The sequence below is a fragment of the Ischnura elegans genome, chromosome 5 (genome assembly GCF_921293095.1).
Source record: "Ischnura elegans chromosome 5, ioIscEleg1.1, whole genome shotgun sequence".
NCBI lineage: Eukaryota > Metazoa > Arthropoda > Insecta > Odonata > Coenagrionidae > Ischnura > Ischnura elegans.
The window spans coordinates 54858595-54930683 of record NC_060250.1 but is presented as its reverse complement, the minus strand read 5'-3'; the positions used below and the strand labels follow the sequence as shown (position 1 = coordinate 54930683).

At 37.7% G+C, this 72089-nt stretch overlaps 3 non-coding genes across 3 annotated transcripts; all 3 read left to right on the top strand.

Annotated features, from left to right (window-relative positions):
• Positions 1 to 22976: 22976 nt before the first annotated feature.
• On the top strand, positions 22977 to 23048 carry Trnap-agg. The gene has a single exon. It is a non-coding gene; the product is annotated as a tRNA-Pro (tRNA).
• Positions 23049 to 65571: 42523 nt separating this feature from the next.
• Trnap-agg lies at positions 65572 to 65643 on the top strand. The gene has a single exon. It is a non-coding gene; the product is annotated as a tRNA-Pro (tRNA).
• Positions 65644 to 67561: 1918 nt separating this feature from the next.
• Positions 67562 to 67633, top strand: Trnap-agg. Its single transcript has one exon. It is a non-coding gene; the product is annotated as a tRNA-Pro (tRNA).
• The last annotated feature ends 4456 nt before the right edge of the window (positions 67634 to 72089 follow it).

The window sequence follows — 72089 nt, the reverse complement described above, 5'->3', positions numbered from 1 at the left end:
CTACCTTTCGTTATTGTTTTGTTTTTTTCTTTCATTTGTCTTTTGTCAGTCAGCTGGTGCTGGCGCACATTGTTGAAGTCTCAGTTCCTCTTGTAACGTATACATGTACAGTCCAATTATAATACAGTCCATTTTATATATCTTTGAATCCGGCTTTTTATTCTCTTAGTTTTGCCTTCCTCAGCGCGAAACACTCAGTGATAGGTAAAAGTAAAACTTTCAAATTTTATATACATGTTATTGCCGATAAGGGCCAAGCCTACACAGCCTGAAAATTTCAAAATTATATCTCAAGTGTTGAACGCGTAATGTGTCACCTAAAGAATCTTGTCGAGCGGGGATAATATACCCTCTTATTTACCATATTTTAAACCCTTCACCGCCCGTAACTGATATATAAAAAAGTTCTGATTGAGTCTACTCCTCCTTCGTGCTCTAGAGGGTAGCCCTAGAGGATATGATAGAGGATAGAGAGGATGATCTAGAGGATGTGTAAAAAATGAGTCATTTTCAAGACTCACATTCGCAAATATCAGTAACAGCGAAATTTCCACGTTAAATTTAGAATATCATTTCCGGGGGAAAATTCGACATTTCAATTGAATTATCGCCATATCATAAATTGCTCAATCATTCGCTCAATTTAAATAGAGCTGCCACTCAGTCAAAATATAAATATAGTTTTAATAATTCGCGAACATATATTCAAATGGAATGGAATAAAAAATACTAGAGGACATCACATTTTGATAATGAGACCGAGCTTACTAATGCCAAGAAAAAATCGCTCGGGAAAAAGTATGACTTGTATTTTTCACTCGGATGATTCAAACCTCTCCACGAAGTGGTTTCCAAATAAAAATGAAGTTAAAATTGACTTATCAAAGAAATTACAAATTTATATTTGTAACTCAAATTAACGCGCAGAATATTTTCCAAACATTTGAAACTAGAGAAGATTTTTTAATATAAAATGATATAATTAAATATGAAAACCGGTGATGAAACAACGGTAAAAAAAGAGACCCAAATTATGTCACTCAAAATTTAGACCGCTTTTTTGCCAAATAATACCTCATGCAATTTTTAACGAAAGTTATTAGCATATACGAAAAAAAATTAGGTGACCAATTAGAAATTTACAAAAAAGTAATAGGACGGACGAATCGGAGGAATTCACGGGAACGCTGCGTCGATTGATTAATAAAGGTGAAAATCATATTCATTTTCCTCTTTTAAAACATATTATACACAATATTAGGACTCGCTGTCTAGATTCGGGTAGCTATTAATTTCATATAACATTCTTTCCAACTAAATCGGAATCCGAATTGAAAACTTGAATGACAAACATTGGAATAATCAAACGAGAAATAAGGTTATTATAGTTACAAAACGCGTCACTCTTTGGTTGGTCCCAATATTTCCCGATCGATACTGATCACTTTTTCAAGGGAATACGGAGGAATCTGATAAGGGAAAATTCCCTAGAAAAAGCGACAAGCATCAGCCGAGAAATGCTTTGGATGCACCGAATAGTGACCAGGAGAATTTGCTAATATATTTTCAACTATATTGACGAACACCAGAGAAACTTTAATGAAGAAGTAAATTATCCCCTGAAGTATTCGCGTCACGGTAATTATTAGTATTTTAAAAGAGGATCAATCAGTAATTGCATTGAAAATTTTTAGGCGAAAGTTAATAAGTCATCAACTCAAAATAAGCACTTAACGAATTCGTAAAAAACTATAGATCTACATTGTTTGCCTGAATGTATACATATATCCTTTATATATATATTCACGATTCATAAAAAAGAGTATGATAAAAATATTATCTCACTTTGAATATTCCCTTATAATACATGAAAACTTCGTCAAAGAATATTATAATGAATATATTCATACTGGTATTAGATCTTAAATAAATATCTCCACGATTTTATAAATATTGCACAAAAACATTTAAAAGAAAAACAGACTTCAGTATGGCTGGAAAAATGTTAGTATAACCGCAGAAAGTCCGTGAAAAAATTATAACGCGACATGCATGCAATATTAGCTATTGAAACAGCTTTATGTTTTTAAACTATACATTTTTTCCGTCATAAAGAAACATAGTTACTAAGTTAGTACATAGGAGTATCTCATGCACACATACCCCGTAGTGCTGCTTCCGATTACGTCCGACACGTCTTTTGCTTCGTTCTCTCATTACCGGCCTCGGTGGGGTAAGGTCCTCGCCTGTCAAAAGGAGGTCGCGGGTTCGAGTCCCGCCTGGGTAAGTTACCCATATCCAGGATATGGTTTTTTATGCATGTTAAACTGTTAACATATTGATAAACCCGATATAAAGGCCGTATAAAGCTGTTTTCGGTTGTATGGAAATAAAATAAATAAATAAATTACCTCTGGTCACGTCACGCCATACAACTTCTGCGATCGGGCATTCTGCTGGACAGCCAAACCTCTTAATATGGTCAAACAGAGAACATGAAAATCTTATATTATCATGATATCCAAGTTCCCCACTTCTCTGTGTACTATCCTTCCCGAGCAACGCCGGTTGGCCTGATACTGGAAGATAAAAAAATGTGAGATGGTAGGAGAGGATAAGAAAGTCGAAGATAAGGAGGACGAAGAGATGATACATCTACTGGACGTAACGAGGAGACAAAAGATGTGAATGAAGCATGATTAGAGAGCAGAGGAGATTCTGATTGTAGAGACCTTGATAAAGAAAGGGGATGGAAGAAAGAGAGATCATGGAGAGAAGGCGGAGAGATCTGCCATAATCCGAACTGGAGAAGACAACTCAATTTGCGAAGAGTGGCAGTAAAATAGCACAATTCCTTGGCGAAATTATGACCACGGCTAGGGAGTATTTCAAATACGTATCTGAAATATATTTGTATTTTGTACTTTATATTTCAAGCACATGACCAGAATGTATGTTTAATTTTGTATTTCATACGTGCCAAGGCAGGTTATGTTTTTTAAAGTGCTTTTGTGCATCCGATGTTTTCCTGCCTGCCGTACTGCTGGGCAATATTTCAAATAAAAGTATTTTAAAATACGTATTTGAAACATTTTAGTAATTGATATTTGGTATTTAAAATATAAAACCTGAATGTATCTTGTATTTTTTATTTCAAATACATATTTTTGATATTTTCCCATTTAAAAAATACATTTTTAAATAATTTTGAAGTAGCTCTGATAACACTTCTGTAACATCATTCTTCAGAGATTACTTCGTTTTCGTTAGAATCGTTTTCGTCATGTTTGCAACTATCCATAAAGTGCCAAGGCAAATTATATATTTTTTAAGATCTCTTAGTTTCCATACAAATGTATTTTTCACTTTAAAAGGTACTTAAAATATCATTTTGCTGTTTTTCAAATAGCCAAGTAATAGAATTTTCAAATAGGTATTTTGTATTTGATATATATTTGAATGTATTTCATAACTCCTCAGCCTGTATTTTTTCCAGCCCTGCGTATAACGCTCGTAGAGTAATAGTGGTGATTGGTCCTCAATTTGCCAATGAAAACGTTATGCAATTCAGAAATTTTAAAATAAATATCAGAATCGCGCACTTCGAGTTTTATTTTCGTAACGCTGTGGAAACAATCGCGAAAAATCTCAAAACATCTGTTGAAATTTTCAAAACGTACCCTTTTATTTATGATTGAATTAATGCTTCCTGTGAACATTCTAAAATAAAAATAGACCTTTAGATGCTTCAACTACGAGACGTCTTTATTTTTGGGATTGAGAAAGAAAGCCACGAAAGCATGTTAAAATCTGGAGAATAAAGAAATCTTTTTTTCCTCTTCGCCAACTAAAAAATGAAGGATGTTGAGTAAAGATTGAACAAATTCATCTTTAAATAAGAATTCAGTGAGAAATTTAAGAGCACTTCGAAAAGGTGAAGTGGACGGAGGGAGAGAGGAACGACGAAGAACTAGAAATGGCAGGCGAAGAGGGGAGACTTCTAGACGAGATAAGAAGGATACAGAAGGTTTGGATGGAGCGAGTACTGAGCGGGGAAGGGATGTTAAAATCAATGTTTGAGGGAAGAAGACCGTTAGGTATGCGAGGGAGGGGAAGAAGGAAAATATGCTTTATTGATAGAATGAAAGGGAATTGGCCTTATTATGAACTGAAAAGAGAAGTTCAATCTGGTTTAAGTCTACAAAATCGTAAAACACACCGTAAGAAGCTACCTTAGTCGGTACAATACTTAAATAATAATTAAGGCCAAGATTAAATTACGAAATATGATATTATGATGAAGAGAATCTACACTTTCCAAAAAGGTGTTGAATCCTCTTAACCGACTGACAACTATTAATGAAAATAATCGCTATAACAAAATTTTAAAAAATAAAACAAAAATGATTTTAATAATACGATTTTTCAAAAACTGCGTAAAATTTTCTAAAAAAGTAAAAAAAACGCATTTTTTAACTCGGGGAATAAAGTTTGGGTGCAGATAATATTAAAAATAAGCAAAAGAGCATAGGTGAGTAAGAATTGGCACGCAATAATAATATCTAAACCTAATCAGCACCAACCCTTTACTCTCAGAGAGATGAAAAGCTTATTTTTTACATGCTAGTGCATTTTATAATAATTTTGGAAAAAACTTGTTTTTAATATCTTTTTATTTTATTTCCCACTTTTTAGAGGTGAATCATGTAATCTGATAAACCAGAGCTGCAAAAGAAATTCCTTGCAAAAAGTGTATAGCTTACGCCAAGCAAAAATTTTAAACGATTTTTCCACAAGGAAATTTTGTAATTAATTATATACATTTGAACCAAATTTCAAATGTCTGATTGTGGACTATTGCCAGCAGAAGCATTTTAGTGCGCAAAGTGCATATTTCAACCCGATCCGACCATTATAAGTGCTTTCGGAATGTGTCAGAGTCGTTTAAGAATCACTTACAGGAGTCCATCGATGACTCAGACAAGCAGAGGAAGCAAGTTAAGAAAATGTGTGTGATAACAGTACTCAACAGGATTGAAAGAAGAATAAGAGAAGTTGGAAGGGATGGAGGACGAAATATTCACCTTTCACGGATGAGGGAAGAGGGTAGAATCCTAAACAAGCAATAAAGGAGATGTTGAAGGGGGCGGGTGGGGTGGGGGAGGAAGGGGGGCGGGAGAATCGTCGCGGCCGAGATTGAAATCCGTGAATCCAAGAATAGTGCACGACGGACGGAATTGCAGCATTCTTCGCTCTTCCTTTCCCATCCCTCCTGCTTCCAAACCTTCCCACCCTTTATACGGATTAGTGTGGGAGCGGCTACGAATTTGTAGGCTACGGACAAGGCTAAGACCGTTGCGGAAAGTGCTAATAAATGCTAGATCTTCATTGATGCTAAGAGTCTACACTATGTCAAAGAAACATCATCAATTAAAACTAACGCACGTAAATTTCTATCGGTATATGTGACTGTGATGTACTTCATAATTTTAAATAACATCTTTGGCACATTCAAAAATGACCTCAGGTTTGGCAATAGAGTATTTGCACTTTTTTGGTGAGGCCTGTTAAAAATATCAGTTTGGTTTAATTAAGCAAAATTCCAATTCCTACAGTCGTACGACCATGGGTGAACTTGTTATTAACAAATAAACATTCCAAAATCAATGTTGCGCTTAAAATACTTCGCCGCCATGTCAGACGGCTTGTGACGTCAATCCCCATACTCAACTCACTGCAGTTCCTCCGATCACCTGCGATTGATGGAAACCTTGTTTATTGTTGTTTACGAACACTGGGGTGAATCTGGCGGAATAAACTAGCTGTCCTACTATAAATTAGTGGTATATTTCGTACAATAATTCTTTAAGTTCGTAGCCATGAGCGAAGATAGATTAATGGCTTGTAGGACAAAATTCCGGAATGAATATTGTTTTGTTCCGATATGTGGGAGCACCCGTGTTTCTACACCGAACAAGATTTTTGTGGATGTTCCCGATAAGCCTGAACTACGACGGAAATGGTTATTGGCAGCCCGGAGGGATCTTCAGTCGATGCCATTATTACATTATTCCATTCAGATAGGAGAGACTAATGCGTAATACTGAAGCATATGTATGTTTGAGATGCAGTTATTCTTGTATACAAACGACCGTGTATTCATTGATGATATACATTGCATATTTTTTCACTTCGGATGCTTACTTTCATTATGTATGCTTGATGACTATGGAAAAACATAATTAGCAACGTCAGTATTGCAAGCATATATACTCGAAAAGCAGATATACACAATGTTGGAGTGGAAAAGGGAAATTTAAAAATTTTACAATGCAGTAAAGAATCGTAAAGAAAATAACGTTACGGTAAATGTATGAATGGTACAAATTTGATGCATTACAAATACCTACATGCGAGCAATTAGTAACATATGTTTGCAACTCCTAAAATGTTATAGTAGAGGAAACACAACAACCTGCCTCGCTACATTTTAATTTTCAAATATTGACAGCATAAAAGTGCGGAAACATAGGGAAAAATAGTTTACTAGAAGTGTTATTGTATAAAAAACAATGCAAAATTACCCTTACTTGTACATATTTATTGCTCATCATTTCAAAAATAGCACTACCACGCACACATTTCACGAGCTGTCTTTTTGATACTTATAATCAGTATATGCCGAATCAACTGTTTCAATGAAGAACTTGGCTCACAATAAATATAAAACACTATTATGTAACACTAATAAAGCATAATTATCGGTTTTCCAATCACTCTGCACACCACACTAAAAGAATTTGCACTCCTTGAAATTCGTAAGGATTCTTCACATCTCACTTCCCACACATCATTAACGACTTAGAATCAGTTTACGTTATTTCACGTTAACATTGCGAAGACAATTAAATGAATAGGCTGAAACAAATTGCTAAACCAGTTATTGTAACATCAAAACACTTCGAATTTCACTATTACTCTCCGTAACCAAAATATGACCAAAACAAACAACAGCGCAACGAAATGCGTGAAATGTAAACACTGGCGAATGCTCAGAATGAATTGGCAATAGGTAATAAAATCAAACAGAACTTAAAAGCGAACAAACGAATGAAAATTAATACGCGTTCGATGTATCCCTAAAGCACAACTAATTCAAATATGAAACATATCCCCTTCGCAATACTCAGATACCTTTGATCGAAATGTATACGGTTGGTTGAACCAGCATGGAAGAATAGGGAAGTGCACTAATTTTTTTTTATTGCTGAATTTGAAAGTTTAGCCTAAAAAAGAAACATTAGTATAGTCACTTTTATTTCCTGCACCTGGGGTATGCACTTTAAAACGTTTTGAAAGTCGGAAAATTTCATGTTGCGCTGAAACACAGTGCCTCCATCTTGATTGAGATGTGACGTCACAAGGCAGTAGTCACCAGTGGAGTATCGCTGTATTCCGTCGCCTTCTTTAGCGCGGCGAGAGTTTCCGGGAATCGGTGGAGTTTGCTTCCTAAAAATGTCGGCTAGTACGGAAAACATGAATTCAAAAAAGAATTATAATGATTTTTTGTTCCAAATTTCATCTTGACGTCGAAACAAAAGCCGGGAGAAGATATTCATTCCCGTGCCTTAAGCACAAGCTATACGGAATAAAAGGTTCAAGGCTGTTCCTGACTCTTACCTATCGATGATATTCTGTTTTGAAGATCATTTGAAGGTATTGTAAGATCAAAATGATATTTATATTATAATAATTTACGTAATAGGTACCTCAGTCATAACAGAAAGTGTGTTGAGTCAAAATATAGCATCTTCCGCGTAGACCTATGTAATGTATAAACTGAAAGTGGTTTGGTTCAAGAATTATGACGCGGCTGTTATTTTACACGACCGGGCGAAGTGCGTACTTTCCCCATGATATGTGCATATATGATAACAAACGATTTTTGTTAAAGTTAATCTTTATTTGTTGAAATTAGTACATTTATAGGTGATGCAGATATAAAGGTACACAGCAGGTCGCGCGGCGTAATTTATACTTCTCTGGTGACGGGTTCATCTTGGTGATCTAAAAAAATTAGCTACAATACCTCGAACTTTGAAAATTCGCAATAAGTATAGGCAGTCAAAGTACATTGTAGGAATACACGAGACCATTCTAGCCCAGAATGTACGTACAATGTTGAAATCCTTGGTTTTTCAAAGATTGACGTATTTTATACGCCAGCGCGCCCGGTCCAGGGTTATCAACTTTTATTTCATCTTATTTAATTGAAATTATATTTCGGAATGGTTCTTTTAGCACTGCTACTGAGGTAAGCCGGTAGGTACTGAGTTAGTAAACTCCCTTTGGAGTAATGTGAATTGCAAGTGTTCGAGATGTATGGCATTTTATATTCGTTTTGTGTTCTTATTAATTATGTCTGTACGCATATTGTTGCTTGCCGCGAGCCTTTAATGGTATGTGCTCTTGCAAGAGTGGTTTTCATTTTTAATGTGGAAGTTGGTCAGTATAAGCAAAGAAAAAATTAACATTTTAGCGCACACCAACCCCTGCAGTCGTCGTATCTCTGCGTTTGCAATGACTCGGCTAAAATACCTAAACGCCATTATGATGATAAAAAAATTGTATCATGTCTAAGATTGCTGCAATTAAAGATAATGATAAACTTGACGCCGTATGATCACAATGAAGACAACAAAATATTTTGACATGGTGAAGTCTTGAACCCTGAAATTCAGGGTGTGGGTCGTACACGCTACCACTACCCCAACTAAACCATTAGGTACATGTGGATATTTTAAATTTATATATAATTTGTAAAAAGTACCACATGACAATTAATTAATTACAGCTTAACTAAAGCCCTAATTGAAAAAGACGGAGCAAGGTACGTGGTCTCCCCTTGTTATCCTTAACGCCTCGCATTTCTATGGAGCGTTGAAACTGTCCTCCTTTTTCAAAAATTCAGTGACCATAAGTACATCAAAGTTGGGTATACCATTTATAAATCGTTTGAATTTTCCTTCTCCCAACCAACTTTTCTTGAACCCATCCTGGACAGCGAACCATAGCAACAACCAGCCAGCGCGGAAATAAGGCTAACACCCCATGATTCTAGTTGCGAAGGGCGAACGTTCCGGCCGGCGTGAATACATACGCAGCGAATAAGTCTTGCAGCAAACGTCTGAAATAGGTTTATTAGTTTGACTCAGTTCTTACAAAAAAAGTTTTGGCATGATTAACGGCATTGTGCCTAAATATACCCAGCGAAAAATAAATACCATCATCTATTTATTTAAGATTCAATGTGCTATTCTCACTACTATTTCCAAACTTGAAGTTGACACGTAAATGAATATAAATATATTACGCAATGATGAAGTCATGTACCCAAAAGAGAAGCAGCCACATACATATTCTGAAGATATTTTATGACAACAAAAAACGGATACCCTCAAATTCTTCTATTTTTCTATGCAATAATAGTGGTAGAACTAAACGGCGTAGAAGCTGCTTTCTGCTACTGCCTTGTGACGTCACGGCCAATATTCAACATGGACACCCGTTTTAGCGGCCTTTGAATTTTTCCATATTTCAGACGGTTATCTCGAATCAAGTATTCACTATTAGGATTTAAACTGTGGTTTTACGACATTATGTTATTCTGAACTCTAATTTAAAAAATGTTTTTGGTGCATTTGAAACACTAGTGTACTTCCCTATTTCCTCGAAGATGTTACATTCACAACTCACTTCACTCTTTACTTCATCGTCTATATGCAATCGAGCTAGAGACTTAAGTGTTGGATGAAACGGGTGCTTCACGAGTCTATTTTCTCCCAACTCGGGAGAAAACGAAGTTACAGACCTTACAAAAACGAAGATAGGCCCTAGGTATACACCGATCACGAAGGGGTCTACGTCTGGGAGGTTATTTGAACAAGCCTTAACGAAACCAGGTTCCATTTTGCAAATTTACTTGCAGAAAAATGAAGAAATATCACGTAAAATACGTGAAATATAAGTTATTCATCAATGCTCCCGTCCGCTTGCAACTATACTATGGGAGATGACGTCACGTAACGAATAGCCAATTACAGGTCGTTTTACCCTCCTGAATTTCGATGCTAAAACAAAGGTTATTAAAACTTAAATAATAAATTAATAACAAAACACATGGAATTTTCATTAAACATATGTGAACTTCAAACATGTATGCACTAAATGGAAAGGGTTTCATGCTTATTCCTCACCCATGCAAACACTCTATTACGAACAGATATCTTTCAGAGTGACATTGAGAACATCACCACTTTTCTGGTTGCGAAAGAAACGATGAATTAAGAGATACTTCACCGAATGGAAGGGTACAGAAATACGTTTGAGAAAATCTGTTTGAGATGCCCATTCCTTTGATGTGCCATTTATAGCTGCAAGTTCAGTGTGGTGTAAATATTATATTGCATTGAAACCCCGCTATTCATTTTGAAACATCCGGTACTTTGAATGTTAATTACTTTATAATCTAATTTTTATGTCGCCACTGCATCTAGCACAACCATCCAGGCCCATAAAGATGCTATTTTTCACCATCTACATCATTTTCAGGGTCAAGTAATTATGTATTCAATCACACCTATACTATTGGAGGTAATTGAAACAACGACCCACGGTCGAGTCTGCGACACGACGCACCTGGAGAATTGGAGATATAAGACATATACGTCACGTAAGTATAGATTAAGTCAACTACGGTTTTTCATTTCCAATTTTTCTATTAAAATGCCAATAAAGAAGTCAACATATCCCTATAGAAGGTAAAATAAAGAGCATGAACCGAAAAAAACTAAAACCTAAATTTATAAACCGTTGCTTTACCTCTAACAGTAGTAGGCAGTACCTTGGATTCCGAGAAAATGCTCAGAATTAAACAAATATGATCACATTAGACTGATATTTCCAATGTTAATTTTCGCTTTGTAAGTCTCGATGAATCCCTATCTAAGTCTGACTCGTAATTAAATTTGAACCGAAATCGCTTCATAGGTTTAAATGAGCTCCCCGCGATTGGGAGATTAGAAAATTTGACATTAATCGGATTAAATTCATCATTTGCATACTCGCCTCCGATTAGTACTCCATAAATTAATTGAACTTGTAAAAGCTCTCGCGAATTTAATTTTAGGGGCAATGAAATTTAAATCAAACGAATTTACTAAGAGCTACATGCATAAAAAGAAAAACTAACGAACCAACACGTTAATTCCGTCCAAATTGGACTAAAATATTTTTTTACAAGTGAATTACTTCAATGACGTGTAAACTATCAGACACATTATCATTAATTAGGGGCTAGCGATCAAATACAAATCGATGGTAATTTTGTCATAAAAGCAGATGGTAAATTTCGTTATCTTAAGCAGATTTCTGCATTCCCACAAGTCAATTTATAAATATGCCTTCATAATTCTTAATCCCTTAATGTATTCCACTTGTTCATTCCTCCTCTCACTCACTCATTCTTTCATACATGCAAGTCTAAATCAATTACGTATACCGCAATGCATTATAAAAAGAAGAAAAGTTGAATGGGTCAGTGAGAATCGTATCCCTCAAGGGAAAAGTAAGGTGATAACATTGAAAAGAATAGGGCAGTTTCCTTCATCAAGGAAAACGAAAGACATTGAGGTTTCCTTCGTTTAATAGGTTATTAATAATCCTTATCTAAGCCAAGTGCTACCTGCTAGCAGCCTTCATCGTAGCGGCGCTCACAGCCTTGCACCAAGGTGGCCTCACACGGCGGCAGCCGGAACCAGATTGACGTCCCTTTGAATGACGGCTTTTCCCAGCATTCATACTTAGCCGTCGCGTTTTCGCGCGCTTGAAAATTTTCACTTTTCATTTGATCGCGAAAAATAGATATCGTCATTTAAAAATCTAAAAGCGTTAAATACATACAACGGGAGTAATAATCTTTCGATTTAGGCAATAAAAAATAAATAGGAAACTACCCTATTATTTAGAATATTGACGAAGCGACCCCAGGGAATCCAATCGACCTGAAACCTTACCCATAATTCGAAACATTTATTTATATGTAAATAAATAGATACCTACTTTAAAGTAAATAGATATTTTTTAATTAGATGTAAGCAAATTGATAGTTGGAGGCATACGAACGCAGATGGAATGGAATAAAGCCTTCTTTTAGGAAAAACTAATAATTCGATGTATATTGAAGACAGTCTTAGACTTTCAACGAGTTATGTTTAACAATTATTAATTACTGAGAGTTTGATGGCTATCGGGGAACTTCTTTCCAACTAATTCCGCAATCATTTCTCTTTGCTACAAAAATGTATGCTTATTATCAGATTTTAAGATCTAAATTGCCCGTAAGCCAGGTTATTCAAATGGTAATTTTGAAATTTTTCGGCGTCAAAACATAAAATATAGTTGATTTAAAAAGAGAATTCAAACTGATGTTAATTCAAACAAAAGCAAATATAAAATTCAATTCCAATTTATGCATTTTATTAAAACACGCTAATATATCAAAAAGCAATGTTATCATTTCCACTCCACGATGAGTCAAACAAGACTTCAAAGTGGAACTGTCCACCAAATAAATCATCCGTCGCAAACTTGAAAATATATGCAATAGGCCATATTATATGTATGTCCAACACTGAATTATACATGTGCGGGAGAGGTTGATGCATTCAAAATGCCAATCGAGCTGAAAATTAGCTGCTGAGAAAGAGATACTGTATGCTGCCACCGAAAGGCTTTTACATACATAAACGACGATCAAATAACTGCTCAATTTGTTGGGCATTTAAATGATTACATGATTATAAGAAAAAATAGGGGTCATCCTACACCATTTCAACGAAAGTTTGTCGCTTATGGTCTCATATTTTGTTGCAAATATCTGCAAGGGTATATATATTCACCTCAAACTAAAAACAAAACGTGCAGTTCTTTTTATGCCTTCAACAATCAGACGCATAGACGCTAGCACTCTTCGTACACGTGTAAATGGGAAAATTAAATTTTACAACAAAAAAATAATTAGTACCTCGGCGGTGCATACGTTAATACGTACAGGTCAGTTAATTAATTTCCTGAGTTAAGCTGATGAGAATAAGGTAGCTAGAGAAGAGCTAAAATTAAGACTAAATGAGAGAAATTATCATCCAAATTTGGGGAATTAGAAATTACGAAAACATTATTTCCTGCTGACTGGTCACTATCACAAACGCAATGCAAGGGAGAGATTCGCCCGCGCATTATTCAAATAAGCATGAAGCAGTCATTTCGACACACAGAATGAAATCTCCCACGGAACGTGTTTTAGAAATTCTGGCACTCACATAAAGAGGAGAAAACTGGAATTCACGAGCGCGGTGTTTTGACGTTCACCCAAAGTTCAAATTGAAAAGTGTGACACAGAGGAACGATACAACATGCACCCAATGTAAATTATTCCGTTCGCGTATAATCGTGTACTTTGAACTCATCATTCAAATCAACGGTGATCGGTCAGAGATTTTTTTTAAAACAGCAACGCGTCACGTCATTTTACACATTTCATATTAATCAAACAGGATTTTTTCCTTGTAAAGACGTGTACTGACATTGCCAAAGACCACGCGAGTCCATAAACTACACCAGTTATCTCCATTACGCATCCAATATTCATCCGTTAAATACGATGAGGCATACAATTACATTTAATGAACTTGAAGCAATCGATACGCTGAATAATTAACACCAATGATTACCGAACCAGATTCGTCTCATTAAATGCTCACTCCATTAATGCCGATTCACCAATCGGAAATTTCCACGGATATAACAGCAGCGGTGGAGTGAAACTTCCGGTTTCCAACGCTTCCTCGCAGTTTTGATTGTGGTGCAGCGATGACCGACGGATAGAATAAAGGAAAGTGTGAGGGATCATTGTCACAAATTACCTTTGCGGAGATATGAACCACTTGTTTATCTATTCAGCCGACACGACGAGAGATGGCGACAATAGCTGCCTGTGGGCAGAGTCCTCTAGAATGCTCTCTTAACACTAATGGCAATATAGAGGGCATTCGTAGTTTAGGAGGTTGAAGCGAGAAACGTAGTAGGTATATGTTACATTGAAAGAAGCATACGCAATTTTCCACGATTATAAACATTTACTCGCGACCTAGGTTTCGATTTACTACATCATTTACAAGGTACAACGTCATTCATCAAGACTTAGTACTAGACATCGTTGAACTATTTCTTTACCTTGAAGATAATGTAGTAAAGTCGAAACCTAAGTCGAGAGTACAAGTTTATTATCGTGGAATTGCATCTGTTACTTTCAATATGGAAAAATACCACTCTTTCACATGTTAGTCTTCTGATTTTTTAATAGGTATCTGTTATTTTCATGAAAATTTCAAAATACGCTCTTCAAATTCATGGGCGTAATTAATTAGAGGGGGGTCACAGGGGTCATGTTCCCCCCTTAAATTTTATCAAAAAGTTTAAGTTATTATTAGCTTAATGGTTTTTGTGTCCTTAAATGTCTAAAATTGTTCAATTTGATCTGTTGTCAAGAATAAAATTGAAATTTTAGACTCAAAAATGCGTAAAAAATCGGTATTTACAAATATTTTATTCCGGGTCCTGAGGGGAAAATTTAGGACCTACATCCAGGGGGTATTCCATACTATCCAGACGAACGTCATAACCCCACCCCACCAAATTCGAAGCTGAATCCGCCCTCATTCTAATTGTACTTCATCGACTGATAGCAGCAAAACAAATGGACTTTACGCGATAAATTCCTGATAAATGCACGTATAATAACAGCATTTTGATACATGGCCTTATGTAAATACTTGTATAAATATGAAAAAAACGTTAAGTATCTTTGTTAAAACATAAATGGCATCAAGACCAAAATTATAATGTTCGCGAAGTCTTAAGTAACAAGATAATAATTAATCAAGTAAAGGCACATCAAGGTAAGTAATACTTCTTTTAAGTTATTAACAAATGAATGTTGTAATAAGGGTCAAATCAAGTAAGATACAAGAAAATGGCGCCATGGTCATTTCAGGTAACAGGAAACAATTTAGAATTTTAAATATAAGGGATTTATTATAAAAATTTTGATCACGCTAATTTTGCTATCAAGATAAAGCATAATTTTTTTATCACAATTATGCAGCACAATTGAATAACGGTTCCTACACAGGAGGATTATTTCAGAGACAAGCAAAATAACCTCGGCATATACTTAACTTCAATTAAAATATACATCACCAATCCCGTATACAACAGTGTGAAACCTAGTCAGTCGAATAAAGTGACCAGTGTTTCGTTTCGTGAATGACATCTATCTCCGCCCCCGTCGTTGATGAGTTCGAAGATAACCTCTAACTGAGCCCAATGATGAGCTCAAACTCCAGGTTGGAGGGGATTAACACTGTTGACGAGCTCATAATCTGCTCCGTCTGATGATTCTCACGGCTATATTGGGCTGCCTAGAAAACCGCACCCAGTTACGTTGGGGGCTTACGGGTCCCACAGTCACCGAGCAGATTTGGATTTGATTTGGAAACCAACGGTAAGTGGTCACGCTCTCGATTCAACACCGTGAAAGTTAACCGCAAATTACGCCATCCAACTGTTACCTGAGCGGATCCTCCGTGTCGTCACCATCAATAATGAAAAGGTAACGTTACTTACGATCTCGGTAAAGAACTTAAAAAAATTATGAAAAGGGGATAAGAAATTGCTCATCGATGCACCTCGATCCCAAACTTTTTCTTTCTGGTAGTAGAACGTATACTTCATGCCGAACGATATGTCGGACGTCGAACTCGAACTTCGTTCCAGTAAAAGGCCCCTCGAGCTAAAAAAAATCACCTCAGAATTAAAAAAAAAAAGACTTCCAAGTGCATACTCACAGAAAACCATAAATACCCACTGATAATACGAGTATTGATACATTAACTAAATAAAGGGTTAAAAAAATGTTTCTTTTTTTACAATTATATACTGAAAGAAAGAAACAAATTCAGGTGTAAATTGGCAAAAAAAAGGGACTAGGATACCTTGACATACCTTTTTGCAATGCTTATCAAAATAATATAGTCATTTGAAGCCTTGAAGAAAGTTTAAAAATAAACCGAAATGGGTTATTAAATAACTGGTTTAGTACAATGAGCATTTCGCAAATCACCCCATCTGATCTCCACACCCAGACTGAACTTCCCTCTTCAACTTTCAGAAAGGTCTACTCCATTACATTCTATCACTAAATGTCTCCGACCATCCCCACGCTCATCAAACACTGTTCCCCTCTCCACTTTATACACGCTCCTTCTGATAATTTCTTTCTCTGATACATTAGTGCTCAAATTAAATTAGTTAATTCATTGTCATTTAAACTACTACCACGCCCAAAGCATTTCCTAAAATATAGACCAAGGATATCAAAACCAATCAATTGAGTATTTATTATTTTATTATTAAACAATGCTTATTTCGTAAAAGTTTTCTCTACAGACTCCTCAAATATTCTATTATAAATCAGCCTTCTATGGGATGGAATTGAACCTCCTCTACGCAGTCCCCTTGGTTTGCAGCTATAGTTTCAGCTGTGGAAAAATGGAAGTTCCGAGTGACGGAAAAAGTGACGGAAATCCCTTCCCGCGAGTCATAGGGAGAAATGATCGCTAGAAATTGTCACTTTATCCTCTCGTAGCTGGAGCTGTATCAGGAGCCGTAGCTCCAGAAAGATGGAAAAAAATGATCGTGTAATTAAAGACTAAGGATATGAACAAATTGAATATATTTTTAATAGCATAGCGAGGGGAATTTTTTATCATATTATTACATGCGCCTTTCCCTTGGGCTACAACCTTGTCGCGGTGGAAAGGCTTGCGCGCTCCTATGACCCCTAGAGCTGCACTGGCGGGATTAATTCTAAATTATTCCCGGTAGGGCCACCCATGCCAGATAGGTCGAAGGGTAGGAGCCAGACGAAAGGTAGTCCGCGTGATGGTGTCACGTAAAAAACACTGTTGGAATGGAAGTGGGAAACCGTACCAACTATCTCTTCCCTGAACTCATGGAGTACAACCAAATGAGCCTCGGAATCTCATCGCCCGGGACCCGTCCGCAAAGGGCGGGTGTCGGGCACGGCAACGAGGTCGGCAAGGTCCTCGGGGTCGCCAACATGCGAAATCCTTGCAGAGACTTATCATCATCAACATCAGTGGCAGCAGCAATGAAGAAAGAAGAAAAGAAGACCAAGAAGATGGAGAAGAAGAAGTCTGCTATAAATGTGGGGACGTGGAATGTGAGGACTATGATGAGGGCGGGAAAGTTAGAAAATATCAAAAGGGAAATGGATAAAGGGAGGATAGATATCTTAGGATTATGCGAGGTGAGGTGGAGGGATGGGGGGGATTATTGGAGTGATGGGTATAGGGTTATATATGTATAGTGGAGGGGAAGAAAGCCAGCGGGGGGTAGCTTTAGTACTAAACGGGAGGATGGGTAAGCGTGAGGTAGGTATAGACCAGGTAAGCGATAGGATTCTGGTGGTAGAAATTGAGGCGCGGCCCACCAACCTTGTGGTGGTCCAGGTTTACATGCCCACTAGCAATCATAGGGAGGAAGAAGTAGACGAGGTGTATGAACAGCTCGAGGAAATAATTAGAGACACACCGGGTAAGAAAAATCTGGTAGTGATGGGGGACTGGAACGCCTCAGTCGGGGAAGGGAGGGATGGAAACGAAATAGGAGATTTTGGTCTAGGAATACGGAACGACAGGGGAGAGAAAGCAGCAGAATTTTGTACGAGAATCAAATTATTCATCACAAACACGTGGTTCAATCATCATAAAGGGCGAAGGTACACGTGGAAAAGTCCAGGGGATGCGGGGAGATATCAAATAGACTACATTATGGTAAGACAGAGGTTTAGGAACAGTGTGAAAAACTCGCGCAGCTTCCCTGCAGCGGATGCGGATTCGGACCACAATCTAGTGCTCATGAAATGCAACGTAAGATTCAAAAGACTTATGAAAGTTAGGAAGGCGAAGAAATGGAACGTAGAAGCCCTGAAGGGGAGTATGAGGAGAGAATATCAAGAGCTAGTGGACATTAGTATACGGGAGATTGAAAGTACCAAGACGGTAGAGGAAAGATGGGATAATATAAAAACGGGAATAGTCAAAGCGGCGGAGAAGTCAATTGGTTACGTTGACAGTAGAAGGATAAAGAAGCCGTGGATAACGGAGGCAATGGTAAATGAAATGGAGGAGAGGAGGAAGTGGAAGAACGTGGACACAGAACAGGGCAAAAGAATGTATAGGGAATTGAATAATCGATTACGACGTGAAACTAAGAGGGCAAGGGAGGCTTGGTGGAAAAGACAGTGCGAGGAAATGGAAAAGTTCCAGAAGGATGGAGAAGTAGGCGCGTTGTACGCCAAAGTTAAGTCGCTATCGGGCGGCAAAAGAGGACAAGCCATGTCTAAAATTAAGGCTAAAGATGGGAGGATGCTAACCGAGCGGGAAGAGGTACAGGGTAGGTGGAAGGAATACGTGGAGGACCTGTATGACGGAACGAACAGACCAGAGAGATTGACTCTAGAGGAGGAAAGTGCAGTGGAGGAGGATAATCTTGGGCCGGAGATATTAGATTCAGAAATAGAGAGAGCACTCCGTGATATGAAGGCTAGGAAAGCAGTAGGCGTGGACAACATCCCGTGTGAGCTTCTGAAGAATCTAGGGAAGGAAGGTAAGAAAAGGTTTTTCGAACTAGTGCGCAAGATCCATGAGGAGGGATGTTGGCCGGAGGATTTCGTGAAGACAGTTTTAATTCCGCTTCCGAAAAAGAAGAAAGCTGTGGAATGCGGAGATTATAGGACTATCAGCCTAATATCCCATGCGGCTAAAGTAGTGCTGAGGATATTGAACAGACGAATGGAGGCGAGGGCAAACGAGTATTTGGGCGAAGATCAGTTTGGTTTCAGAAAAGGGAAGTCAACTCGTGATGCAATAGCAATAATGAGGTCCCTCGTGGAGAGGAACCTAGAATATGAGCAGGACGTATATGTGTGTTTCGTGGATTTTGAAAAAGCGTTTGATAGGGTGAACTGGGTAAAGTTAATGGATATTCTCAAGAGAATAGGTGTTGACTGGAGGGATAGACGACTGATTTGTAATCTGTATATGGCCCAGACTGCGCAAGTGAGGATAGCGGACGGAGAATCTGGGTGGGCAAGCATTGGCCGAGGTGTGAGGCAAGGCTGTCCTCTATCGCCACTGCTCTTTAACGTGTATGCTGAAGAGATGGTAAGGGAAGCGTGGGATGAGTTAGAAGCTGGGATAAAAGTGGGAGGAATGATGTTCAAATCAGTGAGATTCGCGGATGACCAGGCGTTGATCAGTCAGTCAGCAAGGGGGCTTCAGGCCCTAGTGGATGCGTTATACGAACGTTGCGAGGAGTTTGGGATGAGGATTAATCACAAGAAAACTAAGGTAATGCGGTTTTGTAAAGCATCACGAGCGAGGAATGTGAGACTCAAGATAAAGGTGGGTGGTGAAAAACTTGAGCAGGTTGAGCAATTCAACTATTTAGGCAGTACGTTAGAGGAAAACGGGTACAGTAGTAAGGACATAAGGAAGAGAATCGCATTAGCGAAGGAGGCATTCATGAACAGGAAGGAGCTTCTTAGAGGATCGTTGTGTAAGAGTTTAAAGAAAAGGTTAGTGAAGAGTTTGATCTGGAGTGTAGCTCTCTACGGTGCGGAAACGTGGACTCTGAGGAAAGAAGACGAGAGAAGATTGGAGGCGTTCGAGATGTGGGTATGGAGAAGAATGGAGAGGGTGAAATGGACGGAGAGGAAAAGGAACGACGAAGTGCTGGATATGGTTGGCGAGGAGAGAAAGCTTTTAGATGAGATACGCAGGAGACAGAAGGTTTGGATGGAGTTAGTGCTTAGCGGTGAGGGGATGTTGAAAATGGTGTTGGAGGGTAGAATGTTGGGGAAACGAGGGAGGGGAAGGAAAAGAATAGGATTTTTAGATAGATTGAAAGAGAGTAGGCCTTACAGTGAATTAAAGAAGGCAGTGCTGGAAGGAAAGGGAGGCTTCCAGATCACCTCTTTAGTACTCCATGGAAACCTACCTTAATCGGTAGAATACTATAATAATAATAATAATAATAATAATAATAATATTACATGCGAATGCAATCTTACATGCGCACCACGATTTTCGTTTTCGATATCTGAAGTGTTCCTCTAAAATTTATTTTACTTTCTCATAAAAAATATTTGAAATTTTCAATGATTTAAGCAGTTATTTTCTTTTTTTTTTAACAAAACGTGGCATTTATAAAAATGTTATTTTTATACTTAAATATTATTTATCATATCATTACACGAGGATACGACTGGAGTCAAAGTGGAAACACAAAAAACGAAACCTCTTTCAGTAAATCAAAGTCAATTAAATTCCATTCATGATATTCTCCAGGTCCGCGTACTTTTTGTTGCATTATTAACCAAAGAAACGATGTTCAGCTAAGAGAATGGACCAATGGTAATTTCAACTTAATTTTCGTAATGATATCCATTCGCATACTGCATTTTTATCAAGTATGCACGTAAAACTCAATTCAAATGCGACATAATTTGAATAGGAATAGCCTGTGCATGCTAAATCCGGCATTATTTTTTCCCTTGTAGAGCTCACTACTTCCGCGAACAAATGCGACCCAACAAAACGCAAGTCCCTCTCTACTCGTTACCAAGATCAATACTTAATCTTCCTTATGCGTTACAATTGTTGATCGTGGACATCGTTTTGCCAAGAGTTTATTCAAAGCTCGGAATGGAGAAATCGAGGGCGAAACATTACGGAGAGAATAGTAAAATGCATAAGAAGAAATTCTGATTTACTCTTTAATAGGAATTAAAGGATTGACATGATGGGACCACAACTACTTAGCACAGAGATAATTACGGACACAGTCCTTTCCTGTGATCATGCGTTCATCTAAACAGACGAGGTAATGGTACCACGGTGGATTTAAGGCGTATTCAGTTATACCTTGCGTTTCATGACGTTAATTCAATACCGACGGCGAGGAGACATTTTTATGAGGTCCATAAATCTTTGGGGAGTTTATCACCACTTTTCAAGCCTTCTGGTACCCACCCGTGGGTGCAAAAGAATCCAGTAATTTATTTTTCCCATGGCTGCGGAAAGTTGTGATATTATCACGAGATGGCGCGCAAATTGCAGAAAACGATACGATCAGGCCTTTCTATTTCGCTGCTATATTTGGTCACAGAAAGAGTGTACACATAACTGAATGAATCGGTATTACACTAAAAACAATTGGTAGATTCAATTTTTAATTAATACGGAGAAAATTTTTGAAAATTTGTCTTCTACAAAATTAATCTCTCATTTTCGTCCAAAGCCATCGTTTGAGAGAATATTGCTGAAGTGATAAAATATAGAGAAGATCGAATTCACTTACCCTCATCCTATGTATCCTATTTTGGTTTTTCGAATATTGATTTGGATAGCTTAGGATCGAGCTCATCCCTAAGTATCCTAAAGGCGTATGAAATCTACGCATTAAGAAAATAGTCAGTTCCCTTCCCTGTACTGCCCTGCACTCGGAGGATTATCTGAGGGGTGTCAGAAGCCTTCGCCCCGGTTTTGACCCCGAGATACTTCGGTCAGAAGCCCAACGCTCTACCTTTAACAGAAAAATTATAAGAGCTAAGCAACTGCTGAACTACGGAGATAAGAATGGAACAGCAACAGTCAATTTAGATACGTAAGGTGATATCAGTCAAGTTTTCCACTAATCAAGGGAGTGTTGTGGCCCAAGAGGTAGATAGACCGTTGGAGTACTGATCGAGGGATCTCGGGTTCGAATCGCACGTGAAGCCTATTGACACCCTCTCTTAAATTTCCTCGAAGTACAAGGTGGGTCAGGGAAAGGAACTTGCACATATCGTTCAAAGGAATTTTGCAGAAATAAACAGACACTACTGTAGGATTCTGTAATTTATCTACAATAACTGTAAGGAATTCTTTATATATTAATTATAAAAGGATTCAATATGTGAAGGAATTCTACAGAAATTCTGTACAAAAGTCTACGGAAATTTTTTAAGACAACTTTTCATAATAATCCAGCAGGGTTTGTTTTCATCCGGCGGTGTCGCGGCGTACCGTGGTCCAAAGTCGAAAAAAGCTGGCTAAAAGTCTTATTTACGACTTTTTTGCAAGGAAGTTTTGAATGAAGTATTAAGATTCTACAGGAGAGGGTATATACTTGATAGGTATGCGTCATCTTTGTGTTGACCTTGGTAACCCGTCAAACATTGGCATGTTGAGGACAAAACTCCTGACGCGTAGAAATAGCTCGCCAACTACGCTCATGGTCGCTTGTTCGAATTACGTTAAAATCATGTCTTCAGTTGAATCATGGCTTTTGACCACAGTTTACAAGTTATTTACCATAAAATTATACTACTTTAAGTTCTCCATACACAACTACTTGACGTCAATCGCTTAAAGTTCTAAATATATCGTCACTCTCTGAAAAATGTGTAAATAATAACAGCTCAAATTGCTGAAATGAAGATAAAACATAAGAAATATTTCAAAATCATATTCAAGCGATCAAAATTAATAAGATGAAGCCGATGATGCGGCTAATATGTGTAAAAGAACGACGATATTAATTTTGGCCACCTCCTTCGATTTGGCGTGAACTCGTTTTTGGTGTCGTTGGCGCCCACCTATGGTTAGAGCTAAGCGCTGCTTTCAGTGAGCGGCCAATAACGGAGAGAAACGCCTCAGGAAATTCAAGCTTTCACTTCTCACCACGGCACAAGAAAAAGAGATATACGGAAGCCAATGCATTCATCAACTGGCTCGTTGGTCTAGGGGTATGATTCTCGCTTAGGGTGCGAGAGGTCCCGGGTTCAAATCCCGGACGAGCCCATTTTTTTCTTCATATTCTTTGAATCTTGATATATGAACTAAATTAAATATTCTACCTTTCGGTCTTCAAATCTACTTCTTCATTGCATTATAAGGGAAATTCTCACATTTTATCCGCCAACTTCTTACTCCTTCAGCACGCTTACACATTAACGTCTACGTCAAAACTGTCAGCACCACTTCTGCTTGAGATAAACACTCATTCCAATTATTCTTTTTACATATTTTCTCAACTCCAATCGTGTTCCACAGTTTTCTCTCCTTGAATACCACGTTTCATATTGTTTATCTTTTTTTTCTTTCGCCGTTTCTCCTTAGCAGCAATATTTTGATATGAAGTCCTAGATATTCATCATAACAATCTAAGCCTGGTTCAATTTCATCCACACGAATTGAAAAATGCTCTTTCATAAATGAATGCTGAAAATGAGGCCAAGTTGCAACATTAATTATTTTTTTATGTAGACTTAGACTTATATTTGCTATAAAGTCACTCAAAAATATTTTCTTGAGCACCAAGTACAGAAACGGACGACGAAAGAATAGTTTTAAAAAATTGAGTTTAGGTATTCAAAACACCTGGTACAGTTTTTCGTGGTTTCGAATAACTTAGTGAGTCACATCTTAAAGCACCCGACGTTAATCCGTGGAAATGTGACATTGTGACACTAGCATCATCACAGCAATAGCTTTATAAATTTCCTCCACCAATTCACTGGACCGACTAAGGTTTCAGGAAACCATTGCCATTATCAAATTACCTTGATAGTTCTTTGACATAATTACGGATGTACTCTGACGTATAACTCCGAGTGATGATACGCTGTATTGAAACCGGTCGCAAATACATTTTATTTTCTGAAACAGCGAAGTCTTTTCTTAACCTTTGTGCATCATGAAGGAGTTTCACCATGTTACGCCAACCACCATGGCATTTAGGTAGCTACCTTGTTCATTGTTTTATCACGGTACCGGAATTACCGTCCTCACTAGAGAAATGCACTTGAGATCGGTCATCTAAGACAGTGAATACCATTAGACGATCATGCGAACCAACACAAGCGTTGCTTTGTTCGGAAAGGGTTTTCTCTGTCGATGAATTTAATTTTCCGAAACTATTTCACACATAAATCATACATCAAAAGACTCTCTTCAGATAAATTGAAAGTATTTCTTGAAGTATATTGAAAGAAAAGAAATATTCAAAAAGAGAGTCGTAGCATGTAGGTCACGTGGTGACAGTGATAAATGAGCTAAAATCCAGCTCAGGCTAGTAATTATGCTAATACCGCGAAAATGCTACAGGAATAACCGGTAATTGCAGCAATTAAGCCTTTTGATAAACACGGTGGGAAAATTAATTAAATTTTAGTTAACACCGGTGAAGGCAGGTTTACATGAAGTATTTTGAGAATCATAACGGACTGTTTACCTTCTCAAAATGCATTACCTCTTCAATTCCCAGGATAGCATATTGAAATTATTTTTATCTATAAATGATTATCCTATTCGAGTCTATTCCCGCTTGCTTAACATTATTCTCTGCAACACGGTTTTTAGCATCCCAATCACCAATTAGAACCGGCTCCATTGGAAACAGCTGAATTTTCTATGTAACTTCGCTAAAATTCCGTGAGCCACAGTAAAACTACACTCTAAAGGTTCAAATTAACATAAAGGCCTACAAGAGTTGAATGTGAGCAGCATTCGCCACACGGCACCATCAAGATTATATTATGATAGTTCTTCCCAAACGTTCATAAACAAGGGCAGATTCAGGATTATTTCGGGGGGGGGATGGGGGGGGGACAAGGGTTTGACAGCCATGCGATTTTCTCACAGTTGAGATTAAAAACAACATACAACAATTACTGTACGAAATATTCCCAATATTTTAACGTGAAATTTATTATTATAAATATGATATCAAATGAGAGGCTCCGCAGTACACATTAAAAAACGAACATAATAATAACCGTATTCAACATCTTTTCTGTTTTTTAAGGGTCTGGGGGGGCACGTGCCCCCGTGCCCCTCCTAAATCCGCCTATGTTGATAAGTGTCTAACGAGTATTTGCTACTAGCACTTTCCAACGGATGGCGGTGTAAACATTAGGTGCAAATGCGAATCGTTCCGATAAACAAAACTGTATGAGTTGCTATTTCATTTCAGATATCATTTATATCTGTAAATTAAGTGCACTAAATATTATAAAGCGTTAAAACGACGTTTTTCCTTTTGAAACGCCCGGTATAATCAAGCAACATAAAGAATCAAATAGGACCAGGTAGGGAATATCATTTTGTTGAGTAGCATGGCTGAGAAATATGGTCGCATATGAAATTAAACATGCAGTTATTCCAGAAAATGTGAATACCCCCTCGTAACCGGGGAAGTGTCCAAAACCATGCATTACGAAGGGTTTTCAAGTGGTGTCTTTTCCGCTAATCGCTATGCAGGTCAATTTATACAGCTGGTATAACACAAAAAAGTAAAATGAATTTAAATCTATCTCGATATTAACATTAAATTGTCCCGTGCTGTTCTCCGATTTTATTTTAAACCTAATATTTAGGATGATCATTATCGAATTATTACATTTATATCAGCTTAAATGCATTCGCCTATATCTCAGCTAATCACTATGAACGTCGATTTAAATTTAAAAAATGTAAAGTTTAATAGCTTACTTTTCCGAAACAAATGTGGAGAAAAGTAAAATTTGTATTCAAATTATTTGAAATTTACCATAATATTATTTATTACATTGCATATTAGGGCACACATGTATTATAATAGATGTATCTTTATGCCCCATCATTATGCAAAGGAGATGCTGGATTGATTTTGTAATTGGAATTCAAATTGATAATCAAATCATCAACTACCATAGCTCAGGAAACGCTTTAAATAAACGAGAATCAAATTAGGCAAATTATCTACTGAATGTAAATGTGATATTTACAAACATGCCCCAATCTAAATGGAATTATACAATCAAAGGAATTTAAGCATACTAATATTTTAGAAAAATTGAGTTGTTCACATAATGTCATGTTCAAACGAGTGATTGATGATGTAATCCAAATTCGAATCCATAAAATCCCCAGCTTTGATGAATGAAAAGATAATAAAGGTATTGAAGCCTGAAATGGAGGCGATTTAATTTTATTTTCCAACGATTGAGAATGTTAAATTTAGTGAATATCGCGATTTTAATGGGGAAAAGAGTTTTATACTTAAAATAAAACACAATTAATTTAATTTTAGATGGTTCAGCGGATAATTTCCTAACCAATATGACAACAAGGGATAACCGTGAAGACAAAATTTCTAAAAATTCTCGAGTAAAGTATATGGTTTTATACCGCAAACAAATTCGAACAGCATAAACAATCTGATAATTAACCTAATGGGAATGGATGGAATCATCATCATTATAAACCAAAAATCTTAAGAATAGTTTGACGCAGCTCTCCATTCCGCATACTAAGAACGATGAAGGTAAAATGGATCAACCGAGCAAGTAATAAGGAAATGCTCAGATGATTGGATAAAGGGAAGTCTTCTAAACACCTTAAGGAGCAGACGAGACAACTTTGCTTGCAGTATTACGAAGGATGATGGAAACAATGACTGAAGGACACATGGAAGGGAAGAAGGGCAAGAAGAAGGGAAGGGACGGCCCCGAATGAGTTACATAGGACAGCTTATAAAGGATGTAAAAGAGAAGAAACACCGTCACAATGTAAAGGCTACCTTAGAGAGAATACGTGATTGAATAATAAATTTATATTGAAGAAGCAGGCGTAATTTCTACAATTTTAAATTTATTGGTACTACCGGTTTCGCTTTACAGCATCATCAGGTACCTGATGATGCTGTAAAGCGAAACCAGTGGTACCAATAAATTTAAAATTGTGGAAATTGCTCCTACTTCTTCAATATGTCACGTTTCTACTCCATCTCGCCTGAAACCTCAAATTATAATAAATTTATACCTTTAATCTCACCACCCATGTTTGAAATATGAAAGTATTTTGACTATCCCACGCTACGAATGAGACAAGAGGACTTATTTCTGTTAGGTAAGGAATGACGAACGTAAAGCCAGAAAATGTTTATCCTTCCATTTATATCTAAAGGTTTGTACATCTGAAAATATTGAAAATGAGTTTTAATTTTATCCAACAGTCACACTCGAACTGTCTTTTATGTAGCTGTCGGTAAAACTTTTTGTAAACGGATGGACACATTTAGATGCACCAAAACTAAATTCATATACTTCACACTTACATTCAATTAATATACCAATCTTATATCGTCTCATGATGGTGCATAGAAAAGCCGTAACTCTCGCTCTAGTCATCATAGAATAATTTTAAACTTCCATTCTAATTTAGCACCCATTGAACTAGAAATTATGATTCATTTAACTCGTAATTTTAATTCAGCTGTCAGATAATTTACGTATCGATTATTGAATGCAATTTTCACACCCTGAATGCATTAAATACCAATACGGAATCACAACGAAAATACGCAGAATTTAAAATCAAAACAATAAATCTATTAATTAAATTTAAGCTTGAGACGAATCTGATGAGGTTGGAAAAATTAACTGATCCGTGTTTCCCATTTCAGTTTAATAGCCTACTCTCGAGGGTATAAAGTCTACATAATTTCAATAATATGATCATTGAAAGTATATTGCACAGTCCACACAAAAGCCTAAACACAACGAGCGCGGAGTACCTTCAGTACTCCGCGCCTAGCGCCTAGCAGTACCTTCTCCTCCCCTGGTTACCAGTGACGGAATTAGCATACATCATTAAGCTTTCAGGATGGTTCCTGCTATAGCTTCAACGAGATCTTACAAGAGATTTCTTGAATGTAAATTCATTTCATGCCTCGTAAAATATATTTTTTCTCTATTTTCTTCATATTCATCACCCCTAAAATAGGAATATTCAGCCTACAATAAATAACAATGGACAGCTCAAAGAACCATACCCTGATTAGGGGTAACCTGCCCAGGCGGGATACAAACCCGCGACCTCCAAATTGATAGGCGAGGTCTGTATCCTGCTGCCACTAAGGCCGGAAAATTTATGATCCTTACATCACATTAATAAATAAAAACATGATTTTCGGTCAAAGTGAACGACTCGTTTACCGACAAAAATACGTCTCATGTTTCCACCGAGACAATTCCTATATTGTGGCCAGGTGCTGTCGTCGTCGTAACGTAAACTGTTGTCAGCCTCGGTTGCGGCGGGATACGTCCTTGCCAACCACAAAGGTGACCCACCCCGATTGGCTGCCCGTATCCAGGACATGTATGTGTGAGATCGTTAATTATTGTTTTTGAAACCCCTGATGTAAAATGCCACATTGTGCTGTTTTCGGGAGTAATTGAGATGAATAAAAAAATGGAAAACACAACCCGAATGAAAACCCACGAGGAATTCCTTCCCTCGTTCCGTTGGCCAATCGTCGGCATCGCGCGACTCAAACAAAGGAACCTTTCAGTGGACCTCTTGCAGTGCCCAGCGATTGCATAATAAGAGTCATTCGTAGTAATATTTATTAATTTTTCTTTCTGGTGATTATTTTCTATCACTATTATATCTGTTATCCTCGTATAAAAGTGAATGAGACCATAGTGCATCCACGCGCTTGCCCCGTCGCCGTACTCTCCGCCGCGGGCCAGAACCGGAGTCGACCGCACGCTCGAAAAAACGATTTAACATTTGGGGTTGCAAGTTAGTGCAAGGTTTTACTTTAGATTCACAATAAAGAAGCTTCAAAGAACGACATGATATAAGTTACTTAGTGGAAGTCGATGATGATATCTACTTTTTCTCTACGTTTATGTAAAAAAAAGGGCTGAAAACAGGCTCCGCCATTTTGTTATGTATCTATGGTTATTGATGAAACGAAATCTTTAAAAACCCTTCAAATGAAAGAAAAAGAAGTGTCAATTAAGATGGTATAACAGTTTTGTTGATAAAACTATTCATGAACCCACTGCACGAGGATAAAGTCGGCAATTTTCAGAAAAAATCGAGGGTCGTCGTTTTTCGCTAAATTTGTTCAATTTTGACCTCACATATATTGTTAAAGCGAAAACACAGGAAATAAATAATCTGGGAAGGTATGCACAATTTATTTGAGAATACGTATGCGAAGTTTCAACTTCCTAGCACAAAAAAATCGATTTTGAGGTTTTGACCAGCTTTTTTCGATTCTAGCACACTGTGCGTTGCGACGAGAATCGCCGAATGGCTAGACGGAAAATACACTGCGATATAGAAAGCTTCTTTTATTACTACCAACGGCTCATTTAAGGAATACTTTGAATTCTACCATAAATACCTATCTCATTTCCGAGTGAATAAGTGTTTGCGAAGAGCGATATTAATTGCGAATAAGCTCGTATTAGAGGTGAACCCATAATTTTTCACAACTTTTTCCAACCACGACTCCGATTCTCATCGCATGCTCTATCATTAACCTACGTTGCAACCGAAAAAAAACGCACAAATGCATTCACATCATATTCTGGAACACCCGATATCAGACTGAAATTTAGATTAATTTAATAGATTAAAGCGTTGAAGATATGGAAAAGCCAGTTATGAATTTATCCCTTCAACTGAGGACCGTAGAAGCCAAGGGATAAAAGTGCAATTTTTATCATTTCGGAGATAAGTGCAGATAACGGCTGGTGGAGTTCAGAATATTGCTGTGGCAATGGGATACAAGCATTCACTGAATAATAATAAGTATACTTATCAGAGATTCACTTGTATCCCTTTGCCACAGCAACATTGAGTACCCCACCAACCAGGGGCAGATCCAGGATTTTTCTGGGGGGGGGGGGGGGGGGGGGGGAGCACAAGGGTCTGACAGACAAACTATCTTCTCATACTTGGCATTTGAAACAAGATCAAGATACAACAATTACTGTACGGAATATTCTCCTTATTTTAATATGATAGTCATGAAAATGAAATTAAATTGATTGAGGCTTCTTAATACGCAAAACAAAACGAACTTCATTATTACCGTATAGGAAAAATTTGTCAATTTTTAAGGGGAGGCACGTGCCCCAGCGCCCCCCCCCCCCTAAATCCGCCTTTGCCACCAACCATTATCTGCACTCACTCCCAAAATTATAAAAATTGTACTAGCACCTCTTACAATATGGTGGTTTCCTATTATTTTTTTATTGCCTAAATCGAAAGATTATTACTCCTGGAGTACGTATTTCACGCTTTTAGATTTTTAAATGACAATATCTATTTTTCGCGATTAAATGGAAAGTGAAAATTTTCAAGCGCGAAAACGCGACGGCTAAGTATGAATGTTGGGAAAACTCCGTGTGACGTCGTTCTGGTTCCCGCAGCCGCAAGTGAGGTGATCTTGGGGCGAGGCTTTGAGCGCTGATACGACGCAGGCTGCTAGCAGGTAGCAGAGTACCCTACTAGCTGGTAGCGCTTGGCTTAAATAAGGATTATTAATACCTTATCAAACGAAGGAAACTTTCCGACCTTAGCCAGTTTTAATAGGTGGTTATTAAGACATGTTTCCCTGAGCTCTGTGCATCATGCATGCATTGGTAACCTCAGACGATGTAAAACTCCCATTTAATAGTATAGAAACTAGGTCCCTGTGACGTCGCGTGGAGTGGCATCGCATGGGTGCCATTCTGGCCTTTTTCAAATGAGGATAAAATTGACCATTGCCATTCGTCTAAACCGGTATTTCTAAAACCAAATAATGTTTATATTATGAATACACTAATTGTGGGTAACGAATCGCAATCAATGCCTTTCGTTTTCTTTGATGTCCTCAATTACAAATGAGTAGGAAATAGCGTTGCGTTCATAAATTTCGACAGCACAGCAGCGGCAGTTAGGCCCACGTGAAGACTAGCCGTTGACGTCGTAGAGAATTTGCCGGCGTCGGCGGCGCGGAGGCTCACAGTCCAACAAAGCCCAGGTGATCTTTTCTTTCTCCTATTTCAGCTGCCACGGCACAGATGGCAGCAAGTGACGACATCCTACGGAAAGCCTTTAGCAGCGGCGTTCGACGTTGATCACGAGATGACCTCAACACTTTCGCTGTTGAGACGAACTGATTCACGCAAGGGGACTCCGATAAAGGAAGCCCAAAAACTCTTGTTGCCGTTTCGCGGGCATTGTATTCGGCGTCGCCACTAGGCAACGGTATCTCGTTCAGTGTGACTTTCGATATTAACTGAAGAGGAGGTGGTTTTTTTTAAGTTGAAAATCGTCTCGCATACTTTAAATTTGTGGTTTATATTAATAATTGGCTCAGTTACGTATTATTGCCATTATCATACGTTAAATTAGTGGTTTATATTAATAATTGGCTCAGTTACGTATTATTGCCGTGTATTTCCCAGTGAAAAGTGGAAATCGATGACTGGCATTAGATTAGTAGCGCCGCGATTCCCGATTATGAAATCTAACTTTAATGTTCGCGGAGGAACAACAATTCTAGCGGCGGACTCAAGAACCCTCTCATGCAATCATAGAGTTTACACTACTATCCATTATTTATTCGTGGATTCTTGGCTCCTTATTTCCATTTCTCGCTCATGTTCCTCTTTCTTATTTCAAAGGGAACGACGGTCGCAGAACGAAGTAAAGAGAGGGACGGTCAGTCACTGCCATCTATCGAATCCATTGTCAACAGTCAAACGCAAGCGGAGGCCGAGCATGTGGTGGGGCAGGGGATGAGGTAGGTCGGGAGATAAAAAGGCTCGAGTTGACCCCACCATGCTGAGAGGGCACTTTCGCTCTCTTCCTGGCTGCTAACATCGCTAAGCGAGAAATTCCCTTGAGTGTTCGTTCGCCAGCCGGCGGCGGACTGAAAACATACAAATAAAACGTTGACTCTCCGCAAAGTGAAACACAATGAAGGCAATGCCCGATGTTTCCATATGGAAATGAAATAGTAGTAATTTTCCGCACAATGTACGGGAAAATAATAAAATAATGTGTATCGAGTTCAAAGGTTAGAGCTGCATACAGTCAAAAAAAATTATCACATTTCAGAGGGTAACTTCGCTCAGTCCCATTTTGTCCTACCGCAAAATACCATCATCGAAACTCCATCGTATTTACTATGGGCGATAATAAGCGATAAAAACAAAAGTGAAACACAATCCCCCTGAAGAGAATGTCGCTGCAGATTCGATTAGACTCGAGATTCAAGCATCTTCAAGCATCCGTGACTGGCTCAAATGGACTCGTTGTGAAAGGGCATATTTATGGAGACGAAAAAATTGACGGGGACGTGTGGTTCATTTCAAGCCAGCCGTGTGAACGGCAGTGAACTTCACATTCATTTATAACTGATAACTTCAGACTTAACTGTGTGTAACCTTTCCATTATGGAAAATATATCAGTAAACCTTACACAATGTATTATTTTATTTTATTCACAGTAATTTTCAATAGAATAAAAATTCCCCTGGACGAGAAAGCGACCTACGGACCTTTGGCTTTCTAGGCCACAGCGCAGGCCACTACCTTATCCAGGCTATTTATTTAACATCTAGCACTGTTCAACCTAAGTAAAATTGCCATGGCATTTAGAGAACATGTGGTTCCGTCGTTCGATTCCCGGAAGAGGGGAATTTTTTCTCATGGCAATTTATGTGACGCAAATGTGCAGAAAAATGTAGAGCTAAACGAAAGTCAGCCAAGATGCTGTTCATTGGGAACGAATTAAATGGGGAATGGACGGACACCACCATTCTTGGGAAAATAGACGCATACATTGTAATCATATCCGTAATTTTCCGAAGCAAACAGGCACTGAATACCCTCCAAGTGCCAAGAAAAGTACGAAGTCAACCTCCCACGTACTTAACCGATATTCCTGCGAATATAGACAAGTGGTAATCATAAAAGTGGCTTTTCGAAGTAAACAGAAACGGAATACCCTCCAGGGGTCACGAATAGTAGTGAATCAACCACCGCGTCCACGGAAGAAAATGTTTTATACGACCTTAAGCAGTGAGAAAGCAAGGAAAAATATCAAGGATTTCGAAAAGTTGGCAAAGCGCTGCCTCGATAAAACAAAATGAAAGCCATTACACAACTTGCGATTCTTTTTAGTTCTCTATTTTGACCTAATTGAAAATATATCTTTGAGTTTTTACTTTTACGCAGCCCCGTTATTAGAAGGGCCTTCAGAAATGTTTTTCGTGGTTAATTATGAGTAATCTTCATCGCCGTAAATAGGACGTGTGACAATCATTTAATTTGCCACTCTCTTGGCTCCATTCCATCATAATACCAACGAGATTTCCGGGAAAAAAGACATTTTCTATTTCTATAAGAATGAGAGCTAAGTGAAAATAATGTTCTTCGCATGATTTTCAAAGCCTAATTGTTGTATTAACGGGTCCCAATAGCCAAATCTGTTCACATTTGAATCAGATTTTCCTAGGACCGCACCAACGGTATCCACATAATAAACTGACCGGAAAAGTGCGAAAAATCGGGTGACTCCCGTAAAGCTATCACCGTGGCTTGTCCCGGAATACTTAAACTCACCTAAAACCTCCACTCTATGTTTATGCAGTGGATGGTATTAACATAAAGGTAACAGACGAAGTGAAGTACCTGAGAGTTACGATAACCTCGAACCTATCGTGGTAACATATATAAGAAATATTTGCGGCATAGCCCTGAAGAAATTAGGATTCGTCAAACGTATTTTGGGAAGATTTTCGGATGAGAAAGTAAAAGAAAGGCGCTATTTCGCACTCGTCCGACCGCACCTTGAATATGCAGCGAGCGTATGGTGTAGTGATCCGGAAATGGAAGATTTCCATTTCCAAAATATGCATAAATATGTTATTGTGTGACGTCTCAGAATAGCCAGCTATGACAAACTATGCCTCGGGATTTGCACCTTTTCACTTTCAAGAACGCCTAACCTTCCTCTTCCCCTTCCTTTCCCCTTCCTTTTGGACGAAAACATCCTGGTTCCACTTCCCTATATAATGGCTCGGTGGAGATGCTATTGGCACTCAGGACACGGACGCACTCAGTAACTCACAGTTGGAGTCGAAGCACGGGCCGTATGGCCCGTGCGACCTAAGCGCCTCGCTATCCACCCGTGCCATCACCAGCAGCTCCTCTCCTTCCCGAGACTTTGGTAATATCTTAACTTTTGGCTATTCTGGACGCACAAATTCATCATTACTTTATGTATATTCATTGCATTGGCTTGGATATTGGGTCTTTGAATGGAAATAAACTTTGGATCAAAAACTTTAAATACTTGTGTGTGATTATTCGCTTCCCGACACCAAGGGCAAGAACCCGCACGCATTACAATGGTGGCAGCGGTGGGATTGTTTTGCCATAGCCCCCCCTGTGGGAGGGAGTGGTAATTACCTCCCAAAAGACTGTGGGATTATTGCCTAGGTAGTGTAAGGCTCATTTATGATCACCTTACACGCGTCGGAACGATAATCACACTCACTTTACATTCTTTGCGTCTCTGGAGTTAATTTTTGGGGTAATAAATTCCGCGTAATGTTTTAAATTGCCAGAAAAACTGCATTTGATATGTCTAGAAGCACTTTCTCGGGAAGAAGAGCTTGGTGGTAAACGGTGGATGCGAGTGGCAATTGCTCGCCCATATATTTTCGCGAGCAACGGTAAAGTCCGGGAGCGCTGAAACCAAAATATCTGTCATAACAATGCGGTATTTCGGAGGAGGCACCTTTTCAGACGGACAACGACCGCTGACCAACGCCTTCAGAGCCGGAGGCATCGCAGAGACAAACTGTCGCCGGGATACTTTCACTTCGCTTCCAGAGCGGTGGTGTCACCAAGGAAGCGGTGCAAGCAGTTGGCGCAAAGAAGAAAGAAGATCATCACCGACAACAAAGGACATTGGTGATTACGACCTTTAATAAGAACTTTTAATAGAAAAAAAATCATGGAAATGATTGCTATGCCTTTTTATGAATTTTCTTGGCCGGTAATTAGATGTTAGTTTTCTGAATTTTCTTAGTCGATAGTTAGTATTAGTAATTTTAAAGCCCCTAGTTGTCCCGGAGGAATATGGGAATCCTCACCAAGTTGACTAATTTTGTCTCTCTGAAACCCGTAAGAGATAGGCTCGGGTAATGAGCGAAATCTGGGTAGTTGCTCTAATAAACATTTCCGATTAATGTAATATGGGGAATAGAGCATATTTTAATAAAGGTTTTCAATTGAGATGGTCTAAGGAAGCCGTCGCTGCGTTTGCGACATTGAGGGACTTCTAGAGTAATTGACCTGTACTTCGGTACCTCGATTTCATTGAACCTTTTTTTGCATTCAAAATCAGTCATGCTTTAGAAGCAAGTATTGGCTCATTAGAATGCCACAAGCCACATGTAGTCACTTGCGCCAGCCGGTAATTAAACAATGCGGGGTGAGACTACGGCGCCACCTAAGGGAATGCCTCTTGCTAGTGTTCTAAATATAGTATTTCGATGCATATTTAGTTTAAAGGCTTAATGGGTTAGCTGATTATTGAAATTGGAATTGATATTTTCGCTGAAGTACCGATCCGCAAGCGTGAGGCGCGGGTAACTTCCATTGAGCGAGTACAATTTTCCAAAACCCACACATGCCTGTAAAAACACTATAATGCAGACGCACTGTCTCGTAACCTTCGGGAGTTAACATAGGTTTGATTTTTGGGGGAATCAAATGTTGACATGGGACGAACAGGAAAAAGATCCCGGGTGGAAAAATGTAATGAGAGAATAAGAGAGAGAGAGGATAGATAATTGTGGTTTTGTAAGGGGGAATATGTTAAAAAGTAAAAAGGGGACATTAAAAAGTGATGGATCCCAAGGGATGAGGAATTTTGAAAAGTTGAATTTACTTATCCATGAGATCCGCATAAGGGTGTAAAACGTAAAGTGGCCTAAGTTTTGCATTTGATAGGTAAATAAAAGGGGTAATTGAAAACATAAGTTTAATTAGAGCACATAATATTGCATACGCCGGCTAGGGATAAGGTTAAGGCATTAGTAACACATATCCTTGATAATTTTATTGAGTGTGAAAGAATGATCTTTGAAAAATAACACAAACAGTAATTGGTGTTTAGCGTGTAATGTGTGAAAGAAAACAAAGTGAAGTGTGCCCATGTTGTCCTCATCTATTCCCTCCCCAAATTCCTCAAGAAAACAGTGAACTGATATTCGTTACAGCGAGGAAGAGTCACTTTGGATCTGTGTGAATAAACAATGGACTTAAAGCACAGCAAAGGAGGGTGATAAAAAGTGGAAAAGTGAAGTGAACATGTGGAATAGAAGTGATATTGAAATTTATATGTATTTGGTTTTTTTAATTCATAGGACTTGACATTTTTGTCATTTACAAACTTTTTTCCAATTTACATTGAATTATTTCTTTTTTGTGTTGTTCCGATTTTAGTGATAAAAAAAAGGGATTGAAAATATAGAAGTGAAACAAAATTAGGAATACGGACGATATAATGGCATTTCTTTGTTTCCTTGTGTATAAATACTTTTATTTTTTGTTGAATATTTCAATTTAACGTGTTTTAAATTTATTAGCAATGAATTATTTTTGGTGCAAAGGGAAATTTTAATGGTTAATTGATTTTGTAATTGTCTTTTTTATATTTTGTTTAAATGTGATCGATCTCGTGAGAGATCAATCAATTTTTATAAAGAAGGGAGTATTGTAGTGATCCGGAAATGGAAGATTTCCATTTCCAAAATATGCATAAATATGTTATTGTGTGACGTCTCAGAATAGCCAGCTATGACAAACTATGCCTCGGGATTTGCACCTTTTCACTTTCAAGAACGCCTAACCTTCCTCTTCCCCTTCCTTTCCCCTTCCTTTTGGACGAAAACATCCTGGTTCCACTTCCCTATATAATGGCTCGGTGGAGATGCTATTGGCACTCAGGACACGGACGCACTCAGTAACTCACAGTTGGAGTCGAAGCACGGGCCGTATGGCCCGTGCGACCTAAGCGCCTCGCTATCCACCCGTGCCATCACCAGCAGCTCCTCTCCTTCCCGAGACTTTGGTAATATCTTAACTTTTGGCTATTCTGGACGCACAAATTCATCATTACTTTATGTATATTCATTGCATTGGCTTGGATATTGGGTCTTTGAATGGAAATAAACTTTGGATCAAAAACTTTAAATACTTGTGTGTGATTATTCGCTTCCCGACACCAAGGGCAAGAACCCGCACGCATTACAATGGGATCCTGTGCAGAAGGACTTAATCCGTGAACTGAATAAAATACAAAGGAAGGCTGCGCGGTTCGTTAAAAACTGTTTCGGGCGTACAGGCAGCGTTACCCAGATGGCTCAGAGGCTGCGTGCTAGGCTTAAATTGCTTGAACAATTGAGAATGGATTTCTTTAAGAGCGACACAGAGAACATAATATTAGAGCCACACTATATTTCCAGGCCTGATAGAAGCGATAAATTAAGAGAGATGTTTTGCCGAATGGATAGATATGGGAATTCGTTTTTCCCCCGAACAATAAAGGATTTTAATAAACGCTAGTCCCAACTTCGTAAGAGCACTTCATTTTTTTAGCTGTAAACGGCTGGTGCCTTAACACCCCCTGCCACACGCCTTTTAGGCGGCTTCCGGGGTATTATGTATATGTAGATGTAAAAAGGTTCTATTTTGAAGGAGGCGTGTTAAAGTGGTGGGTGGTGACGCTACCCACTCCACTAACCACGAAATGTAAATGAAAATAAATATAGAAGACAGATTCGGAATGCAATTATTTAGTCTAAAAAAATAATTAGCCAAACGGATTCGAAGTCGTATGGAAATCATTGGTACCTACATAATTAAAAGCACTTTCTGACCCCATAGGCAATTTGTTTTTCGTAACGAGCTGAGCATACAAATTACAACGGCACTAAAGACGAATCTTTACATCGCACAAGTCCTACTTTGGTCACATTTCACAAAATTGGCAGCAATTCTTTTCCTTAACATACATTCCTAACTTAAACATACTGTATTAGTTGCAAAGATCAATCAAGTTGTCCACTTTGTTTACCATAAAATGACTCGCTTCCGAGTTATGGGTCGCCAAAGTTGGTGTTTTGCTCCAGCAACCTAAAAAAACGGGACTTTTTCGTTTCAACCTTGAAAAACAACTAAAAAGTAGTTTATGGTAAAATAGAAATCGTACTAAACACTACATATCATTTTAAAACACTTTCGTGCGCCAATTTGAACTATTTATTGAATAACGTTAGTCATTTATCACCATGGAAAAACCACAATTTTGAGAGGCAATACTGTGGATAAAATAGGAATGAAACGTTAAACTATTTACACATTAAGAAAACATTGTCAACAGTTCCTACCGGAGGCATCTTTTCTCCTATTATTAATATTAATGACATACAATCAAAATCAAAAAATAAAGAAGATAAGCATCACCTTCTTCTCTCTAAGAAGGAAGTTGTAAGATATAAAAAAATAAGTAAAACCCTTCAGAGAAAATTCCATTCCCATGAGACGAGTAGTGCCATTCGACGAAAATAACTCGGAGTGTAACGTATAATAAAAGGACGAAAAGAGGTATCGGACGCGCGTAAATTACGGAGACACATCAGCAGGTGTGGCACTGAATAAATTAGCAAGACGGTAAAAGGCGTCACTTGTATCTTTTCACCCTTTACTTACTTTCTCTTGGAACGCCGCTACGTCCTGCTGCAGCACTGATACTTGAGAAGTCCACCGCTAGGGAGTGTCTCACTACACATATCCTTCCCGACAAACATCACCTGTGACCAAAGCCTGTAGAGCTCTGCAAAGATAGGGAATTTATACCCACACTTTAGGTGTAATTAACTAGAATTTAAGCAGATGCGTAAAATATAAAATACGAATAAAACAAGAAAAAATGAAGAAATGCATACGAAAAATCGCGGATCAAACAACAGTAAATTTATTTCACTATCGAGAAATTTCCCTAAGCTATTTTTAGCTTAAACATGTGGTAGCATTTATTTATTAAATAACAATCATTGGTTGAAAATTGAAAATTTACATCAACCTAACCACCCATTCACCTATCTAATGCCAAACTTCCAGATAATTAGGACGAAACAGAGGCTAAATATCGGCTATGGATAAAGAGTTTGTTTTCTGTATTGCCTTGGTGGAGGTCTTCCATACGAGACTGATAAATTTCCACAAAAATAATGTTATTTCCAGCCAGTTGCAGTTCAGTTCGTTGAAGAGCATTATGGTGATAGGACATACTTCAAAACAGGTCGAAACTTATATTATTCCCACATAAAATTGCTAGCCTCTCATTTTTGTATCGATAATGCAATTCAATGAATAAAAGACGTGTAGTAAAAACGAATGAACTAATTTCTATGATAATAAAATATTATTTAATGAGCAAATACGAGCACTATGAGCACTATGAGCAAAAACGCATGATATTAACTATGACAACTCTCTCACACACTATGGTAGGCAATAGCATTCCTACCACTTCCTGTCTTCGAACATATTCTACCTTAGCTAATTAGTAGCTCCACTTAATTTTTCAATACCACGAACGAGTACTTAATGCAGAATTGTTCTTTCCCGGAGTGATCGTAAAGGAATTTCTCTGGGTCTACCATTGGTTTAGTGCTACCATGATTTCCAGCGTTTCGATGCTTGTGTCGGGCACAGAATCTTTGGAAACTGTAAATCAATTACTTGCATTGGAAAACGAGAAAATTACATTTCCTTCAGACACTTTTTATGCAAAAAAATTGACTATTCAAATTCAGCACGAGCCAAAAAAGAATTATCTACCAGACTAAGACAACAAGCAAGGTCGTATCCAGGATTTTGTTCCGGGGGTCATGAGGATACCTCGTAATACAAAATGAACGCAATGATATTGGGACCGTATAAAAAATCTTGCATACTTTTAAGAGCCTCATTGTTCATCCTCGCTGAATCGTAAAAAAAATACGCCAACAAACGCAGAGCGTGATCTGCTCACTTCGAAGGTTATTTATATATTCTGGTATGGTACATAAAGCTCTGATATTCGGTGAAAAAAAGCACAAAACCAAAACAAAAAATTATTAAAATTAAAAAAAAAATTAAATAAATCAATTGTTAATACTGAACAGTTGTACACAAATAACAACAACAACAACAATAATTAAAAAAAGAGCAAACGAGCGAAGAATGTCTCTTCTTGTGTTTAAATTTCTCGAATATTATTTAGATTTTAAGTTTCAACCTCACCCAAACAACACTACAGACGACAACAGAACATATACGCACGTCACCTTTTTTGTACCTCCATTTTCTAACTGGTTGAGAAGATATTAACTCACCGGTACAGTTCGACTATTCGCGCCCTCGGCGCTACCAGCATGTGGCTCATTATTCGTTAGAGTTCCATGCAGATTTCGATTTGGAAAGTACCGTTCGACATTCATTGAAGTCTACTTTCCGCTTTAGACTATTGACTGGATAAACGCCCATTTTCAGTTCCATGAAGATTTCGATTTAGAAAGTACCGTTCGACATTCATTGAAGTCTACTTTTCGCTTTAGAGTATTGACTGAATAAACGCCCATTTTCAGTTCCATGCATATTTCGATTTGGAAAGTACCGTTCGACATTCATTGAAGTCTACTTTTCGCTTTAGAGTATTGACTAAATAAACGCTCATTTTCAGAAAGGCATTTCACCTTCCTCCACGTCTCTAAGGAATACTCGAACTGCTGAACAACGGTTAGAGCGGCGAACTGGCGCGAAATGGCGTGATGGCGCACACGAGAACCGCACCTTTCTCAATGTTCTCGTCCCCTTAACAATCGGATGCTCTCCTCCAGCTAGCTCCTCCTGACAAGATGCCTCCTCGAGAGAGCACCTCTCCTCCCTCTTCACCCCTGGGGAGTAGGCGGCGCAGGTGGGAGGAAGTTCCCTTCGGATGCCTCTCCTCCTCATTACAAGCTACTTTAACGACGGCGACGGAGACGTAGGAAATGCTGCCGCTAACCGCTAAAGCACGCTATTCTCGGAAATGCCGGTCTTACGCCAGTAATCCCACCTGGCAAGTTGACGACCGCCAGGTATTTCCCACATCCAGCGAAGCGTTGATAATAACAATGTTATCGGATCTTTATTCGGTGAGGTGGGAGTGGAAACTAACTGTCCTAATTCCCATTCTATAACCTATCTAATCCTAATTGCGTGGGTTTTGCACGTGCCTGGAGAGGTTTGATAAACTGACCTATTAGATCCAAATAGTGTTAGAAGCAGGTGGATTGGCCTTTCGGATTCTCTCACGTGTTGTTGGGTCCGGGATGACAACATGCTTCGAAAACTGGAACGTTTTCAAAGAGTTCATTACCAAAAAACGCAGCAGAGCTACCGAAAACAAAGCAAATTAAAATACGATTGATCTGTAAATGTGATTTTGAAGAACGAAAAACCATCACGTCTATGCCCATGATTTTACGGCATACATTAACTGTTAAAATGAGTACAGTAGGCGTAACTCACGGTAAGTATTTGAGAGTATGTATCGTAAAGAAAAAGGCAAAGGTACCGACATTCAGGGTCACCAGTCATACAATAAGATGACTTTCCCTGATTTGTCCTGACTTTCTAGACAATATTCTCATTTTTCCTGACATCATTCATCTTTTCATAACTCTTACCTAAAATTCTGGTTACACTCAGCGAAGGACACCTGAGAAAACCAGGGACAAACAACCTAAGGTAGATGATCCTCGATAGACTGAGAAGAGTTCACGATCTCCAACTTCCAGGAGAGTAACGGACGGAGGAGGGTTCACGTGAATGTCACGGTGGATGGGAAGGAGGAAGGTCAAGGAGGAAATAGACGATGGATGGATAGGATGAGAGTCAGGGATTCCACATCGGATAAATAAACATCGAGTGGTCGACTTTTCGCTGCTTATGATGCTTTACAAGTCGAAGTTGACTGTTTTGATGATAACTCAATAACTCGCCACTATCATCAACACTCCACGTGGTCCAGGACTGACAAAACGCCTCTTGATCACAGATGTGAAAAGAATGAAAGAAATCCCACGGGCAAAATATTTCCTCTCCTCCGATTTGTGAGAAAGTAGATATCCTTAAAGAGCATAGCGAGATAATAATGGTGAATCGACCCTGAAGAGCCATATCAAAGATTCTTGGCCCAGTAGTAAGTATTCATTATCTATTTACTCCTGTCAAATATTGAGCCCCGATAATTTGGAAGTTATGCACTAAAACGTGATTTTCAAACTCTTTTAAACAATGCCATCGATTACGAAAAAATAAAAAATGAAAAATATGAAATTATAATAAATCACCTGCCGCACTATGGTCTATTTTTTTTTAAGTTTTTTTGGTTTTAATTATAGCAATAGAAATGCTTTGAAAATTTCAAAAGCATATTTCACAAGTTAGAACTAAGGCACAATAACCAAAATATGCTGACATTATGCGTTTAACTATCATGCATACGCGTAAAAAATTTAAGCTCAATTACTGTAGTAAAGCGTAGTCAAAAAATAAAAAAAAGACTGAAATCCCATCGCATTGTGCCCAAAAAATCGGAGTCGTCAAGGAATGCTCTGCATTACGGACGTATGGTTACTAGGCATATTGTACCTCAGATAAAAAGTACGCTGTAGAATATATAAGAATGCTCAGGTGTTTGTTTCTTGGTTACCAATACTGTTCCCGTCCAACCTGGTCAGAATTTCCCAAAAGAAGTTTGGTAAAATACCGATAATCTAAAATATTCATAACATCCTAAGTTACAAATTTAATAGATCATATGATCAATTATATAAATTTTGAAATTTATAAGAGCATATCCCATAGCCAATTAAAATAGGAATTAAAACATGAGAAACCTATTTTTCAGTTTTGGATACTTAAATTATTATTTTAATTGGCTACAGGACATATACTCCTAAATTAGATTTATGACAATTAGCAGATAGACCCAATTTTGTTTAACATAAACTTAGGTTAACAGCCGCGATTATGGCTTAGTTCCCAGTGATATTCGAATTACTTAGCCTTCAGCGAGTTTCGACTTAGGTAAATACATTTACATGAGCGGTGGGTGAAAATACATCTTGTGGCCGACTGAACGTTCCACTATTGCAATGTTCGTGTTTAGTAACACCGAATAGATCAAATCTATGGTTCGCGAATTCATATCGTAGAATGGTGACATGGTACATTAAAAAATAAGCGTTGTTACATTACACATAGTATTCATTGAAAACTGTATCGGTTTAGACATTTTCCGGTCATTATCAAGTGGTAACACAACAAAATGACTGAACACATGCTCCAACCTCGGTGGCAGCGGGGTAAGGTCCTCGCCTGTCAAATCGGAGGTCGCGGGTCCCGCCTGGATACACTGTCCCTACCCTGGTCATGGTTGTGTGCGATAGTATTTGCTACACGTTTTTTTACCCCGATGTACATCACCTTAAATGAGCAGTTTTCGGGCGATCAAGATATATAAAATAAAAAAATAAAAATCTAAAAATTGTACGTAACGGGAAAGTATCTATTGTTCCGATATATCGATGGAGAGATGTTCTCCCGTAAGGGTAGACGTAAGACGAGGGTGTGCGTGGGATTCACGCTCGGCTGCTCAGAGGACAACTACCTCCGCCAACCTTCCTGGTGACATGATAGATTCAACAATAAACTTTGTTATATTCCACACAGTATTTATTGAAAATTCCACCGGTTTCGACATCTTCAGGTCATTATCAAGAGCTAATAGGACAAAATGACACGATAGATGCTCCAACGAAGTACATCGGAAAATTCGACGTATCGTAAAAAAATCGATTGTTGAGATACATCTATGTGGAGGTGATATCCTTTAAGGCAGGGGTGGGCAATTGTTTGGGCTCGAGGCCTAAACTGTATAAGCGGAGGTTATCGGAGGGCCGTACCGTTTACAATGACTGTATTCATCAGTTAACATTATATTTAATCTCAGAAAAAATATAAATTGTATAATAAAAATTAAAAAATAATTCTATTCTACTTATTTATTTGGTTAATTTCATATTAGTTAAATTTCTAGCAGCTGGCACATCTAATTATATAATCAATTTAATGAGACAAGTGTACTCTATCACTTTTTTTTTAATTCTGTGCCGGGCCATCACAAACTCCGTGGCGGGCCGCATGTGGCCCGCGGGCCACAATTTGCCCACCCCTGCCTCAAGGGAAGATGTTAGACGAGGGTGTGTGTAGGATTCACACTCGGCTGCTCAGAGGACAACTACCTCCGCCAACCTTCCCCTCCCGCCTCCAAGGCGCCCCTCGTCGTCTCGCGAAGTCTCTCCACCACCCCCAACCCCTTTTGTTCCTTCCTTTTATCTTCTCCCCCTTCCCCTTGCCCGTACGCTCGCACCGCAAACTCCAAAAACCCAAACGCGACGCCCAACGTTTCTAATTCGAAGAAGATAAAATAAAAAACAAAAGACGAAACGAAACAGTTGAGGTATAAAAAGAGGGGTGCAAAACAAAAAATAACCTCCTCTCTCACTTGAACGTGATACACTTTTCGAAACAAGATGAAACTCAACTTGGATAAGGGCGGTGGCGCGGGGTAGATACAAAAGCATTCAACTACGTGCACACACTTTTATTTTCCATCTCCATCCGTCCTTCCTAACCGCCAATTTCTCTTCGGGTATACCACCGTGACTGTGCAACAAAAAACTAACATTTATTTATGAGGCAAATACATGATTTATATGCAAATACATAGGTAAAAATCTATATAAAATATATACCAGATTTATTTCCTAATTCCAAACTTCCGTGAAAGTGAAATTTTTTACTCGCTTAGCCCGCATCCCTCGTTATATCAGTCTTATCAGAACCTTTTTGAATTTCTCCATTATTCAGCTTCAAAATCATATATGTAAGTGAAAATTAGCTTATTTACATTTTATCACAGATTCTACAATATAATAACCTACTTAAATCAAATGTAGATGGAGGATTCCGCGGAGTGATGGAGTAGACGGATGAAGTTTCCGGGTATTCCTCCGCGTCGATTCATCTTCGTGACGACAGTTTCGCCGGTGTTGCAGTGGGCGTCTTCAGGTTTGTCTGTCGTCACGAAGATGGATCGACACGGAGGACAACTCTTTAACCTATATGCGCCTTTTTGAAGGCATGCAATCGTGATATTTAACTCACTGATTAAACCCAGAAATTGGTTTGGAAACGTAAGGGTCGAGCTCACCCCTGACTAAGCCATAGCCGCATGCATTTCAAACATTCAGGGTCGGGGAGCTAGTTCCCTTCTCTGGGACACTCTCCGCACTTCAATATTAAATGTGTCCATTGTCTTCAACCTGGAACCCTGAACACTTTGATCGGTAGCCTGGCCTTTGACCCACTAAGCTACTTCGATCCCCATCTTGTACGTCTAAAGCAATAAAATTCAAGAATACGGTCGTTCAGTATTTCATATTCAAAGCAACCCTTCGTCCATCTTCGTCACCCACCTTATCAACGACATTTGCTATCAGTTTCGGATTCGCTTCACTTGATTACAAGACTACTCTACGGGAAATGATTAATGGCCAGTAAAAGATATTAGAAAATACAGATATGAATAAAATATACAGTGTCCGGCGTGATACAATGGAAATATTTGATATTCAGCTTAGTAAAACCACTTGTCTGTTTCCACATACTTTTATTTAAACCGACCATGGTTTCGGCGATGTTTTTTAAATAACGACGACTCATCAGAAATTGCAAGACATTTGACTTACGAACACCACTCGTGCAATTTTGATGCAAATATTTTACATGTACATGACAAGGGGGGAAACTGGATTTCTTAGAACAGTTTGAAATTGATAATTGCCCCGCTAATTTTAAATTATGTTACGAACATATGTTCCCATTCCACTCACCCCTCATGAACATTACCCTACCTCTCACCCATCGCCCATTGACGTCATCATTAACCTTGGAATGAACACACCCCAATAACCCTCGTCCCCCCTCCTGAAAAAACTCTACCACTATAGAAAGGCTTTCGCCCAAGGCTATGTACCTTGATAATGGCACGAGTTGCCGAAACCATGGTCGGTTTAAATAAAAGTGTGTGAAAACAGACAAGTGGTTTTACTAAGCTGAATACAGGTATGCAGCCCGATTGATCAGAAATGAGTTCCGCGTTCTCTAATCTCTCCATAATAGCGCTCACATCATTGAGACCGCTTTCGCCACATCCAAATTAGAATCTGCACGACGTCCCACCAAATTTGCATTTTGCATCCCATGAGTGATGCCAGTTAGGTTCCAACGAAGATGGAAAAAAAAACTAATTATTCATGTGGTGTTGTAGTCCAAACGGTTTTTCAGAGAAAAACGTAAGGAATAATGTTTGCAGGAACTTCTTTGAAATTTAATTTTTAACCGAGATTATTTGTGTTAAAAGCTTACAGAGTCCGAGTTAAAAACAAAAAATTCAAGCAATAATTTTTTGCCGTTAGTATCGTTTTTACGCCGCGAAATTACGTTTTCCACAAACCTAAGATTCGGATTCAGTGCCAATAAAGCATGATGGTAGGAATATTTAAATAAATAAAAGATCGCAGCACTTTCCCTCAAAACGTTTTTTGCGTACAACGCGTTTCGGCTCACAGAGCCATCATCTGAAAAAAGACTTTACTTAAACATGCCTAACTTCCACCAATTGAAGCCTGAATCTGTTGAATTTCTTCAAAAAGATAAGAATAGTTCGAAATTAAATCAAAATTAATTGGGAAAAACCGCATTTTGACTGGACCACACTTCGAAAGAACGATTGCACAGGTGGCAAAGAAGACACTCTTAAAAGTTTATTCGCACCGTCTCGGCTAGTCTTCGAGTTGACAGACTCCCATGGAGTGTTTCGGTACCAGGTTGTAGTCCATTATTTTAAAAGGTGAAGCACCCCACAAAATTTTAAAATGTGAGGTCGAATTGCGACTCTGTTTTGAGTAAAATATTTTTTAATATTCTAATTAGAATTATAATCTCCTACTCTGGGCTCTTGCTCAATTGTTATAATAGTATCGAGGTGAAATATCTCTTACAAGTTTCAGAAATATCTCTTATCTTATATGGTTTCAACAGAAGTTTCAGCGAGTGTTACATCAACACTAATTTTTGAAGCCATTCATACACGATGAAAATTCGAAGGATATCCAAGTCAAGTTGCAATTCAGTAATCCCGAGTTTCATTCAAGATTATTATAACAATATAAATTTTTATAATCCTGAAAATACATTAATCACCGGAAATCGGGAGGCTTTCCTTAAAAATTCTTGTCCACTATTCCATATAAACTTTGTGTTTCCGTCAACGTTAGAACTATAGCAATATTCTTACAAATATAATTAATTTGAAATTATTACAGCAAAAATATTTTTGGCTGAAACCCTCACTGAGGGCGTGAAAAGGCATATATCATTCATAATCTTTGCAGCTTCGAGTACATGCCAGCTGGCACTCATCCAATTCATACCAAATAATCGAATGTAATGCCGACTCTTGCGTGTGCATACATACATTTTCGTGTGCCGTTCTTTTCGAGCGACAAAAAGCCAGACTCACCAAAAAAAAAAGACCAAGAAGTTTTTTTCAATCGAGCTGAGTTCGGGTAAGAGAGATACGGCTTTAATTGCCGAGGAGCGCATAACCGTTGAAAAAATAATGAATTACATTAACTTTTTTCCTCAAGTTTTGAGATGGAGAAAGGAGAATATCTTACAAGAGGGAGAATTAGTGCCAGCAATTAGCAGGGCGGATTCATCCGCTTATCATTTTTTTTATTCCGGCTCCAAGAAGCAACAAGAATACAATTTTTCCAGCCTGCAGAGCGTATTCGAGACCGATGTGCAGCTATTCGTTTACTATAAAAAGAAATAAAAAAATACATCCGGCTCAAGCGACGAGAAAAAAATTATTAATTGAAAGAATGCAGGAATTTCAAGGAGAGATGATGATATGGGAAAATGATATAATAGTGTGTATAAAGCGTAAGGGTTACGGACGAGTACTGTCAATGATAATTCTTAAATTTAAGAGGATAAATTCACTCACTCCCATTTTGTCTCACCGCAATATGCCATCATCGAAATTCAAAGAGAAATACTGTCAACGTGCGATAAAAAATTAAGGGTACAAAATGCAATCGTAAAATTGACAGTGCAAATAAAAGCTGAACTTCACAATATAGAAATCATATCATACTTGTTCGGATTTAACTTCTAAATACAAAAGCGCTTTACATGCACTCGTTCAAAAAATTCACCAAAAATTTCCCCATTGAAATGCAGCTGTTCAAATTTTCCACACAAATACGGCAAAATAATTTTACAGTGTAATGAGTAAGGTTTAAGGATAGGTTTAGTTCATAAGAATTCTTACATTTCAGAGGATACATTTGCTCAGTACCATTTTGTCCCACCGCAATATGCCATCATCGAAACTTGTAGAGAAATATAGTCAACGTGCGATAAAAATTTAACGGTAGGAAATACAGTCGTAACATTGACAATCGAAATGAAAGTTGAGCTCAACATCTTACGAATGACATCAGACTCGGCTGGATTTAAATTCTCAATCGTGATCATTAATGAACCCTTGAAATGGTCCTGTAAGGTTTCAACTATTCAAATGGCGACCACTAACATGCCTACTATGTAAAATAGAAAAGCACCTCAATTACACTCGATCAAAAATATACCAAATATTTCATTATTGAAGTAAAACTGTTGTAAGTTTCCCACAAAATACATGGGAAAATGATTAAAGAATGTGCAACGAGGTTTAGGGTTACGGATACGTAAAGTCGATAGGAATTCTTACATTTCAGAGGATGAATTCGTTCCGTCCAATTTTGTCTCACCGCAATGCACCATCATCGAAACTCAATCAGAAATACTGCCAAACATCGATAAAAATTAACGGTGGCAAATACAATCGTAAAATTGGCAACGTATAGAGAAGCTGAATTTCACAACATAGAAATGATATCAGATTTGAACGGATTTTAATTCTTTATGCAAAAGCGCATTACGTGCACTCATTCAAAAATTCCCCAAAGTTTTCCACATTGAAATAAAACTCTTGTAATTTTCCGCGTAATATACGAGAAAATAATTAATTAATGTGCATCAAGCGTAAGGTTTACGGATATGTATAGTTACTAAGAACTCTAGCATTTCAGAGGATAAATTCGCTGTTCCATTTTGTCAATACCCCATCATCGAAACTCATTCATAAATAAGGTCAAAGAGCGATAAAAATTAATGGTAGAAAATACAATCACAAAGTTGACAGTGTGAATAAAAGATGGATATTACAACATATAAATGATATCAGACTCGTCCGGAGTAGCTTTAATGCTTAACTAATGCTAATGAGTAACTTTTACGAAAGGAAGAAGCGAAAAACAATCTAAAAAGGAATTTACAATCATCAACTCATGCTATGTGCATCATTTATGCTGCAGCCTTCACATGTCAACGACGTACAAGAATAATAACCTCCTTCCCATCCTCGCAATTGGAGGATTTCATTCCGATGTATCTATGATAATGACTGAGTAAAGTTTTCCATCCCTCCAACCCCTTTAACGTACTCCAACCGTTCTCTAATACATATGTCTGTATCCATACTTGTGTCTATTCATGCCTGAAAAGGTTCGTAGATGCACGGAGCGTCTGCTCCAGTTGGATCTGATTCAACAGAGTATTAAAACTTTTCCCTCCTCATAATCTCCATCCTCGCATTCATTTTTGCGCTCCAGTTCAGGCTTCCAATACTCTCTCTCTACCGTACATAGATACATCCCGGATCTCCATTCACATACCATCGACTCTCAACACCGTCTCGTCCGTTTTCCTACATCATCTCCACACACTGCACAAAATGACCGCACCAGACGACCTCCCACCGAGTTTTACGAAATGTAACAGCCATAAAAATATTGAAATATAATGAAGAGGTAATTAAAATTCAATGTATCAAAGAAACTGTTTTTTAAGATCAAATAAAAGCCTTTTATCAAATGAATAACTTAAACGTTGATTTTATACAGAATTTTTTTATTAAATCACGACCATGGCTTCGACGGTTAACGTCATGTTCTGGTGAAAATGAAGAAGTGATGACGTAGCAAAAGATGAAGTTTATCGTCGTAACCATGGTCGTGATTTAATTAAAAAATTCTGTGGAAAAACAAATTTTAAGATATTCATACCAAATGTTACTAAAGCAAATTCCGCTAAGTATCGCCGAAAACCATCAACTTCCATAAAAGCCATAAAACAAAAGAGATATAGACATGCACTGTCGAACGCAGGGGTGGCCAACCCGCCTTGAATGTTTTTCCGGCTTTCGAAATTCATAAAATATATAATTATTTTATTCTTTATACTCCATTTGATTCAATTTTTCACTCCAAAAATATGAAAATATATTGCGGGTCTCCACCTCATACGGAGATATATTATTTTAAATGCGGCCCGCGGATAGATGAAGAATTTCCAAAGTGGCCCGCGAGATCATTCTGGTTGGCCACTTCTGGTATCAGGGATGAACGAAGGAATTACTTTTTCCCACGGCCAATATACGACCGTGGTAAAAGGTAGGCTGAAATAAGAGGAACCAGAGGCTTTTATCTCCTTGCAGAGCACGAACCCAAGAAACATCTTTCTCTACAATATTAAAAAAAACTAAAATCGTATTTGAATCGTACCTATTTATTAAAATTATAGCTTTTGTTGCATCATCTAATTTATTTTCATTGATATTTTACGGGAATGTTTAAGTGGTTAATTTTAAGTAGCTATTTCAGGGGTACGATAGCATTATCCCAGGGTCATACGACGGCAAAGATAATATACTTAAGCGCAGCTAGCCGACTCGCTCAATGCCTTTAAAACTTTATGGGATGATGAAAATGAACTTTTATGCACATGCAATGACTCGCAGATAAAAAACTTTATAATTTAGAGAATTTACTTATCGTAATATAAAATTTTCACTATCCATAGGGATGAAATACTCAAGGGTATTGAATGCGTGAAAAGTTAATCTGCCACATCCGATACACGATGGTCTGATGAAAATAATCATTGAAGAGAAGAATGGATGACGAAGGACTCTGATGACTTATATAGAGCACTCAATGAAGGTAATAAAACAGTAATACTATGCAAGTTTTAAGGACTAACTGATGAAAGAATTGAGTGAAGTGCTGCGTCTAACCAATCGTCGGAATGCTTACTGATAAAGATGATTGAATGCGCTTCCCGAGTGACAAGGAATGAATGCGAAATATTCCGCATCAACTGCTAACCTATACCAAATGCATCCAAAAGGGAAATGTATTTTCTGAAATCTTCAACGCAGACACGATTCCATTCCGAATAACCGACAAGTGAAGTTACTGCACCAGAGAACACACAACTACAATTTCCCTTCTACGAAAACATATTTCGCGATCCTAAAATTGGGTATACAGAATAAAAAATTACGATGAGCAAAAATAAGATATTTAAGTATACCGGGACTAGCCACAGTGATAAATTTACGGTAGACACCCGCAATGCATAAATTGTGTGAAAATCCACAGAGAAACATAAGATACGCGTGGGTTTCCTACCGAAATGATAATCATTATTAAAATAGATTTTGTATAAAAATAACGATTACGTAGGTACATTAAACTGTTAAAATTCCCCAACCACTTTTCTTCAACCTTGCTACTAGGTCAGATTTCATGAAGAACTATTAATTAAAAATTAATTCTATCAAATGTGAGCATGAAATGCCCACTAGGCCATTTACATTACGATCAAAGCACTTTATTAAAATTATAGCTTTGGTTGCATTATATAATTTATTTTCACTGACATTTTAAGGGAATGTTTAAGTGTTTAATTTTAATGAGCTATTTCAGGTGTACGATAGGATTATCATGCATCAGTATCATACGATGACAGAGGTAATTCACTACAGCACAGCTATAATTATAGCCTCTTCCCTCAAAGGAGAGTTCATGAGTACCTAAACATAAAAAATAAGGCATAAAAGTTGGGTGCGATAAAAAGTTAACTTCAAAATGATCTCTGAAATCTCAGCGTTTTAAGCATATCTTCTCGTAAAGAAGTACACGGCAGTAGTTGCTTATCGGAACGAATTAGTATGCAGAGTATGTCTTTATTCCGCGCTCATGAGATCTTTTTAATTATTGCCAAGAGATGCGAGCGTCCCTTCATCACAAAAACTGGATAAAAAAACTGGATGAGGTATTGCCAAGCTCTGGAATTTCATAGCACACCTAAAACACTCATTCACATTTTCATTAAAATGTTATTCGCAAGTACTCGTGTACAAGAACGAGAAAAACATCATCTCAAATGCTAACATTTCATGCACAATCTGTTGATTGATGAAATAAAATAGAAAAAATAGTGTCTGACACTGTCATATAATGAAGCCAAAAGCCTCCTATTACACATTTGCAAGTGTAGGCATATTTGTAGAACAAAACATTTTTAATAATTACAATGAAATGAAGGAGGATGCGGAAGAAACGCTCCACAGAGAAACAGATTCGATGATCAAAATGTAATAACTACGCTTTGGATTCTCGATTACCCTTCAACCGTTCAAAGTATACGAGAATATTTTTACTGTGAATTTTTTTGCATAGCTATTTTTAAAATAGAAAATGCCTCATTTTTCTGATAATTATTAGTCTGTTTCCTTCATCTTCCCTCATTCCTTGTGATTATCCAGAAAAGCAAAAGTATCGGTTGCGTCAATAAATTTATTTTCATTGATATTTTAACCCTTTCTAACCAAGAGATGCTTCTGGGAGAAATTAAGTTTCAAGACTTCTCATAATAAAAATGTGAAAATTTTCTGACCATTCATAATAAATTGTAGTGGCAGCTACATATTTCGCCATTAAACTTAACAGCAGAAAAGAGCACATAGTTTAAAACTTTCCTGAATAGAGCTGAAAATGTATACAAGTTTAATGTTAATTAGAAGCAACATTGGGTCATAATGGGGTAAGGGAATTTTTAAAAGGTAAGTTATAAGGTGCTCTTAAAAGTGTATGATAGTCATTATCACAGTATCATACGATGACTGAGGTAATATACTACAGCGCAGCTATAATTATAGCTTATTCGCTCAATGCTTAAAACTTTAAAGAGGATGAAGATGAACTTAATGTAGATGAGATGACTCGTACATAAAAAACTTTTAAATTATGAGAATTTAATGAAAAATAAGGCCATTGCCAATGAATTTAGGGTAGATCACCGATTGAGGATACACAGAATTCGTTTTTCGAGTATTCGGCCCTCTCCATTAACTCTGCCAAAATTGAAACGATTCTCTAATAATACAAAATGATATTTGGCAAGATCGAACCGTATGCCCTCGTACAAAACACCATGCAGGTGAGCATTCGGTGAGAAGGCACGCCTGAAAAAACCGTAACTGCCAGACTAGGACGTATCACTCAGGGAAGTTGGTAATATTTATTCGCGAGCGAATGCACTCCGTCGCTCAATACTATTCCAGTTTCGCTCCCAAATATCCCGCGGCAATTCCAGTCTGTGAGCAGCAGAGGGAAAAATATGCCCAACAAAAGGAATGAAAAAGGGGATATAAAAGTCGGTATAAAAAAAAAAGTCGGACTTTCGACCGTCGTCCTCCCGTGCAACCCCTTCTTAAGGCTTCCCTTTTCCATCTCTATCCTCTTGTTCTTTACCCTGTTTTCTCCTCATATTAAATCTCCTTCACAAAGAAAAAGTAGTGTTGATAGATGAGATGACCACTGAATAATCTGCGGATATGAGTTCGTTGGTATGACCATAAAAAGGATTTCTAGCTAATGGACAGGGGGCTCTATCAACCCTCTTTAGTGCTGACCTTCTTCCATCTTTGATTTACCTTTTCTCTTTGTCACCACTAAAATTAACCCTTACTAAAATAAAAATAACTATAACGCATCATTAAAAGTCTATGCCGTCATTATGTAATATGAGATAATAAGAGAACCCGGAAGGTAACTGGCACTAAAAATTGTCACAAATGACTAAACGACAATACCAAATGATATTTGGTATTGATATCCGATATTTTTTAGGCCGAATTTTATATCCCCTTTCTCATTTCTTTTGTTGAAGATATTTTTCCCTCTTGCGAATTGAAAATGACCTCTTGAGGCTGAAACACGTACCAAGAAAATAAATCCGTGGAAGAAAACGAGGTCGTTTTGCCATTTGTGAAATTCAACTTGCACAAAATTGATCCGGAAACAATTATTGTATTTAAAATTATCATTATCCCAAAAGAAACTTATTGCTAAATTATATTACGCATGCCCAAAATTGCAAAACTATGAAAAACTACAAAAAGAGTAAAAAATCGTTTTAAAGCGTGTTTTTAGCAAACGCTTAAATTCCTTTCCCATCGAAATTCAATTATTCAAGACCTAAATCGAAACAACATTTTGGCAGCAGCGCTGGTTTACTATTCAAGTCTCCCCACAAGACTCTGAATGGCGTTTTACATGATGAATTACAACACACAATATTAAGGCAGGGTTTTGGGAGTCTCTGAAAATTCTATACCACCGCCGGGATTTGAACCTAAGCCCACGGGGTTGGAAGCCAACATTCTACCCACTTCATCAACCCGATTCCTCCCTAAGAGCTATCATCATAAGAGTTGTTATAGCAACAGAATGAACTCGAATACAATGCTGGGATGAATCCTGTCCTACTTATCTTATGTGCAGTAAGAATTCAGTCCAGGCATAAAAAAATTGCTCCATTCCTCCAGCATTGCCACTATTTCATCCCTTCCAGCCACATCTTGCGCCTCCTATCAATCTTCCCCTTTAAACTCACTTTTTCTTCCATTCATCTTTGCATTCTCTCTTTCCCAGGACCAAATTCTCCACTCGTCTCTTCTACAGGATTATTTCTAAGCCATTACAAAGCTGAACCCCAACTCTCACTTACAGGGCAAAGGCCAGACCAGTTTTCAAAAAAATACGGGCCGATAATAAGGAACGGATTAGGACGAAATGAATGAAAATGGGATTGAAAAATTATCTCTCCCGTTAACGAAAAAAGTAAGATGAAAAAAATTAGAGGATGTGATTGCCATTAACCCTAATTAAATGATGATATGTTGAAAATAAATGTGAAAAGATGGTTGAATTACCTGCCATAGCAATGCCACAGAAATAGTAATATAACGGCACAGTAATAGTAAATAGTAATAGATAATACGGGAAGAAGACATCGAATCCGAAATTTTTGCATCCTTTTCCGCCAGTTAATAATTTTTCTCGCCGATATTTTCTCAAAATAGCTCCATATTATGTTTAATTAATTAATGTTAGTGAAATAGTCTCATGAGGGCCGATAAAATTTGCTATTAAGTCAAAGATCATTCCTAACATGCTGACATTTTTTTAAATCAAGAGAGAAAAGGTTTAATGGCATAATATTTAAAATGTACAATAAAATTAGTATTTTATACCGCTGATAAATGAATAAACTTATTTCAAAATTCCTAAATTGAGCACGGAACATTACATGACATAATGTCGTAAGGTTTCAGATATAATACTTCTTTACACATGAAAAAATCAATGAAGGCGAGGAAATATTTTGATACGCATCATGGTAGAGGCAACAGCACAAACTCCTAAGTCGAGCCCTGACTTTATTCCGAATTATAAACCCATTAACATGATTTACAAGAAATGTTTCTTCAAGCAGCTTCTCACTTCTACGTATCGGAAATGTAATAAATAAAATCTCTTCACAATGGTCTTATATAAGAAAGACAGAAGAAGAAAAGTACTTTTCTAATTTCTATGGACAAATACTTAGCAGGTAGTTTCAGGTGAAGAAAAAAATAGACTTCCATCAAATTTATACCTTGAAATTGTTTAATATAACTTCTTCCCTTTTCCTGATAAGCAATAATAATTTTTCAATGATTCAATCACAATCAGCATAAGGACCTTCTGTTTTTGTTTCTCATGCCCTTAAAACTTAAGTGAAGGGAAGAAGTAGTGGCAAAGGATTTCGAAGAAATTAAACGCACTTCTTTAAGTTTAAACCTACTTAGTAAAAGAGGAAATATTTATCGGCTCTATGGCTGTTCACATTCACCAAACAGAGGAGAGCGTTATCGTTAATATTAGAGAGAGACGAGTAGCGGCGAAGCAAGGATTTGAATATTAACCAAGAATATTTACAGAGGAGAATGGACTCATTTTAAGTAAAAACTCGTCAGAATTTTTTGTAAGTCATAAACATTGGCACAGCGCAACGGAAACTTAAAATGGGAAAAAAAACTAGCCCGCAGCACGTTTTGGAGCACCAATATAATAATACATGCAAAATGATAAAATGAAATAGGCGACGAATTAATATTAATGACGATCAGCGCTAAGAATTGAAAGAAGTAAGCGGAAGGAACATTAAAAGAATATCCATTCACTTTTGGCTACAGTAATTAATAGCACTTAAAATAAATGTTACAGTACCGTATTCATTAAAAATATTCATTCCTCATAATGTATTATTTTGACGGAATGGATTGTAATTTCAATACATTGCGATGTCTTCCATTAATATTGAGGTAAAATATATCCAATGAAGGTTCCAAGATACACTAATAATGAGTCGTACCTTCTGAATAAATGTGTCGCTGCTAATTTCTGCTTTCTACTGAAAATTTTGCAAAATTGATTATATAATTACCCGGGAGGGGTTTGATAGTTATTCAGTACTGAAAAAATAGTTAATTTGTAAGTTTAAAGTATACCGGGACTAGCCGCGGTGATAACTTTTACGTGAGTCACCCGCAATGCACAAGACAGAGAAAAAATCATCCGCCTTGTGCGGTAGTGTCCACAAATATCCACAGAGAAGAATAACGCCTCGGTAGCTTAACTGGCTAAAGCACTCGACAGGAAATTGGAGGATCCGGGTTCGTATCTCGGTCAAGACGAATGATTTTTTTCTCTGTGGATCTTAAATTTGGAAGTTGAAAACAATGGAGCCAAGATGATATTCGGAAACTTTCAAGCAGATGGATTACAAACTTAAGTCGTGACTCGAGAGTATCAAATCGATCAACGCAATCGATCTTTATCAAAAAGCAAACGATATCTCGTATAAGTTGGGTGGCCGTTACCACTTAATCCGGATTTATCGATGTTCAACTATGTGTTTGAGTTCTCTTGTACGTGTATGTGGCCACAGGAAATGAAAAACGGGAAATGCAAAACTTGGAGAGGCTACGATTCACCCCCAAATGGCTGCGGACTCTTAGGCCAAGAAGAATTTTGTGGAAGCGGTAAGTAGGGATTACTAACCGCTCAACTACGGGGTCATGTGATACCCTCCGAACATTTCTAAGAGACGGTGTCCTTCCGGACGAACAAAATTCAATGGCTTAACGAACAAAAACTCGAAAGATAGAAATCTCGAGAATACTTGCGTCTCTAAGACACCAAAAGTCTCTTTTCCTTGGGTATCAGAAAAAAGTTCGCGATCTCTGAAGTTTACTCTGCCACAACTCCGCCGACGACTTAGATTTGAATACATTTCTTGCGGTGGAAGTTTGCCACTCAAGTAGGAGACTTACCTAAGCTCTGAAGAACCAGAAAAATAGAAAGAAAATGCCTTTTTCCTTACAAATGGTACATAAGTTTCTTTGCTAGCTGAAGACTTACGAACATCCAATGCGTCGAAAAATATTTAATCGCTAGGTACTCCAGTAAGGGTTAATTAAAACAGGGATTCAGGCTAAATTTATCAAAGCAAACATTTCACGGGATATAAATAAAGTATGGTAACTGGGAGTTACCCTTGCTGGGGGAAGAGGACGAAGAAACTGGAGATCTGCGGTATTTCGGACATTTTCACGATTTGAATTTTCTATTTTGAGGACTTTTTACACATTTACATATTTGCCTTTTTTAGCATACACCTATTTGGGCTACGGATTTATCATCATCCAATCTAAATATTTTCACACACTGTGCTTAACTATTTTTTGTTTTAAATTTTGCTTAGGAAGTAGAGGGTCCAGTTCCAACCATCACGTGAACTAATAACGTAACGAACTTTTCGGGTGGGGGTAATTAAGGAGAAAATAATTTTTTTCCATATGGTGGACCGGCTGAATGTGGTAAGGCTCATTAGACTGAACATAATTTTTTACAAGCTATCTACCAAACTAATGCATAAAATCTTCCAAATCACAAAATACTTTATTATTAAAGATCAAGGTGGCTTTGCATTGAAGTAATCACTCATATTTGTCCCTTATCCCACAAAGAATCTCCTCCTTCACCTACCCTAAATTATCACTAAGGCCATATTAAAAATGCCCAGAGAGATATTTCGATGGTCAAAATGGAAATAATATTTGGACTTTCTTTTAATGATCGATAAAGTGAAATATGCATGAGGTATATAACATATCATTAACACCCTGATATCATTATTTCATTTCCCTAATCTCAACCGTAAGTTCAAATGCTTACATGTTATAATCCATAATTATGCTAGAATTTAGAAATAGTAAAGGTAGAACAACATGTTTTTATTTCAAGCTCGCGCCATATTTTTTATGTTTTTTGCAAATAGTCAGCAGCATATCGGAAATATCGGATTTATTGCAAATGAATAGGCCTTAGAATTATTTCCAATACACATTCAGATTTGATTATAACGCAATGAAGTACCTACACGTCTATAACTCTTGACATGCTTCGCCGCTCATATTACTTAAAAATACCTCGAAAATTACCCAAGTATGAGATTTAAATTTGTGAGTTGGTCTAAGCATTTGATATCTTTATTTTCAATGAGTCTATTTCCATAGAATTCTACATAATGTAATATGTCATTCTAGTTACTTCAAGCCATCTTAGCAATTGTGTGAATCCCTGCCCACACTCTTGGCTCGGAGTCTTTTTCTTAGATGCCAAATCGAAAAACAAAATATGGTTTATTTTCATTGAAACTCAATCAAATGAGTTACTTCTGATTGTGAGATGTAGGTAAAGGGGAGCAATGCGATTGCTCAAACCCAGCATCCTATAACTCCTCTTCCTTTACATCTCCACTCGATTTTCCATCCTATTCCTCAATTCTTCATCCTTTCCTGGAATTTCTTCCTATCGCACCCATTTCATCCCCAACTCCGCTTTCAATCACCACGGATTTTTTTCTCGGTTTCCCTGGTAACCGAGGCGCTTACGTGAAAAGGAGATTTTTCTGAAGCATCGAGGGAAAAATAGTTCGGGAGACGGGAAAAAAGGGGAGAAATAAGACGCACCTCAAATGCTTCATCTTGATGCGCTTTACTCGATTCGTCTTTTTTCTATACATTATCCCCAAGCACATGAATGTAAACATACTAAGATTACGAACATACACATGCATTCCCTCCCTCCGGTTCGCAGATCGTTCTTCTTTTGTCAGCGTGCGTCTGTGTGGAAAAAGAGGAGCGAAAATAAGAAACAAAAACAAATCGAGAAGAGGAGAAACTGGAAGAGCGTGTTGTAGTAGCAGTGGGTATACATCCACAATTTCTTTTCTCGAGGGACGCTATCTCTCCGCGGCCATTCGGGTGTGCATAGAAAAAAAACTCGGGATAACAATGTGCCATTTTCATTCGTTCGCCACGAGAGCGTAAAAATTTATTTTACCGACAAAAATCTCACGGGCGAATTTTCTATTTTTCGTGCATTTTCGCATTCAAAATCGGGAGGAGGAAAATTTAACTTTCACCCCGCCAACTATGAAACGGAACGGCATTTCGATTGGCGATGAAGGGCAAATTTGATTAATTTTCCTCCATTAGGATAAGTTTTGAAAATTTAGCGAAGCGATTTAATGATTTTCTACGAAACTTGCTGGACATTCCTTTATAAATGATGAATATTACAATAATAATAACAGTAATTTCCAAAAAAAGTGTTTCAGAGCAGGAAAATTCATCCACTTTGAGAATTTTCACGAGAGATGATTAATACGCCAGCAAAATTCTTTTCAATGCGACAACTAGAACTATTTTTATAATTATTTGCATTAGGTATTCTTTACCAAAACTATCACCATGATCAACCCGCCGGTAAAAGGATTTTCATTAAGAATGATAAACATTTTTTACTAGCAATTAATTCCCATCCTACGGTAGAAATACCCCGATAAAGTCGACATTTATATTACAGCTCTTCATTAAATTCACGGAACTTGTTCTCATTCTATCCCTTCCTCTCTTGACCCTAATATTTTATCGTGATTTTAAGCTTTAACTTTTTCGGCAATGCATACTAGCCAATGAAAATAAAGTAAGGAAAATCCACTACTTGAAACGCATAAATGTGTAAAAATGCATAAGGCACACACTTCCATTGATATTCCTCAGATACCTCAATATCCTCGTCCTTTCCCGAAGTCAATTTCTGCATACGCTAACGGCCGTCAGCCGTCAACGTTCACGACCCAAAAAATAATCTGGCTAAAAATACGTCGATATTTCCCTCTTCAAAGAAAATTTAAAAAAAAATCATGGAGCAGCGAATAGAATTCACGGGTAGAATGAACAGTGTTAGAAACAACATAATTAAGTAAAAATACACCAATTCATCATGAAGTACTGAACGTAATCACGGAAGAAATTGCGCGAACAATTAATTCGTGTTTTTCAAAGCGGATGAAAAGATAAATCTTTCACTTTTTTAAGTTCCGAGCGCACGCAAGCAGCCAATTTTTTTAAACCGACCATCAACGTCAAACAAACATTTGATACATCCACCGATAAGCAGCGAGGGTTATTACAAAAGAGTCATGGTTACGCATAAATCATTTTCTCTCCGACTTCTCACCTTCAATATGCAAACCATCAATAATAAAACATGTCAAAAAACTGCAAAGATTGAAATATAACCACTAAAGGCACGGTCATAGTGCGATGTGGGACAAATAAAGAGAGTTAAGCAAAGAACTAAGACAGATCACAGAAAAATGAGAGGGGAACAGTTATTCTGAAAATAATAGTTGGTGGTAGAAGTTAAATGGAATAATAGTGCTATCGCATAGGCAATGTAATTAAAACTGGGCAGAAAATGTATGGGGAATTGATCCTAATAAAAATGATGACATTCATCACTTTACGATCCGTTCCCATAGTTCGGCTCGATCACATGCATCGATTCCAACTAAAGTAGAAACTGAAAGTTTTTTCTCTGTGATTTTTTTTGAGTGAATATAGGATCAATTAAGATACTAGAAAAAAAAACGTTAACTTCACGGATGACCTCGCTTTATTTCTTAGATTTTCTCTTACGATCTTTTACGGCAGATTTATCGATAAAATCTATATACGCAATTGCTTAGCTTGTCAATTCGTAAAAATCCGCTATTTTACCACTTTTATTCAACATATTTTATCCGTAAGACTTCAAAAGCTTAAATTACACTACAAAGGGGTGAAAATCTCTTGAGGTCAAGTTGAACAAATTTATACAAGTATAAGGACACCCCATGGTAATGTGAAATTAAAAAACTAAGGAATCACGATAGTACCCACTAGTAGATAGATAGTACTACGTTAGCTCTCAGCGGGGAACGGTTGACAGATTAAACTATTAATTTTTTTCCTTTCTCGGGCGTGAGCAGGGGATCAGACTCCACTTCTATATACCCATGAAGCTGGGACCAATTTTTTTATTGTTGCGGCCGCGTGGAGTGAATGTGATTTTGAGACGTGCACAACGTGTGAGAATCTGAGATAAAACTATTAAGGCAAAGAAAAAATTAACTTACTTCGGGTTAAATTCCTTTACTTCATCTAGCGAGTTACGTTTCATTAGCAAGGTAACAATAAAAAAAGCTTGGGAATGAAATCTAAATGGGAGAGCGATCATACATATCTCTTTAAAGAATTGTTCAGCTACCTAATGTTATGTTATTCCCGTCAACCGGGCAACTGAATGCCGAAGTTAAAAATCAACATTTAGTCGATGCAAAGCAATTAATCCAGGATATTTATCACATTTACCGATGTGAACCCTTTTTTAGCTCATGAGCGAGAGAATTACCCCCGTAATAACTTACGAAAAAAATTAATGACGCAGCATTTTTATCTCTGCTCATTCTATTTCTACACAAGGGTGGTTTATTTCTTAATTTCATCACATAAATCATGACGAGGGTAACAAGGGCTCGCGTGAGATAGAAACAGAATCGACGAGTGGCACTTGCAGAGATGAAAATAAACATATTAAATGATATTTAAAATTCGGCTCCAAGGTTGAGTTCGTCGAGAGATACCGGACCCATTCCCCACGCTGCTCCATCATACCGCAAATATTGAGCGGGTTTTTTTTTCATCCACCTGCTATCTCCATGACAAATCGCCATGACACTCCTGATGGTGACAAATGTGCTCCGCCCTACGTCCGATCCGGAATAATTCCCCTCATTGTGCGATCGGTCATAGAGTGATTAATTCGCGAGCATCAAGAGGAAAGGCAATAAATGAATAATCATGCTGCTTCTGATCGTATTCACTCGATCAGATCGCTCAGGTGGAAAGAGATAAGTTCGTTCGAAAACCTGCAGCAGAGAAACGGAGTTTAACGTCCAAAACGCGTTGCAACGTGGCGATGAGGTGAGAACGATCCATTGATTCTTAATATTTACTATGTAATATTTGAAATCGTGGAGAACACGATTAAAAAGTTACGAGTTTAATTATTATTAACATATTATTAAAATTTTTGGGGAATCCAGCAAAAAGTTATAAATTTAATGTATGCAATATTTAAAATCGTGTGGAGCACCATTAAAAATGAAATTTATTTGTATTTATGAATTAAATGAATATTTGAATGAATTGTATGAGTATATTATTTAAAATCGCGAGAAAAACCAGTGAAAAGTTATGACTTTATTGTATATTATACTAAAAATCGTGAGGATCAACATTTAAAAAGTTAATAATTCAAAAGGTCACGTATCTGCCATCGCAAATTTCGATAAACAGCCTTGATCCCTGACGATACCTTATAAGTCCGCGAAATTTGCATCACTCTGCTCGTCAGCGACTTTTGTAAACCCAATAAAAACTTATTCGTTGAAACATCAAGAGGCAAGCTTGAGAAAACTCCTTTATAATATATTCGTGCCCAATAGTCGTGTGTCTATATTTTTTACCTAAATCGATGGTCGACACTATATATCTAACAAGACGGTGGTCTTTCCGATTTTAATACGCTCGGAAGGTAAAGAGAGTGGCTTTCCTTTGAACCTTCCTGTTCCGGGAAAAATTCATGAAAATGCAAATTCTTCCGGATTAAGCTCACGCATCCGTTTACATCCGACGCCTTTTGATTCACCCCTTGTACCGCTATACATACATAGCATTTTTTCGTCTCGGCGTTGCTATCGGCTTCCCATCCTTCAGACCCTCCCTTCTCCCCCAGGGGCCGCAACAATCTTCTCCTCTTACCCTCACAAAGTCTTCAGGACAACATTCCCCCACCTCAATCTCTCACACCCTTCCCACGAGCGCACATAAAAAAAGGAACCACAGATTCACATCTCAAACCCTAATCCTTTCCGAACCAATGAGTGAGAAATTCATTGACATTGGGGTACCCTTTCCCAAACCTAAACCCCGCGGGTGGATCGGATTTGCGTGGTGGCCTCCCACCCCGTGAGCTCGGGTTCAAATCTCGGCGATGGCAGAGAATTTTCAGAGACTGCCCGATCCCTGCATGAATGTTGTGTAGAGGACATTTCAAGCGCAGAACTCTGTCCGTCGGATGGGACGTTAAGCTGTGGTCCCCTTGGCGCCTTTCGTTAAAAGTAGGGTAATACCGTCGCAAGGTTTCTCTCCACCCTTTCTTCCATAACCTTCCCTTACGGAGCAAATACCCTCAGGTGTCGGTCGGCTCCTACAAATACCATACCTAAAGCCCACGGCTTCCCGATTCTAATAATGTTCGATTTGCAAACTTTGGTGAACATTGTCTTCGGTCGAACGGATCCTAGTCCGGTCAAAGAGTTATCAAAAAGGGCCATGCCAGGATATTTTGGGGCGGTGGCATAGCCAGGAATTTCGTTCGGGGGGGGTCCAAAATCAGGGAGGAACATTCTTGAAAAACAGGGTACTGAGTAGAGGGATTTTAACTAATTTAAACGATTTTTAAATCGAAAAAACTTCATTTGTTAAAAAAATATTTTGTAAATTCATGATTTTCCAATATTTTGTTATCTTTCACGGTGAAAATTAATTGTGATTTTATATTTCGGGGAGGGGGGGAGGGGCTGGACCCCCCGGGCCCCTCCTGGCTGCGCCACTGTTTTTGGGTAGTTTTTACTTTTTTTCTTCTCTTCGAGTTGTTTTTTATGCTGAGTGCGAATATTTGGTTCATTCATAGAATGCGAATCTGGGGTCATTGGAAGCAGCACGTGCCTCTGAACCACTTATCACCACGGACTAAAGGTCAGCATAACGTAAAGCCATGCCCCTTTTGTGACCTCGAGAGGCAAAGTTTACTTCTTAAATAGGTATCTATTCCCCAGATCAGGAAGTTTAAAAATCATTTATCTAAGAGAAAAGAGAACAATGTCACACTCGAAAGAGATATAGATATTTATGGCCCACGATAAGTGAGACGTACAGAAGCAAACACTGAAAAATAATTGGAATCGATGAATAGAGCATTGAAATTGAAGAAAAGGGAGTTTTTCAAAAAAATAATAAGGCGAGATACTTTCAGGGAGAATCAAAAGATTCTATATCCATTCAACCCATTCACTTCAACCCAACAATTAGTTTCCCAAAAATGGAAATTGACTCGTTCAATTGTATTAGGCTAAACTATGTGGAAGTTAATACTCGAAAATGAAAAGGAGACTTCGTTGATTTCCACTAATTTACTTTGTCCGTACGACATGTTTCGAACCATAGTAGGTCATTATCAAGTACCTCATAATGACCTCTGTGGTCCGAAACATTCGTATGGACAAAATAAATTGGTGGAAATCAACGAAGTCTCCTTTTCATTTTCGATGGTAATTGACCGTTAATTATGTCCTCCTTCTGCTGTTGAAAATCGACGCTCAATGATCATCGATGGCCTGTGACGGATATCTACCGACAATGAGTCAACATTTTTTGATACCAAATATCGGCAAGGGAGGACAAGACCAAGACCCACACTCCCCTCCCTTTCCCACATCACATCGAAAACTCCCATCTCCTCAGAGCAGAACGACAGAGAGACTTCACACTGAAAACGAACCCATATCAACTGGCTCGTTGGTCTAGGGGTATGATTCTCGCTTAGGGTGCGAGAGGTCCCGGGTTCAAATCCCGGACGAGCCCGATTTTTATGGTGCTACATTCTCGACAATGTATTTGAGTTTGGATACTTCTAATAAGAAAAATAGTCGAAAAATTTTGCCCTCTCTGTTTTTTCTGAACGAACTGGTACTGGAAAAGCATAGTTTACTCAATGGAATTAACTTCTAACGAACTATAAGCCACAAAGTTTTTCGACCTTCTGATCTGTGTGACTATTTTTTATGATAGACTAATTTTAGCTCCTTATTTTTGGTAGAATATAAATTGAGGTAAAAATGACAATGAAGCTTATGAAACTTGCCTCGTATAAGTAAAACAAGTAGAATTTTCAAAATTTTAAGTTACTTAAGCGACGTTATTGCGGCAGATAAGTTATAGACAACTGATTTTGATGTCGGCATACACCAAACTTAAGTATTTATGCTGACACAAGGTATAGTCAAAAAAGGCAAATTAATCAATAGCCAGAAATTACTATGATAGATTCAAGAATACCACAACACTAAAGCCTGGTTTACTTCTGGAAAAGTATAGTTCTACCAATGGAAAATTATAGTTTTACAATTGGAAAAGTATAGTTTACTCAATGGAATTAGCTTATAACGCACTGAAAGCCACCTCAAAGTTATTGAACCTCACTTATCTCACCCTGGAGTCCACTACTTATGTCTAGAGTCAGACATTCAGTCTTTTCCTACTATCCCAATTCTTTCTTGACGCCCTAGAGTCCCCCTAAGCCGTGATACAAGCGAAATCTCATCTCCCCTTTGGAACACATCAAAGAACTCCGTCAAGCCAGCGACGGGTTTAACCGGGGTAGGGGATAAAATGAAGAGATGACTTGAAGAGGGGACCGGAAGAAACTAAGGGATACAGAAAGAGCATTACTAAGCAAAGGAAAAATAAGAAAAATATAAATTCGGCGCCGAATGAGTAGCAGCGGAAATAATTCATTGAAGGGGAAGAACGTGAACAAATAATAATGAGTTTTAGCAACTCAAGATTTGGGTACATAATTAAAACGATCTTTGTTTAAATTCACACTTTTCAAATTTTAAAATGGTCCTAGTTTCAAATAGAGGTGGGAGCTGCCGTACCACTGACACCGAAAAATTATTCCACACAGGGCCGGAACTAGGACTTTTGCCATGGTGAGGGGGGGCAAAGATCAGTTTGTCGCCCCCCTTCCCTGATCCACCCTCGCTCGCTCCCTCCTTTTTCCCCCACCACTAAAATATAATAAATCCGTAACCTATTTTTTTGAGATGCGCTAGTTGAAATTACACACACCGCGCGTTTGTCCCTTTCTAACCCGCTGCTTCGGTGAGAAATTAAATTTCAACACTTGTCATTTTAAAGGCCCTACTAGTTGCGGGCCTGATGACACGCCACGACGACAAACCTGCTGATAATAAAATAGTATATATCCCAAAAAATATATGAATATACATATATTTGGAGGCATACTAGACATTTAGTTCTAATTTTACACTTATTACATCATGGTGCTTACTTTTTAACATCCCTAGCCCGAAGTCGTAAGCGCGCTGGTGAAAATAAGTATTTCATTGTATTTTTTATCTAGAAAATTTTCAGACACATTGAAGCGAACAGGAAGGGAATACCTACAGAGGGGCACGAATAAAACGTTTGAATTGAATAGTGGCCCGGAATTTCTCAAAGAGGGCGATTTTAACAGAATAGATAATTATAATCTTCGAGAAAAGTAAATAGGGATGTTAAATACGCAAAACAAAACGAATGGCTCAGAATACATAAGCGTTTCCAGTGAAAGAGATCGCATGTTGATCGGCGAGTTCCAGCGACACCTTTCCATTGACCGACAAATAACGAGAATTGCCCCAGGAGATTCAAACTTTCACCTCCTCAGAGCAGAACGAAAGAGAGACTTCCCATTGAAGACACATCTTTGCCAACTGGCTCGTTGGTCTAGGGGTATGATTCTCGCTTAGGGTGCGAGAGGTCCCGGGTTCAAATCCCGGACGAGCCCAAGTTTTTTATACGCTACATTCTCGCAGTTGTAGAGTTCGGATTCTTAAGTTCGAAACTTTTAGTTTAGTTTAAGTTCGAAAAAATTTGCCAGCCATGTTTTTTTCTTTACGCACTGGTAATGGAAAAGTATAGTCTATACTAAATTGAATTAGTTTCTAACGCACTAAAAGACATCTCAAAGTTATCGGAACTTCTAATTTGTAAAAACAATTTTCTAATGATAGTTTGAATAATTTTAACTGATCATCTACCATTTGGTAGAAAATAGATTGAGGTGAAAATGACAAAGTAATTTGTGAAACTAGACTCGTAAAAGTAAAACGAATAGAATTTGCAAAACGATAAGCTATTTTTAGCGACATTATTGCGACGGATAAATGGCAAACAGTTGATTTCGATATCCTCATATACCCTACTTATTTATGCTCACACAAGCTGTAGGCAAAATAGAATAAAATTTATAAATGGCTATAAATTTATAATGACAGATTCGGGTTTGCTATGGCACTTCAGCCTGGTTTACTAAACTTGCTTTTCTCTTCCACATGATAAAAATTTCTCACTCATTTTTGCATTACAACGCGACGACGTTTACGTAATTGATTTGATCATAAACAACATTTGCCCGAAGGATCACAGCTCGAAGGTCTACAATCTTCTATATTATTTCTACTGTAGAGATACCTTTTTCTCAACTTATACGCAACCAAACTCTACAAATGAGGTACCAAAATGCACAGAATTTATCAGAGAACATGCGACGGCATATCTTACTTCCTAAATATTGCTATTGTTTCCAAAAATTGGTTTTTAAATAATAGTTTTAAAAAAACAAAAACCGGTAAATATTCCTGACGTTAACGCCGCATAAACTGATACATTTGTTCATTTGCCACAATATCTCGCATTCTTTAAATAACTTTCAAAATAAATAACTTTAATCAAAATGCGGATGATTCCACATTCAAGTCTCCTGTCGATACGTAAGTTTGAGTCATCATGTGCGTTTAACAGAGGATAGTGTAATTACCTCCAATGTTGTGTTTAAAGAGGTCCTCTGACCTCAATTTGTACATGAACATTCCAATTAAATTTGCACATAAGACCCTGCCTTTTTTTTCTACATTTTAAAATTATAAACGCACCAATTATATATACAAATTCTGTGGACCTGCATTGAAAAGAGCGGGGGAAGCCCGCTGGGAGCGGGTGCAGCACGCTCGTAACAATTATTTCCGCCGATTGACAAATATATATTTCCACATCAACTCACCAGAAATAAGAGGTTGATGACGATGTCTTTCAAGCAAGCATTGTTTATGATTATATCAAAAACTTCCTTCCCCTTTCCATCTTCCCATTGAAGATCCTGATGCTGGGGCCCAGTAATTAATTGCGACTTCATTGTAAAAGTAAAACCAATAAATTACAGCAACTGTTACAACCACTGTGATGTATTTAACAGAGGCGATGGCATGTTTCCTACGCAATATTTTTAATTTTTACATTAATAACTTAAACATCGTCGCATTTCAAAGCGTAATTTCGGGAGAATTTTTTTATATCACGTTGAAGAGAAAAGAAAGTTAATCAATTTACGCAAAAATTTTAAGAAATAACCTCAGGAGTTGAAAGCGAAATGACTCATTCAGCCGCTAACCTCAGTTTTTTAAGCTTATGATATATTCGTGAATTTTAATCTAGTTAGCTTTTTAGCACATCTTTCAAAAGAACGAGTTAAAATATCGCAGATTTTACATAATTTTTTTCAATAATGTCACTAGTGGATTCAGAAAGTCAATATCATTTAATCGTATCTCCTCTCGTCGCTAATTTCGCAATACGCCATATTTATTTTATATCAAATGAATGCCATGAACACGTGAAAGATTGATATTTGAATTGCGTAATCCTTAATTTCCCATTGAAACTCGGGGAGTAAATTAAATTTCGAATACAATAAACAGGCATTCCTCTTATTAAAAAACATTTTGAGGTGACGTAATAACATTAGAGCACGCAGAGAGATGCCCCATTGAAAAAATATGAATTCATTCATTTTGAAGGATACCGAATTTTTATCATCATTTGATTTAGCGGTGGGTAGTAAAAAAATTAGATGCCTAATGATTTTTTTCATGAAAACCCAATTATCACAGCGTCCATCTGCACCAAATCGTTGATTTTATCACAAAATTTTAGCTAGATAAAAACTTGAAAAATGCCTACGCTATGACAAGGGAGTACCCAGAATGAAAAATACAGAGGGACAAGCCGTGGTCGTTCTAGTTGTAACACAGAAAAGGTTGAGGAAGCAAAAATGTCAAGGAAATTATAACAGCGCTTCATTATTTTTTTTTAATTCTTTGCTCCAAAAAAATAGTTTTATTTTAATTGAATGTTTCATAATAACATCTCTTTTCTTGGATACAAAAATACTTTCCGTTCGAAATAAATTTACTTTTGATTTGGGGGGGGGGAGCAGCTGCCCCTCGCTGGGTACGCCCATGCGTTATGAATATCTTGCTTATAGCAAAAGTTATCCCATTTTTTATGGTTATAATGATGAGGATGAAAAAATGATGTACTGGAAAAGTTTAAAATACAAGGAAGAGGAAAAGGATAAGATGTACCTGTTGAATGCAATAAACACTAGCGAAAACGATAACATAGCGTGCAAAATTATTCCTGTATGCCAATTATCCCTCAAATTCCTCAAAAAGTTTCAAATATTAAAATTAATTCAGACAAGAAGTCAACATTGGTTTTTGTGAAAAAAGCTAAAAATTGGATATCAGGATTGGCTCGGTATAATTTTTATCTTTGAGAAAAATTAACCACTTTATGCATATTCTGATGGGCGCTACTAGAACGGCAGAAGATCCCAAGAGAAAACTGTAAACTACGGCGAAATGAACCCTAATTATTAAAAGATTTTTGGAAAGGGATTCTGGCCCGAGTATGCATAAGATTTTGAGTGTATTTCTCAGTAGAATATAAAGTATATTTTCAAGACGTGAACGTGAGTTATTAACTCTTTTATTAGTGAGTGAATCCTTGCAACGCATGATGGGAAATTAATTCGAGAAATACCATTACCGTCTTTCGCTAGGCCGGAAAAAAGCCTCGGGCGTATTTTCCTCCAAAATTCCTCCATTCGTAAAGAATCCTACATACCGCGGTTATTCATGAAAACGACCTCTGATATGGCAGCCTTTCCATTTTAAACAATCAAGCGACAAGCAGAATAAATTTTTATCATCATACATTACTAGCTCGAGCACACGAAACCCTTTACACCTGTATCCGATCCAATTTCTTCCACAAATCTTGACATCCAAATTTCACAACTCCTTGGAATAGTAGTTACCATAGCCGAGCATGAAACTAAAATCATCACGAAAAAAGCATGGTGTGAAATAAAAGTGATAATTATTTTGCTCCTCAATTGATAAACGAATCGTAATAATTACCATCGTTTTCAGTCTATTGGACGTACTTCATCTTAAGGGGAATTCCCGGCGTACATAGCTTTCATCCTCATTTGATCACGTCTTTCTAACCACTTCATAATATTAATCACAGAAAGGCTATAAAAAATCTCTTATCCGATTTCTAAATACCAACAGTCTCGAATAACAACCGTACACTTATATATATTTCAAATCTTTTCATCCAACTGCGTCTAGATTCTGGAACTCTCTTCCGCCAAATATAAAGACGTCACAATCACTTCAGTCGTTTAAAAGAAGGCTGTACTCCTATTTGCAGTCTGGGGCTTAATTCAGTCTCCTCAACTCATTAGAGTTATTATCTTAAAGTTGTAATGTTAACAAAACGTTGTACATAAATGTGTATACGTATGTGTGTTCATTAATAATTAAGTCAATATTATATTTTTGTGTTATCAGCACTGAATATCTTACATCTTTTGTATAAATATCTTCTACTTGTTATCCTAGCAATAATCCCCATAATGCCTTATTTTTGTCAAAATGCCCTCTATTAAGATTTAGAACATTTCCTGTATTTTCCATTTTTTTGCTTTCATAGTTTTACCTAGAGCGTAATAAAAATATTCTATTCTATTATACACTTCTCCTAAAATATAGGCTTCCGTGGTTAAAATTTATCATTGCACTATCTCGGTCCTATGGGTGAAGCCGCGTCGAGTTGTCACCGTTCACATAGCTGGCCTACGCTGTTCACATACACTTGTACATTGTTCACATACACTTGTCGTTTATTCGCAAGGACGACATCCAGTCTACGAAGTTCCTACCCGAAAACACTATCGCTAATATTTAAGGCCCCTTCCGAGTATCAACTTGGGAGTGTCGCGAAGGTTTTACGGCTTGCGTTGCGAATAAAATTAGCGAAACCGCCAACATTACTCTAGAGTAGCCCCACACAATTTACACCCATGGTTTACCTAACCACAGTAATTTTTTTCT